General features: G+C 41.5%; 1 protein-coding gene across 1 annotated transcript; it reads left to right on the top strand.

The window, feature by feature from the left end:
- The first annotated feature begins 40,425 nt into the window (after positions 1-40,425).
- On the top strand, positions 40,426-51,519 carry meox1 (mesenchyme homeobox 1). The gene is made up of 3 exons (XM_074619282.1): positions 40,426-41,440; positions 45,944-46,116; positions 50,177-51,519. The coding sequence occupies exons 1-3, from the start codon at positions 40,930-40,932 to the stop codon at positions 50,297-50,299; spliced, it is 807 nt and encodes a 268-aa protein (XP_074475383.1). The 5' UTR covers positions 40,426-40,929; the 3' UTR covers positions 50,300-51,519.
- The last annotated feature ends 20,570 nt before the right edge of the window (positions 51,520-72,089 follow it).

Here is a 72,089-nt window from a genome sequence, read left to right as displayed (position 1 = left end):
ATTTACAAAAACAGGAATATATATATATATATATATATATATATATATATATATATATATATATATATATATATATATATATATATATATATATATAAAAGTCACCACTGGAAGCTGAAAGTTGCAGAGAGCTCATTTCCTTCCCACCGTAAAATCATCCATCATAAAATGTTTTCTCATTTCTTCGACTCAAAATAAAACCCATACCGAGGCTTTAATGCAGAAAATATTCAGATGAAGATGCAATGTCTTTTTCTCACCCCTCCCTTCATCTTTTAGATTTTTCTCAACCGCAGTGGAGGGACCGATGCTTCCTTCCCTCAAATCAAAATCCTGAAATTGTGACCGTGATGAGGGAGAAGGTGTGGGAGGCATGAGGTTCTCCGCTGGGTGTGAAGTTGTGGTCGACAGGGCTGACAGGAGGGAGAATTTTCCCTCAAATTTGCATAATTTAGCTGAATGTATGCATTGTTAACACATGCTGTAGCAGCTGTCTTTTTGTATAACAAGCTTTTTTTAGGTAGGGATGAAGGGTTAGAGGCCTCTACCTCCCCTACGGTACAATTATTCCCTTAAATTAGGGATGTCGATACCAGAATTTGAGTAGTCGATACCAGTGAATTTCCACGATTCCTGATACCTAATTCGATACCACGGTAAAAAACAAAACTAAAACAATAAATCCCATATGCTTCACCATCCACTCCTTTATTACTGTTGGCATACTGGTTCTGTTAGGAAGTTAAAGAGGTCATAATTCCCTCTCTATTATATATTTTATATTGCTAAGAAAGCATTTATTTATTCAAGTTTCTCACCACTTGTAGCGGGTTCAGTTTTAAAGCTAGAGTGAAGATACTAGTATCATATGAAACTACAAAACCTAATGAATTCATTGGTCCCATGTCATACTAGCTTGTCAGGGAAGAAGCTAAGTAACGCTCCAAACTTGAGCTATATTTTGGCGAGGAAAAACTGTCATGGCCATTTTCAAAGGGGTCCCTTGACCTCTGACCTCCAGATATGTGAATGTAAATGGGTTCTATGGGTACCAACGAGTCTCCCCTTTACAGACATGCCCATTTTATGATAATCATATGCAGTTTGGGGCAAGTCACAGTCAAGTCAGCACACTGACACACTGACAGCTGTTGGCATCGACTTGGTACCGAAGCATCGGTTCTCGTAACATCCCTACTCTACATATATGTTTACATGAGACATAACAGTGATCAAAGTGTAAGAAAGAAGGCAGGAAATAAGAGAAGAGGCACAAAGAGAGAATTTGATAGAAATCAGACTGATGCATCATAAATGTGAAAGCCTGCCAGCGGTCTTTTTATCACATGTACATGTGCAATCTCTACAATCACGCGAACGGGTGTTGTCATGTTTTTGGATTCAGGTATGATTATGCAACAATAAGTGTTTGCACGTACTGTGTGTTTGTGAGCGTTTCTACCCCACTTGGAGGACATGTTGGTATCCACCCTGTTGGGTTTCCCTGCTTAGACCCCTCCCTGACGCCGCACCCAGGAGAGAAGACGAGAGAGAGCAAAGGAGGGTCCCTGCCTGACGGCACCAGGGAATGACTCCCTCCAAATGCTATGCAGGGTGACATCTGCAAACCATAACAACCCCTTAAAACCCCCCGAAAATGTGATACAAAGAACAGGGCCACGGCCTTTTCCTGCTCACATAATGAGGCCACGGGATAAGCATCTTCACGGAGAGGAGGAGGAAGAGAAGAGGAGAAACGAGAGGCTCCTTGAAGTTCACCCCGAGTGTCAGCTTTGTTTTACGCAGATGAATTAATAGGATGTCACTTTTTTGCTAAACATTTATATTACACCTCAGTGCGTGTAATTACAACGCATGACATACACCGTAAGCATCTTCATGTTGAGCGATTCAGTATGTTGGTACTGAATGATCCCAACTGTCACCTTTTAACCGGGATGTTATTTATCAAAATGATTTCAAACTGTTGCTCTTCTGCACTCCACTTAAACAAATACAGGCTATTATTACCCTCAAGTCTTTGATACGATCTATCCAAATGAGTGGTGAGCTCGGAGGAAGTTCACTCTGCTGCCTGATGGCATGGCTTCTACAATCCCGCTGCCCCCCCCTCCCTCATTTGTTCCCATTGTGTGGGTGCGTCGAGTCATGGCAGATTTGGGGCCGGGGCAGTCTTTAAATAGAGGCTGGCTCCTTCAAGGATCAACTCCATCAGACGCCAAAGCAGCCTGAGGACGTACTGGTTCACAGCCACAACATCTGAACATGGAGACCAGTTTATCCCAGTTGTCTGTTTCAGGGCTCAAGATGAAGGACGTCCTGTCGTCCCGGGGCTGAAAAAAATATGATCGGGGAGGTTGAAAATGAACAGCGATGAAAATGACAGCACGTTTTGTGTAGCGCATCATTATTATTAAACCTCCTTGACAAGATAAACACACACTGTCAGTGTCCAATCCGTCCCACACGTTCACACCAAGCCCCCAGGATCCCAACTTTCATAGTGGCCAAACGGCGATACTGCAACTTCTGTGTCAGTCACATGATGCCATTGGGCCCAAAAATACTTTTTCCCATAGACTTGCATTGGGAAAGAGACGTCTGTAACTCAGCGGATAATATTTTTGGAGGTGAATCAACTTCCCAGTACAAACACCTAAATAGCCCTTATTTAAAAAAATAACTTTTTAAAGTTGTAAAACGCACTAATAGCCAAATCTAGAGTTATTTCCCTTCCTCCTTTCATGTGAATGAGACCGAGACCGAGGCTGGAGCGCTAAGCCACGACGACGGCTTGACGTTGGGAACCCGTGACCGAGTCATGTGACCGAGCGGACGCTATTGCGCATGTTCCATGTGCCCAAGATCCGGGTGTTTTTCCAGACGGAAGTCGAACCATTTAGGCTTTGTGCGCCACTGAGCAACTTTCATAGGAATGAACGGGGCCCCGCCTCCAACGCTGTATCCGGTTCTCTTTATACATCCATGGTTCACACACTAACACACACCGCACAAACCGCCGGCTTCTAACCTCACGACAGCCGCAGCGGCAACGGGGAATTATTCCCAAGTCAATGAGGTAAACTTTCTAGTATTAACGTTACCAGTTAGCGAACGTTAGACTGTTTGATGTTAACGGTAACGTTACAGTTAACGCTCGCTAACGAGTCAGCAGCCGACGTTTGCATTTACAGCGAATGAGATATCGATGACGTTACGTTAATTATGAGGAGTCAAAAAAACTTAAGAACGCACCAGCTAGCAGGGCCGGTTCTAGCTTTTTGGGGGACCCATATGCAAAATTTTGTTTTTGACCAAATGCTACTTTTTACACATTCAAAATATTTTAATTTAATGTAGATGCATTGTTAACCTGAAAATGAAGTGTTACCCAACGATTTTAAATTTGGGACGGTCCACCTTCATTTCGGGACGGTTCTGGGAGGATGCTGAAAAAAGTTAGTTGAGAGTTCTGGTCTGTTTGCTGTAAAACAACTGATAAAATCTAGTGGACCTTGTTTCGTCTGACATTAAATGTTATCTAAATACCTGGATATCTACAATTATTTGTATCGAGAAATTTTAGAGGTGTGTCGAATAGTCCCAATAGCTGCTGGGACATTTGGTATCAACTTGCACAAAGTGCATTAAAGTTGATAAAAGATCTAGAATATCTGATATTAAAGGGGAAAAAGAGCCTGCAGACGTCAAATCTGTGCAAACCAACCCTGCATATCACGGCTTATAACAGCATACCAGCCGTCATCCCCCGTCAAAGACTAAGTGATATTCAATCAGACTGAACTTGGATAAAGTTTGCTCATATGACCCAGAGAGGGAGTCGACCAGATGTCTTATCTCTGTTGAGGATCGGTGTCAGAGATGCCAGCACGCTCCACCAAAGCCCCCTGGCGAGTCCCGATGCAACCCTACCTCGATGGCCGACTTACAGACAGCTGAGGAGAAGCTCCGCTGCTCAGACTGCACCTTGGCTTCCTCTCTCATTTCCTCATCCGTTGCCATTTTTGTTGAACACATGTAATTGCGGTGTACTTTTCCCTTTTCCCTCTCTGGCGAACAGGGAAAGCCCTGTGGATTCATAGGCATTGAACCCTAATTGGGCTAATGGCGGTGGTGTATCTAAATTACCTCCCTCCATCCGTGAGGGTTGCTGTGTTTATGTCTGCTGCCGCGGGTAAACCCCCAGCCGGTCCTGTCATTTATCGGGGCACTTGTTTGTTGTAGAATGCAGCTCGACTGCAGATCTTTATCACCGTGGCCAACTGACCTGTCTGGATCAGGCAGACAGTTAAACAAGAGCACTTTTTTTTTAAAGGCTGCATTTTGTAACCACTGTTTAACCGGAAAGGTCTCTGAAAAGTTATGTTTTGCAAGGTTTGACGTAGCCTTTTAACATTGTTTAGACTGTGGATGTTATATAATATTGCAAAACACAACCTGGAACAGTCTTTAACCCTCTGAGACCCGCGGGATTGTGGGCTATTCTGCTGTCTTTCAGCGGCTGTAGCAGATTCGGTTTTAAAGCTAGAGTGAACACAGTGTACGGATATCATATGAAACTAAGAAACTTAAGGAAACCATTGGTAACAACCATGCCATACTAGCTTGTTGAGAAGGAGGCTAAATAATGCTCCCAAGTTAGGCTATGGTTTGGCGAGGAAAAACTGTCATGTTCATTTTCAAAGGGGTCCCTTCCACAGGGTGGATACGAATATGTCCTCGTAGTGGGGTAGAAACGCTCACAAACACACAGTACGTGCAAACACTTATTGTTTCATAATCATACCTGAATCCAAAAACATGACAACACCCGTTCGTGTGATTGCAGAGATTGCACATGTTCATATGTGATAAAGAGACCGCTGGCAGGCTTTCACATTTATGAAGCATCTGTCTGATTTCCATCAAATTCTCTGTCTTTGTGTGTCTCTTCTCTTCTTTTCTGCCTTCTTTCTTTACTTTGTTCACTGTTATGTCTCATGTAAACTAGGGCAGTCAAAGTTAACGTGATAACGCGTTCACCAAATTTGTACTGGGCTCAGTTTTAAAGCTCGAGAGAGGATACTGGTATCATATAAAACTAGAAAAACCTAATGAATCCATTGGTATCAACCTACAGCATGGCTTTTTCCATGGTGTTCCTCAAGGTCTTGTTGATTTAATGGTGTATTTTGGAGGGATTATTGATCATTTTATCAATTCTTGAGTGGTACAAAATGGTTAAATTTAGCACCAAATCTGTGTAACAAATGGTGTCAACCCAAAAATTGCTGCAACAACTTATGAGACATAATAAAGGATGGGAAACATAAAAATCAAGACATTTTTGCCCAAACCGCCACTTCTTTTTAGCACTATCTGTGTTCCCAGATCACAGCGAGCAAGTACAGTGCTCTTATTAGCGACATAAACAATGGACAAAACTATGAGAATAAGATAAAAAATTGTAATAAACCGGAATTTCCCTTTAAAATGAACTTCCATGCTTCTTTGTCTTGAGGCACATTTTAACACCTGGCAAGAAAGACTGCAGTTTATGTGATGTATTATTTCTTTTATGCAGAGCTGCTTTCCCCGAGAGTGATTAGATCATATTTGTTAAAGTGAAAGCCAAATGACAAAGACGAACTAAATGCCAAGATCTTTGTGAAAAACATGCAGTCATGGTACAGTACTTATCCGCTCTGACATCCACTGTACGCTTCATGACATGTTATTGTTCCTTTCCACGTCGAATTAAGAAGAAAAAACAGGGAAAGATCAAAAGTGTGTCTATCAGACTCGTAGTTCCCATCGAACAGAAGTCATGTTTATGAACCAGCACTCAGAATACTAACCCAAATAACACTCCCGACCCCGCAAGAATGAAAACAAAACTAAGAGAAGGAATCTCCGCAGGGTTCCTCGTCAGCCATCGTTTTCTTCCCTCAGGAAACAACCACCACCTTTCCCTCATAACTTCACTGTTGCATGTAGCCGACTGCTGCCAGTGAGGACGAATAGTTGCACTGACAGATGGGATGTGTAGGCCCGCATCAGCAGGCCCTTGTTAGGCTGCAAAGTCACATCCTCCTGCAGTGCTCGGCAGTGACCTGAGGTGACCCCTGGCTGCCCTTCCTCTCCACAGGATCCATGTGAACACACTCTGCCTCCATGAATCCTGCTGTTGACACCAAGAGTGGTGTTGAGGGAAATCCTTCCTAATAGAGCTCCGAGTTCCAGCAGATTAAGAGGAGAAGAAAACGTGTTTTTGTTTAATTTTGTCTCAGTTGCGTTCAGTGCTTTTTTCTCACCAGCACTTCCTCTGTTGATGCTACTTTGGGAAGACAAAGAAAACACACAAGGGCTAGCGTCCCTTTTCCTGCCCTTGTCCTGTCTCTTTAGTGAGTGTTTAACTGTCTGCCCTCAACAATATAGATTCAACGCGACAGTGAAAGCCTCATGGATAATGCATGAGATTTTGCTCTGCAAATCACTACAGCAGTGAGAGAGTGAAAGCAGATATTTCAGCAAGTCATCACAACCTGATAAAGTGGAGAAGATATGATGTAAGACAACAGGAGATAAGATGAGAGGATAGGAGAGAGAAGGAGAGGAGATGAAACAAGACAAAAGGACAGGAGACGAGATGAGACAAGACTATATGAGAGGAGATGAAACGAGACGAAAGGGTGGAAGAAAGGGTGGAAGAAGAGAGGAGACAAGACGAGGAAACAAGAGGATAGGAGAGAGGAGAATAGCATGTCTGTAAAGGGGAGACTCGTGGTTACCCAAAGAACCCGTTTTCATTCACATATCTGGAGGTCAGAGGTCAAGGGACCCCTTTGAAAATGACCATGCCAGTAAGTAAGTAAGTTTCAAGACAAGCTCTAGTTTCATATGATAGGAAACAAAACTGCATGAGAGACAAGACAGGACTGCAGAAAAGGAGACGAGAGGAGACAAAATGAAACGTGACGAGATGAGAAGAGAGGAGACGAAAGGGAAGAAGAGAAGAAGAGACAAGTTAAACAAATGGAGACAAGACTAGAAAACTGAAGAGGATACGAGACGAGACTCAAGGAGATAAGACTAGATGAGAGGAAAGAAAAGGATACGAGATGAGACAAAAGGAGACAAGACTAGATGAGAGGAAAGAAAAGGAGCACAGAAGTGTGTGAAAAGTCATTTTCATCCTCTTCCTTGCTTCGTGCCTTGCCTTCTTTTAGTCATCCCCCCCTCATTTCCTCGCTCCCCAGCGCCCGGCCTGGACCAGGTCGAGGAGTCCTGGAGCGAAGGTCTGCCTCAGAACCTGCGAGGTCGGCAGGAAAAGGTGATTGAAACCATGTGAGATGAAGCAAGCTCTGGAATCAGCTTTCCATATGAGCTAACCCCCGAAACCTTAGCTGACAAAAATCTGGAGAGGATGAAGAGGTCCCAGTGCCCCGCCCAAGCATAAATACAGACGCAAACAGGGAAGGAAACATAATAACTCTATACTGTACATACACTGCTGGAGTCAATTTGCTTGTATACTGAACGCAGGTGCCAACACACAAACTATATACACAGAGACATGACACAAATGATAAAAGAAATCTGATCCAAGTGACATTACAAACAGACTCTGGTATCAATTTTACACCCTTGTGTGCTGTCGCGACAACACGCCCTTCCCTTGGTACCTGGGTTTCCACAACATTACAGACGTCAGATGCTATATTTGCAGCCACTGGCAGCAGTGACACATGATGTCGAGTGTTAGGAATGTGATGAACGCGTTTCCATGAGATTCCCAACGAACTGAAACGCCGCAAGATTTCTCTAAGCCCCGTGTCATCGTTACCTTAGCAGGGAAATCCATCCATTACACATGCGTGTGCCACAGTGAGATTCACGGAGGTTGAAAAAATGTCTCACGCGCTGCCCAAACTCCTTTTGTTTATTTGTTTTGGGCGTAACTCTGAAACCATGGTGCCGGGCCACACATCGCTTCAGTTTCAAATGGCAAGTCAGACATACCAGTCCTGTCTGTAGAGCTGTCTAACAGTATCTCCCTCCTCTTTCTCTCTGCTCTTATTGTTTCTGAGTCTGTTGCTTTTTTCCACACACACACACACACACACACACACACACACACACACACACACACACACACACACACACACACACACACCTACATATACAAACACACACACTGACAGATGAGAACCGGCTTTTCTGAAGCTGGCGAAGCAACACGGCAGCTCAGCTAATCACACTCAGGCACCGTTCTCTGTGAACTCAACTGTTCCAGTGGCGTGGCCAAACTCTCATCTCCATCGCCGCCGCCGCCACCTCCTTCTTTCTTCTACCGCGTCTTGGAAAATAATTAAAAACGCCCTGCAATCGATACCAACAGTTGAGGCGAAGCACGGAGTAATGGTATCATCTCCAGCAAGTTAGCTGAGCCTTTCAAGTTTTTCTCTGGGTGGCCCGTACTTATCAATTACAGTTCTCATCTCGCACAATATTTAGAGTTTAGATAGTTACTTGAAACATGTAATCAATTACTCATGAATTATTCATCATTGAAAAATTAAATATGTTACTTATTACTCAGCAGGGCAAGTACTTTTTTGATCACTTGGGGACAGCGCAACAAGCTTTAAGCACATCATTGACATATTATCACTAGGGCTGTCAATGGATTAAAATATTGAATCATGATTAATCGCAAATTAATCGCACATTTTTTATCTGTTCAATGTACCTTAAAGGGAGATTTGTCAAGTATTTAATACTCTTATCAACATGAGATACAGTATATTGTCTCGATATCATGATATAAGACTAAATATCGTCTTAGATTTTGGATAATGTAATATTGTAATATGTCATTAGTGTTGTCTTTTCCTGGTTTATAAAGGCTGCATTACAGTAAAGTGATGTCATTTTCTGAACTTTTGTAGCTGTTCTGTTATTTGCCTTTTACACTTAGTCATTATATCCACATCACTGATGATTATTTATCAAAAATCTCAACCAATAGTCAACCCTACGATATCGTCGCCGTATCGATATCGAGGTATTTGGTAAAAATATTGTGATATTTGATTTTCTTTATATCGTTCAGCCCTAACACCTAGTCATTTCCATTGTAATATAAACATTTTGATTAGTGTAGGATTAACAAATACAGAAAAAGACTAAAGACAATCTTGCGAATGGATCACACCAAGAGCAACGCTAAATCGGGCCATAGGCATGAAGTGGGAGGGCCAATGGCCCCTTCCTCACTTCCTACCCCTTTACCTCCGACACCCTTGCTTGGACCACACCCGTCTTGGAACTCGGCCTTCATTTTGATGATTATCCTATCTCCAGCTGCTGTGGCTAGATAACATGAACATCCGGGTCCCAAATCAAACAATTTAACCTCGACATTGTCATATTGTTTGATTTTCAAGTGTCACATTTCTAGCTCTTCAAGTGCGTTTGTTTGACCCTCATTGTCAAGTCTGCCTTCTCTAACAGAACAAAGTTGTCAGAAACCAAACCACTTCCAACAGATACTGGAGTGGCGTCTGATCACTGCGGTCTACCGCCATGTAGCCAGCCCAGGTTACACAGATCATATCTGTGGTGCGGTGGTTAATCCACCAGGTTATCCCCCTTCTCTCATCCTCAACCAGAGGATTAGTTCAAGATGGTTTGCATCAATTTAGGCTCTTTTAAAGTGGTCGGCCCTCGGTTAACCGCGACACAACATGTGGTGCAGTCCCCCTTCAACACAGGGAAGCCAAGGACCGCAGGGCTGTGGCTGTGTGTTCCTGGGAGGAAGAGGAGGAAAGAAAACGCTGACACATTGGCTGATGTTTCACAGAGGGTGTTTATATGGTGATTTTCTGCATCGAGGTCAAAGTGAGCAAACAGTGTGATGCGCTTATACAGAACAAGTTTCTATTTTTAAGGATGAGGTATTCCTTTAAAGATGCTGACAAAGGGCCACATATAAATATACACTTACGTCCCCTTAATGATGCTTTTTATGTAAGAAACTCCTGCTGATACTGTGAAGGGTACAATATTTTTCACATACAGAGTATAATGAGCACTCTGCAGTCGCCGTGGGACATACTGTGTCATGTAATGGGTTCAGTAGAAAGTCAGTGATTTCAGTCTTGGCATGAACCGAGGGCATACGGGAATGTGTCCGTCTGCGTGTTCATGTATTCCTGTGGGTATTTCTTGTGTGTCAGCGCGGAGGTGGGGCCGCTCTAAGGTCGGAGAGGAAGTCAGCGCGAACTCGCTGCTAAGAAGGAAAAGTCTCCCTATCAGAGGAAAACAAGCGTGATTGGAAGTCAGCAATTACAGTGTTGGAGATAACGAAAACGGGAGAGATAAGAGTGCCACGATTTAGCTCAATAGGCAAATCCCCCGTAGGCTTCTGTGAATGCAGCTCCACACGCACAGCACACGCAGACTACATAAACAGAAACAAGTCCTGTCTATTAACATTCTTTCACTCTGAGAGGGATCACGCTGGATTAACATATTCCCTAATTAGCATGCCTTATTCAGCAGGAACTCTTGTTAAAGGGGACCTATTATGCTTTTGTGCTTTTTCCCTTTCCTTTAGTGTGCTATATAGTTTTTTGTGCATGTAAAAGGTCTGCAACGTTACAAAGCCCAAAGTCCACGCCAAAGGGAGTTACTCTCCCCCACAGAAACACTGCTCCTAAACTGCCTGAAACACCTTGAATCAAGTACTGCATTTTCTTCCGTAACGTGGTGATGTCACAAAGTAACAGAAATATAATATAGGAGTAGAACAGACGTATCAAATCAACGTAGCAGGATGGTCAGAGCAGCAGCCACTTTTATGTGTACCGTTGCGACCGTTTCTCCTGCCATCGTTGTAACGGCCTGACTTCCACAAAAACTAAACCGACTTGCGGCAAGTCCTGGACTCACTGAAGTGGTTTTGCAGTAACGACGACTAAACGAGCAGTGAGGTAGAAACGTTTAGTTTCTACTCCACTGCTCGTGGAAGGGCAGTGGAGTAGAAAATGTCAGGCACATAGAAAATGTAACTGAGTTCAATTTAACAACTTAATGCTTCATTCACACAGTCTTGTGACAGCGTAGGAAAGAAAGACATCAACAACATCAACAAAGACAAAAAATAAGACAAGAGACAAGGATGCATACATTTTATGCACCATTACAATCACCCCAAACAATATATTCAAGACCCTTCAACGTACATTTGATCTGGGTTTAGGCCCCATATTTGATTTTAGTATTGACTGGTGCACAAGAGAGTGCTTCAGTCTTAACCTATTAAATCATTCAATCATCAATAAACACTTTGTATTTGCTGTTCGGGACATGGTTGAGTAGATTTTCATTTGGTGGAGCAGTTTTGACTTTGAAGTGGTGGACAGACACTTGCACCATGTAATATCACAATATTGTAGAACGCTCATAATTACAGCAGTAAAGAACAAAAGAAAAATGTGTCTACTCACCCCAAAAGACCTAAGGCGGCGGATGAAATAAATTCTTTGTACTGTCCTTTTGACAGATTCAATGTGGTCTTTCCAGGATAGCAGATGGTCCATCGTGACAACAATAGGAACTTTATGAGAGTCAGATGGTGAATCAAATGCAATTTCTTCCATTTTCTTTGTGTTAATCACAAGAGCATATTATCACTCTCAACCACTTTGTTTCCGCCATGTTGGTGCGCTCAGGGTTGCCAGAGTTACTTTACAGCGATATCAGAGCTGTATCATTAGAATACTTAAGTACGTATTGATTTGGTGTGTCTGTACGACAATTGTCAATATAGAACATTGGTTGTAATGGCAGATAACAAGGTTTTGTTCACCTTCTGGACTATTTTTGATATCAAAATGTCTGCTTGCATTGTGGTGAAAGCAGGGGCTACCTCTGGGTTTGAGAAGTGAAGCCAGTGCTGAAGTACCTTAAACTTGCATTCTCTCTAACAGCCAGCAGGGGGCGACTCCTCTGGTTGCTAAAAGAAATCTGATTGTATAGAAGTCTGTGAGAAAATGAGCCTACTTCTCACTTGATTTATTTCCTCAGTAAACATTGTAAACATGAGTTTATGGTCTCAATCGCTAGTTTCAAGTCTTCTTTAATACAGCATGATGTTCATTTAGTAAATTATGGTCCCATTTAGAGTCAGATAGACCATAAAGCAGGGTATGCTTTAGGGCAGGGCTACCTTGTGATTGACAGGTCGCTACCACGGCGTTGTCCGGTCTGGGAGTTGTCCGTGTTTTCATCTTAGAACTTTAAGCCTTTTCCACAGTGTGTTTTCATTTCATGAAAGTTAATTGTAACATTTTTGGTCGCCTAAAAAATTTCTTAATCAGCGTTCAGTTGTACTTAGCTCCGCCCTCTCGTGTCACTTCCGGTTGCAAAAAAACAAAATGACGACGGCCAAAATGACGGTCTGGGTGTTGTCTGTGTTTTCGTCTTAGAACTTTAACCCTTTCACAGTGTGTTTTAAGTTCATGAAAGTTAATTATAACCTTTTTGGTTGCCTGTCGTACTTCACTCCACTCTCCTGTGTCACTTCCGGATGCAAAAAAACAAGATGGCTCTTGCATAGGTGTTGTGTTTGTCTAAATTTTTAGAAATTATATGAACCGAAGTGGCAACAGCGTCTTCTTTACCGCGGCGCTGCAGGTGATGGCATGAATAGAAGTTACTGGTGATACTATGTGTCATGGACACAGTATTGTAGAAAAACCTGTATTCAGTTAATATAGATTATCTAATATAAATTCTCAGCTGTGAAATAAGTTTATAGAATACATTAAATTACGATTATTTCAAACAAAATATAGTATAATGTGGGCTCCAGGCATGAAAACCTCACCATTATGATGCTGTAGTGGGTCAGAAAGTAAAGTGAAATGCCATTTTCTCCATAATTGTGTTTGCTGTACAAATACAGACATACTCAGGAAGGGCTGTTTATGGGTGTTTCAATAACTCCACCGTGAGATCTGATTTTAATCTTGAAGCTTGTTTTAAACGTCTCCTCAATTGTTTAAACATTATTTTTGATATTAATCGACTCTTAACATAATATTGTTAAGCCTGACGAAACTACCTCACCTATTGTGCAACACTGTTGGTTTTGAAAAGGTGCCATAGTGAGTTCTCCAAATATTTAGGCTTGTGTATTAAATTATTTGTATTACATTGTCCATTATTCAATAAGACATTTCTGTGAACAGTTATGCTAAAAGCAAAAGTGAGTGTGTGCATCTGGTGTGTACTGAATATAATCTTTAGCTGTGTTTCTATGAGCGTGAACATACTTTGTGTATCTGTGTCACAAAAACAAGAGTTTCTGTTGGCGTCTTGCCTCAGCTCGCTGCCAGAATAACCACACTCTTAATCTCTCACTCTTCTTCTTCTTCTTCTCTTCTTTCTTTTTCTTTTTGTCTCTCTGCCTCGAATGCCAGCCCCTTCATCAAACACAAGTATGTCTCCGAGCTCTATGTAAAAGAAGACGCTTCAACAGCTCACAAACAAACGGGAGTCGTTGGCCCCAAACTCACCACGTCGCTTCTTTACTAATCCGTGCTTTTATTGTCTCTCGTCATATTTACGTCTTCGCGCGAGGTCAAGCTCGGGGTGAAGGTTCTGATCGTTATTTTATATGACGCGCTCTGTTCTTGCGTTTTGGCCAGCAATTGCGCAAGTGAGGAACGCAGACAAGCTTTGAAACAGTTTGCCATTTTCCTCCGAGCAATGACAAGTAAAGCATAATTCAAAACACAATAAATCAATGCGGATTTCAATGGGATTACGATAAGAGGAAAAAAAATAACTACTAAAAGCTTGATTCTCAGGCTCAGTGAGTTATGGACTGTCTGCTTTCACCAAGAGCCGCGGTCTTGATCCTGAATCTGTATAAATAATCATCGGGGAAAATTAGGACTACTTGAGTATATAAAGTATCGGTCAAGGCTGTGAGCACCATATGTTCTCAAGCGACGCTGGATAGCGACGGTGTTACGACCCGAGTCAGAATGTAAAGAAGTGTTCTTTTGACATGACGCAGCTGCAACAGATTCACAAAACAGACAAACACCTGTTAATATCTTCCACGAGCCAGCGGAGGCTTTTCATTGCACACAAATAGCAATAAAGGGATTCACGGCCTCGCAAAATCATGACGCATGTCAAGCTGACCTCTGAATATCTGAAACATGATTGGGCCATAATTTCTTTACAGCCAGCCGAGGCTGTTACTGTGTTCAGGCACCTTCTGCTGCATTCCTGCAGATCCATGTGGGCTTTGATAGGCTGCCATCACTGTGATGGATTTGAGTCCGCACTCTATTGTGGTAAAACACGCTGAGAGTATGTGGTGCTGTGAGGTACACCTCTCACAAAATTATTTTAGTGGAGGAATCTGTAAAAATCATAACAAATTTAGATCAGAGATGTTTAAAACTTGTGTTCCCAGCTGAGGTTTCTTTTACCATCTCATCTCTGCCTTTATATCTGTGAGGAACAGATAGGTGGTATTTTCTTTTTAGTTTATAAGGGACATGTAATGTTTTATACTTCTGGTGAATATAATCCAATCAATCTTATATCCATATATTTATTTTGTATAAACAGTTCCTTTTGTTAACACCTTATTTTGAAAACCGGACAGTCACACGTGTCTACTTCCTCTAACTTCTCCAAGTCCGTCTCTAGCTCTCCCGTCAGCTCCGTTCTCTTTATACATCCATGGTCAGCTCCATCGGGGCCGTTTGAATGCATTTAACATGAATGTCAGTATATGGGTGCTCTACAATTGTAGCATCGGCCCATTTGACCACGGAGATGAGAGTGACGGCCGGCTTGACCGCACGTTACCTCGATACAATAACGTTTCTTGTCCATGACAGAGTTAGCCTTGCAGCTTAAGCCGTGATGTTTAGCTCTGCTTTTCCTGTCAATGTGTTAAACCCAAAGTGTTTCCATACTTTACTGGATATGTAGTGTTTACCACTTTGGATTTAAAATGTGAGGGTGCAGATCGTATCCACGCTGACCCTCCGCTGTTTCCTATTTGTTTGTTTTGGTTGACGAATACAGAACGGATATGACGTCACGTTACTCAGACTACAACAATAAAAGCATGGGAACATTTCCTCACTGTGACATCCCTAGTGAGCAAAGGGTTATATGAGGGCCAACAAGCAGCGATCAGAAGCTCCGATCTTTCCAAACACTGCAAAACAAAACAAACACATCATAGCAGCAAACTAGTTTTTAATAATTTATGTACAAACATCAATAAACAGCAACTAAGAGCGACAAGTTTCCGCTTCAAAACAACTGTCATAAGTGCCGTAAAATTTCATACATAAATAAAGCAAATTGTAGAGAGTGAATGTTTGATGTGAAGATCTTATCTACTGTGTTCAGTTAATAATACAGTATGTTCAATACAACTACAAATCCCACAGTAAAAGTAAAACTATGTCTGGGACATGCAAGAAATCTTCATTTCCTCCTGCTTGCTCTGTTCCTCAACCTCATTCGTGGGTCCTATATGATCACCCTATATCTGACTCTTTCTCTGCATGATTACATAAACAGACAACGGTATAAACACCCCAACACACAGGAAATACGGGGCATCCGTCTGACGACTAATCACCCTTAATTGTGTGCTAATAGTGAAAGCAATGCATGTGGAGGGAAAGGAGGAGCACAGCGGGAGGGGGGAAAACGAAAACAAACAACGGCAATAGGAAGGGGAAAAGGGCAATTTCCACCGAAAAAATATTAATGCAATCAAGGCAAATTAGTAGGTTTGGGATAACATTCCTGTGGCGCGGTGTGTTTATTTTACAAGCAAGTAATGGAAAGTAGGTATAGTAGAGAGAAGGCTGGGGCATAGCAAGACTCACCTACCCGGCTGCATGAAGGCTTGCACTGTAAATGCCACTATAACTTCACCCTTTTCTGTTTATTGGAGCTAAGCTGTAGATTATTAATAATACATAGGGCTCTCAATCTATTAAAATATTTAATCGCATGATTGTCCATAGTTAATTTTTTATATGTTCAAAATGCACCTTAAAGGGGGATTCGTATTGTATTTAATACTCTTTTCAACATGGGAGTTGACAAATATTCTGCTTTATTAGGGCTGTCAAAGTTAAGACGATCAGTCTTAAAGTTAGAGTGAAGATACTGGTATCATATGAAACTAAATCTAATGAATGCATTGGTACCAACCATGTCATACTAGCTTGTCGTGGAGGAGGTTAAATAAACGCTCCAAACTTACGGTAAATTATGTCGAGGAAAAACTGTTATGGCCATTTTCAAAGGGGTCCCTTGACCTCTGACCTCAAGATATGTGAATGTAAATGGGTTCTCTGGGTACCCACGAGTCTCCCCTTTACAGACATGCCCACTTTATTATAATCACATACAGTTTGGGGCAAGTCATAGTCAAGACAGCACACTGACAGCTGTTGTTGCCTGTTGGGCTGCAGTTTGCCATGTTATGATTTGAGCATATTTGTTATGCTAAATGCAGTACCTGTGAGGGTTTCTGGACAATATCTGTCATTGTTTTGTGTTGTTAATTGATTTCCAATAATAAATATATACATACATTTGCATAAAGCAGCATATTTACTCACTCCCATGTTGATAAGAGTATTAAATACTTGACAAATCTCCCTCTAAGGTACATTATGAACAGATAAAAACTGTGCTATTAATTTGAAATTAAATATTTTAACTGATTGACAGTCCTAGTTTTCAATAACACATGCATAAAATGAAGTTGTGAATTATCAAATGTGTATCTCTTCAAAATGGCTCGTTTACCTATTCAAGATAATATAAGTTGATGCGGAAATGGGGTCTAAAAATGGTCATGAACGTTCTTTTACTCCCAAATTCGCTCTATGGAAACGCTGCTGTAGAGGATGGTGATTTAGCTGGGGGAGCTGCAATGATGGACTCTGAGCACATCCTGTTTTGTTTGTGCGTGTGTGCACATGCATAACTTTCTGTGCGAGCTGTATCAGTACAGTATGGTTGACGGTGTGAATGGTGTGTGTGTGGGTGTGGGCGTCTCAGTCAGTTTTATCCCTCCCCTGTTAGCAGCGGCTGAGTGATGAGCGGCGGGGAGGGACAGCAGCGCAGAAACACTGTGATGCTTAACTAAACAAGATGTGCTTCAGGGCTTGAACTGTGCTCCGTCCCTCATCTGACACAAAGCGCACAAAGCTGTCAGACTCGCACATAACGCACACTTCCCACTCCTCAATTACATATGCACTCCTGCGCACACGTGCAAACACACCAGTGACTCCTGTTTATTGAGTCGGATGTTAAATTGTCCTCCAGCGGCGAGCGCAGAGGTCCCCAAGTGTTGAAACAGACTGCGCTTTGTGTGAAACGTATCCAAACACACGTCCAAGTTCACTCTGGAGACGGTCCTGTAAGAGCTTGACCAGGCCACATCGCAGTCCTCTTTTTAAGCCTCTTTTTGTCCAAGAGCTACAACAATCCATCTGTGTGCTGTGGCCTGCTGAAGTCCTCTATGAAATTCAGTGGATTTATATTTGTGCAGAAGTCCAAGAGGCACCTGTGGAGCAGAAATACGTCTATTCATTCTGTCTTTAACAAGGCTGGATTCTGTAAATACGCTTAGTTATCTTTGACATTTGTGGAAATACATGATTGATGAGCTGGATTTCAAAAGGAAATTTCAGTTTTTTCTTCCTCTGTCGATGATAAGAGTGAAGGTGGTTCAGGTTAGATGGCTGAACATGAAGTGGAGTACGCAGTCACACAGCTCCCACTTGTGGTTAAGACCGAATACAACCTTCCCTCTCCAGATAACACAGGCCTTCACTAGAAAGATGCTGTTGCCCCTCACCACAACAAACTCCACAACAAATGACAGTGATCCAACCAAAGTCACATTTGCCATTAGTCTTTGTAAATCAGGACAACTCAAGAGGGAGCCCATTTCGGGAAGTAAACCTCAATAAATGTTTCCCAATGTGGCCTTTTTCAGTCGACCGGGGCTCGTTGTCAAACAGCATAAACAAATATGACGTAACCGGACTGGTGTCGAGCACGAATCTAACTCGTTTATGAATAATGAGTGGTCATGGTCTCGGTTGGTTTGCCGTCAATTGGAGACAGATGTGTGGAGAGAAAGCAACGCATGGGTGGCGTAATCTGGGTCGACCTCACTTAGGGAGAGACAAGCAAATGCAAACAGAGGGGTCTTCTCCGAGCATCGCGTGACCTTGTTCTGGTGGCCGTTGAGTCATGTGGCTGCTCCCAATCACAACAACTGGGAATATTCGGTGTCTTAAGGAACACACCGAGGTCAAGACTGAGACTATATTTAGACACGTTCTTTTGAATAAAAGGTAGTACATTTATATAGGGCTGTGCAATTAATCCAATTTCAATTTTGGCTTCCAACCATTATGAAAACAAGAACATTGACATAAAACAATTATTGCAATTCCGTCTCGCAACAACGCTCTTGTTTTGTCTTGTGTTATAAATCCAGCGCGCCTCTTTCCTTTACAGCGTTGTGCTTTCGTCCGCTCAGCGGGTCAGGGTCAGACGCTCTGTGTGGGAGAATCCCCTCATGGGAACTCTTCCCAGCGCTGGCTGGCCCTCGCGGGGCATATTTCCTCTGTAGTGATGCACCGTAACCGGCTCTAGGTCGGTTTGGAAAGGCCCGGGGTGAAGGTTACAGCACCCCTCGCCAGGATCTCTCCGCCTAGTGCTAGACTGTCAACTGGGGTGGACCGTCCTCAGTACGGCGATGTCGGCAACCCACCTGACCCGTCTTGAAACATGGACCCCGTCTTGTTTTTGCCGTGTCATCACCATTCATCTCTATACAACCAATTTGTTTATGATTAAATTGTTTACTAGAGCACAAAGTTCTTCATAGATCTAGTCTCTTAGTGCACCAAATTGAAGCATTTAACTTTATAATGTAGTTTATAAAATGTTCTTTCTATATGCATGTTTCCAAAGTCAGTGAGTAATTTTCTTAAATAATCGTGATTATGATTTTTGCCATAATCAAACAGCCCTACATTTTAACATTGTGCCTAGGGTTAGTACTCATTTTTACGGTGTGCACTTTTAATTTATGATGTATTTTTATTATAGAAAATAATAGATATACCACATACAGCTTCACATACAGTATATTGTCTTTTATGGAGAAAAAAAAATAGACAAAATAAAATGTTTACACTTTTGCTGAACCCATACCATCATAAATCATATCATAAATAAACATTGTAGAACACTTGACTTGTATGAACACTTGACTTGTATATAGACATTTGATTTTTATTTGTATTATTGCATCCTTTATTCAGTTATTTCTATTCTGTGCAAGTACATTGAGAGAGCTGCATAAACCGGGGTCAAATTCCTTGAACCCGATTCTGATTCTGAAATATACAGATAAATAATGACTTAGTTTTTCGGCAAGTATTCAGACAGTTTCTAAGATTTCATGTTTAGTATACAGGCCGAGGGTCATTGACAGACTAATAAAGCTTCACCAGGACTTCAGCCAGTTCAAAATCACTGCTGGATGTTTCATGAATAAGACACCGAGCAACTAATAATAGGTTTTAACGTGCCAACACCTGCCTAGCAGATGTGTGTGTGTGTTAATGAAACTGTAGGGTGAGTGCAAACAGATGGAATGATAATAATAGGTGATAAATGATATCTATGTACTGTACGCCATAAACCTTTATGCATTATATTACCACCTTGCCTGTGTTGGTCAGGCTCTCTGAATGTTACAGCATGACATCATGATGTGGTGAGCTTCATCACAAGAGACGAGAGCTTGTCTGTCTGGTTTGTATCATGTGTGGAATAATTTGTGTTGTAAAGTTGGACATTATTCACAAGAAATATTTAGTTGAAAGCCAGTTTGGAGAACTCTTAAAGACTTGATTTATCCAAATTTGAATGAAAATGATGCCCGGTCTGGGCTCCATAACAAAAAACAATCAATAATTAGAAGATTCAGATGTTATTTTATACTTTATCGTCCGTTAGATTTGCATAAAAATTGTCTTTGGCACTGGCATATACAGTAAGACAACACACAACAATACACGACAATTATGCATCTTAACATTTTAACTGGCAGTAAATGAAAGTGCTGAGTGGATTTCTTTTGATCTTTCTTCCTGGCCATCGGGACTTTCAGTCTGTAGCCTGATGGCAGCAACTGAAAAGCTGCAGGTTGAGAGGATGGTTAAGTCATTGTAGATCTGATTTGCCATTTTGGTTATGGATTGAGTGAATAAGTCTTAGAGTTGTTTGTCTCCAGTGATCTTGCTGGCCTGATTTACGACCTGTGTCAGTCCGTATTTAGTTTTACTGAGAGGTTTCTATACCATGAGATGATGGTAAATATAAGAACACTCTCAGTTAGTGATATACAGTATAGACCAGGGGTCAGCAACCTGCGGGTCCGGAGCCACATGAGGCTCTTAAGCTCCTCTCCAGTGGCTCCCTGTGGATTTTTAAAAATGGAAATGAACTGTTTTGAGGACATTGAGGAAAAAAATAAATCTGAGATTTCCACAAAAAAAGTAATAATATTACGAGAATAAAGTCAGAAGTTTACGAGAGAAAAAAAGTCGTAATATTATGAGAAAAAAGTCATAATATTATAAAGTATTAATTGTATGTGTTATTTCCTTTTTTTCTCTTAAAGTTATGACTTTATTCTCGTAATATTATTACTTTATTCTCGTAATATTATTACTTTTTTTCTTGTAAAGTTATGACTTTATTCTCATAATATTATGACTTTATTCTCATAATATTACGACTTTATTCTGGAAATCTCAGATGTTTTTTCCCTCAATATGGCCCTAATACTCCGTAGTACATTTGCACTTTGGCCCTCACTGCATTAGACTTATATACTATATACTTAGACTATAAATTGTGTTACCTTCATCACAATGATCAAATGTTTTGCGGCTCCAGACAGATTGTTTTTGTTTTGATAGTAAAGGTTGCTGACCCCTGGTATAGATCATGGACAGGGTGTGGTGGCTGGTGTTGCTGTAGTTTTAATTAGGGATGCTAATTTAAAAAAAAAAATTCTGACCGATAGCCGACCCAGCAATATGAAAGTGTTGCTGCTGTTTCAAATGTTTCTAACCATAAAATATGATGTTGTTATGCTCCTATAGGACAGGGTTATCATTTTTGAAAGACCATTATTTACAGTTTTTCTCTGCCCAAATGTAAACTAGAAGTCTTAGCTTTCTGGAGGAAATAATTCACTGTAAACCATGATTCATTCAGTCTTCTTATAATCTATCATTTCTATAGCGTACTGCAAGAACATATTATTTTATTCCCCAAAAGCTTCAAGCTCCATTCACAGTGAAGAATTTCTCAAATAGTGATGCATGATTACCTCTGCCAGTTTCAATTACTATCACAACGATGTTTCGGCATCCAGCTGCAGAACGAGGTTTGGAGATCCACAACAGAGCTCGTTTCATTTGGCCGGAAAGAATCGTCGGTTTGCTTTTTCCTTTTTCCGTTTGCTTGAAATGCGTTTTTGGAAAAATGTCCACGGGTCACTGATCACGGGGTCAGTAAAAGGAGCCTTAAATGTTTCTATTGGCACGGACAAGCATGTCAACAGGAGTTTGGCAGAACAAGAAGCCTCTGCACAATTCAGGCTCAACCTATGAATCTACATACCCCAGGCTCCGCGGTGCACCTGACCTGCAGGAGTTGGAGACGGAGGAGGTGAAGGAGTTCTAGGTTTAACTACTCATTTTTTCTGTTTTTGACATCCAGCCATCACTCTCGCTTCCCCGCCAGGAGCAGAAAGGTCACAGCGAAGCCTTTCTTCTGGCTCGGGTTTAGCAGCGCGCAGTTCTGGCCTCCAGAAGAACTCCTATTCTCTCTGGCACACGTTAAGGCGCTCCATCATCTCTCTCTTTGCTATTCGCTCTCGTGCTCTCTCGTCCCCATTCCCTCCTGTCAGATCTGTCTTCACAGGGGCTTGTAAAATTACCTGGCAAGAACAACTCAAAGCACTGGACAGGACCAGTGTCCCCAGTGTCCCACAAAACTTTTACAAACCTTTTTTTTTTTTTGTTTCATTAAAATGAAGAGTTCACTGAAAAGAGGTCCACTTCTTGTGCCAAAGGGTCAATTATTAGTGAATCTGCTGCAAAGTTGCTGAAGGTGATTCAATATAAATTTATCCAATTCCAAACCTTTGTGAACGATGGGTATTAAATTTAATTTGCTGAACATGTTGAAGCCATTGCGGCCAAATGGGTGTGCATTTTTTATTTCCTGTTCTTGGACAGGATTGCCTCTTCATGGATCCTGACAAAAAGAGGGTTTGCACTGTTTGGGTAATTGTTTCCACCATGTTCCCTGTGAAGACACTGACGGATGATGATCAGGGGCTTAAAAAAAACGTTCGAGCAATTAGCATACTGTGAAATAAATTAATCTGTATACACTGTGTATGTTTAATAACAATGCACACTATTTATTTATTTGACAACTATAGTTACTGTGCAGATACAGATTATTAATTCAAAATGTAAATCAACTTAAGTATGATGTATCCATGTGGATTGAGCTATGCATCACTTATTATAATCTAGTGATATAATATTATCCTGAAATGGGCCATTCTGCATAATGAATACTTTTACTTTTGGTACTTTAAGTAGATATTTTAATGCTGATACTTCTGTAAGCTACTTTTACTGAAGTAAATGTTTAAATGCAGAGCAGAATAGCTTATTTTTACGCCGTACTATCGCTACTTCTACTCCCTGAGACCTGCTATACTGTCTTTCAAAGGCTGCAGCAGGTTCAGTCTTTAGAGCTAGAGGGCTCTGATATCCTGTGAAACAAGTTATGTTAGCTTGTCATGAAGGAGGCTAAATAACGCTCCAAAATTAGGTTAAATTGTGGCGAGGAAAAACTGGCATGGCTGTTTTCAAAGGGGTCCCTTGACCTCTGACCTCAAGACATGTGAATGTAAATGAGTTCTATTGGTACCCACGAGTCTCCCCTTTACAGACATGCCCACTTTATGATAATCACATGCAGTTTGGGGCAAAAACCATGCAGTTATTTGAATGCAGTATAAATGTGTTGCCTATTCTAAAATAGTGTATTTGAATGTTTCTGCATCCTGGGGTCCATAGAAATCAGAAAAGGCCTACTGTTAGAATTAATGCAGTGTCTTTCTATATTGTGATTTATTTTACACACTGTCTATTGTCTCAAGTTAGCTGTAAGTTATTGGGCCTGCCTGTAAATATTATATAGCCTTTTTAAACTCAAAACTGCAATTTATTATTTATTTTTTGGCCACTTGGGGGCAGCTGGAACAAGTTGTGACCACAACTGTGTAGCGTACAGTGGCTTTCTTTGGCTGAAAACAGCTGCCTGCTGCAGCAGAAAACGGCACTTTGAGAGCAGTGAAAGTGAACCAAAACAATAAAACGTTGCAGTAATGAGCTTAAACTCGCAATAAAGCTCCACAAAGCTGAGGGTATGGGGATAAAATATAATATCTTAGAGCCATGTTAAAGCAGAAGATTTGACGTAAAGGAAGAAACATTTTTTATTTCTGGTTTAAAATGGTTTGTATGAATGACTTTTACATGATTTACTATTAACTATTTAAAAGCATCGGAGTGTATCGTGTATATAAAGGAATGCTTTGTGGTTAAATTATCTCTCAGAAGTCCCGTAAATGTGTCCAAGGCTTCCACTCTAACAATGACGTTTGTAAATTACTTTGCATCTGATCCATGACACAAATAGAACAAAGCAGTATACTATTACAAGACTGTAAATCATCACTAGATCTCTTATTTCAAGTCAGTCATTGTCAAATTTAAATAAACACCGTACTGTGCTGAGTGAGAGCAAACCAAAGATGCTCTCCAACATGTCATTGAAGCTCCTTCAGCGGGAGGTAGAGGGCAGTGTTGTATCAAAGCTGGTGTAAAAGACATGATGAGGCCTTCTTCTCTTCCACTGGTCCTTGAGCTGTCATCAGGTCCAAACAGGCCTTAAGCAGGTTTAGATTTATATATAACAGTGACTACAGAATTAACCATCAGATACTTCCATTAGACCGATAATGTCCGTAGATGCCGGTGAATAAGACCACATGGAGAAAGCTGGTTGGCTCTGAAACTACAGTTAAATCAGCAACAAATGATCTGAAATGTAAATTTAAGAGGATGTGAAAGTGAGTCTTTAAGTGTAACCTTGAGAGAAAAAGGGGAAAAACTATTTACATGTATTTGTCAGGGTTAGAAGTGAGATGTGTACAATACGCTGCTGATTAAATAAGCAAACTCAAAAGCATAATTTCAGATACATTTCAACCAGAGAAATAATCTGTCTTTAAATCTGGTATGAACAGACTACTGTTGCATTTCTCTCTTTTTAACCCTCTGAGACCCGCGATCCCGACCGACTTCACTGTCTTTCAGTGGCTGTTGTGGACTCAGTTTTAGAGCTAGAGTGAAGTTACAGATATCATATTAAACTACACTTAAGGAATCCATTGCTACCATGCTGGGAAGGAGGCTAAATAACGCTTAATAACGCAAAATTAGGCTACATTTTGGTGATGAAAGACCTCTGACCTCAAGATATGTGAATGAAAATGGGTTCTATGGGTACCCACGAGTCTCATCACATGCAGTTTTTTGCCAAAAACTGCATGGTTATTTTAATATGTCTGCATACTGGGGTACCTAAACAGTTTTGGAATTACATAAATTGTGTCTCACTGTAAAACTGAGACTCTTGTGGATCCAATGAGCCCAACTGTATTCATGTGTGATGATGTTAGTCCCATAGTAGCCATTTCATTGTAGTGAGACCATTATTTTTAAACTTGAACTTCACCGTATAAAATGACCTGTGATGACCTCTAGGATAATCACAGCCTCATGAAACTTTTCAGCCACAAACTACAGACCTAGAGCATTCAGAGGATGGATGGCTTTCCTAGCTAGATTGACAATAAGGGGGTTTCTGAGCAGTTTACACAGCAGAAGCGCTCGCCATCCAATCGCTGAAAAATACAATTCTTGCAGAAATCTCCAAATTTCAAAATTTTTTGATACCAAATCACAGCATGGCTTTTTCTATGATGTTCCTCAAGGTCTTGGTGTCTTAATGTGGCATTTTGGAAGGATTGTTGATCATTTTTTATCAATTCTCGATTATCTAAATTTAGCACCAAATCTGTGTAACAAATGGTATCAACCCAAAAATTGATGCAACAACTCATGAGACATAATAGAGCATGGGAATGACCATCATATACTTCTATCATAATGTTCTAAACCCTTATACACTTGAACAATTCATCTTGATTAATAAATGAATTCATGTTTATTTCTGATTTATGAATAGAACAACTTGACACACAGTGCTGAGCTGCATCCCAAATTAATCTTCAGCTTCTCAGCTTTCAGATGATGTACACCACTTATATGTGACATCTACTGTTGACCTGCTATCTCCCCCTAAAGACCCCCTGTACCACCCTAAAAAAGACCAAAACGGCTCTATTGTGGGTCTCAGCGGGTTGAAATTCCCATGGTGGCTTGAGCGCTGTCTCCCCCTAAATAACATCTACACAGAAGGGAGTGACCAGCCATGATTTTTAGCAGAAACTATAAAACGCTTCACAGACAAAGGACAACAGAATATATCATTATGTTTAATGTCTCTTTTGTTATATAGAGGCTTTCCCTTTAAAAGGCGTTTCTTTCAAACAGTTTAATTTCATGGCCGTCATTTGATTGTTGTAAAATTTTAGTGCCACATTCATTCATCAGTTTGAAATGTGGCAACATTACCTATTTTTTTATTGCACACATACATTATGATGCTAGCACTTTGAAAAATGTGAAGTTTTATTTAAGAGGCGTCATTAAAATGTCATAAAATGCAGAAGTGTTTTAAATTTCTCACATTTCCGCTGTAAAAATGTGAAAAGAAAACGCTTCAAGAGACCTTCACGTCATTAGGTAACATTTTGAATGCCATGCTCAAGGGTGAGTTAAAGAAACAAACAACCGTGAAGATGATTACCGCTAATGTCTTTGGCAGTCGGTGCTGCGACAAGCCATGTACGCGGCGTCATATTTCCACGGACTTGTTTGGCAGTTGTCTCTCATTTCGTGGTTGCAAAACATCTCAGAGAGAGAGCCCCCTCCTGAGGGAGCCCACGGTTGGATTAGATACACGAGAGAGCCACCCAGGCTTCATCATCACATTATACAACACTCAGCAAGCAGCGTCTGGTTCAGCTCAAATCAAAGTGAAAGTGATGGGGACCAGGAGGGATGTTGTATGGAGGAGTAGGGGTGGTGGTGGTGGTGGTGGTGGTGGTAGAGGGGGGTTGATTGTGGTTAAAGCGCGGCCATGGGAAGAAGAACATGGAAAAATCTTGGAAATGAAGCATGTCCATCCACAGAGGTGACGAGCATACTGAGCAGGACTTTGGAGGACAGGATGATGATTTTGGAAACCACAATCTGAAACTCAATATTTTATGTACGACACCCACACACATGGACGCAGAAAGAAAAATATCATGCACACATACAGAGAAGTAACCGTAGTAAGCACATTGTAACTCACTGTAATGCTGCGTCCACACAAAACGCAAAGCAAACTTTAGCCTTGTGTTACTGCTAGACGTGCTGGAGAGAAGCAGGGGCTTACCTTCATAGATACCCGCCAACGTTTCATCACCCATGGCTGAAATAACCACTGTTGCTGCTGTGTTCATGTTGTGATAGTCCCAGTTACGTTGGAAAATCAAACGCCGTCGTGTCTGGTTTCATAACATCATCCCGAGGCGTTTCACCGAGCTGCTTTCACTGTATCTAGCAAATCACACGTCGGCTGAATGAATCTAATAAACAGATGTGATTTAATTGCAATAAACGATTTGTAAAAAGTGTGATTTCATGCTTTGTCAGGTCTGTCTGCAAGACGACAAGCAAACAACTTTTAAAATGCATGTTTTCTGAAGGGAGTTTGGATCGATCAGGGCTAAAGGTGTCTAAAATACATTTTTCTGCCATCCCTGTCCGCAGCATTTGCTCCGGTGTTTCCGTCTGTTTCCTGATGCTGGTGGCACGACGACCGTCATGTACTGTAAGTAATACACCTATTATAGATAAGTACCTCATACAACCCCACTTCAAAACACCCAAACTATCCCTTTAATCTTTATCTGTAAGTAGCTAGAACTGTCAAATGCTTGCAGTGCAGTGAGAAGTGCATTATTGCCTCTGAAACGTAGTAGAGGTTAAAGTTGCATAAAATGGAAGCACATGGGTTTGACTTCAGGGCTTTCTGCCAGAAAGGGTTTATTTTAACCCAAACCATTTTCTTTTCCTAAACCTAACAAAGTAGGTTTGTTGCCTAAACCTAAGGAGATCTCTGGCAGAAAGCCGTGAAGGCAAACTTCTCTCATATGCAAAAAGTCAAGTACCTCAAGTTTGTAATAAAGTACAGGTAAATGTACTTTCCACTGGGGATGGGTCAAGATTTTATAATAGTCATTAAATTATAAAAAAAAAAATTGTAGATTATGCGACTTGTCTTGTCTTAATAAATATATTTTCTCTTGTTGCACCTGGCAGTAACGTGACAGTAAAACGTGTGTGGTATGTTCAGTTCGGCTCTTTTCTGTTGGCGATTGCTGATTTATATTCGTACAGGTGTGTGTCTGACGCGGCGCCCCCTGTAGTTTCAGGCTGGGAGTCGACAGAAACAAAACATAATTCACCGAAACCGTCTTATTTAGTCTTCCAGCTGTTCCAGCAATTTGGAGAAGACTGGTCCAATAGCTCCCGGTGAATATCGAAAAGTATTTTAGCTTGAAATTCCCTACTGCAAGAAACACACTCTACTTATCCGAGGAGGTGCTGTCGGGACACGCTCAAACATTACACAACACGGCGGGATCAGGGCACACACCTTCATCATCCTGCTCATTTCCACCCTGTCAAATGAACAGTGTGTTGTTAGGAGAGGGAGCAGCGTCGGGACGACGTTGGAGAGCCTGATTGAAGGGCTTCCGAGAATTCTCTGGCTTTGTTGTGCAGCTTCCCCGGCGCTGCAGCCGGAGGTAATGGCTTTAGCAGGGGCAGGTACACAAAGCTCCAGTGGCCACAAACCGGAGCTGGACAAACTTTACTGTTGACATCTGGAATTTCTTTCCTCTCCTTCCTTTTTTATTTTCTTCCTCCTCTTCTTCCTTTTTTCTCCCTTTTTGATTGAGGGCTGACTCACCCGGTTCAGGATCCATCATCGTAAAAGCTTCAGCCAGCTAAATATAGACATTTGTTTTCTTGTGCCTGTTCTGGCACTGCATATTTTACCACACATGATATCATGCCCTCCTCTGCTGTTGGTTTGACCGCACACTGAACCCCTATAGGGTTTCACGTACACACTGCGTAATTACCATAATGGAGGCTGTCGCTGGCAATTAATCTCACATCATACATACTTTGTGTCTTATCATACCCTCGTCTGCTGTGGCTTTGACAGAGCAGACTGAGCATTAACCCTAACATTACTCTGACTGAAACCCCAAAAATGTAGTGCTCACACATTGTCATTATAGAGTGGATAACGCCAGTGGCAATCCATAACATGCTTTGGTTTGTCTCAGCTAAATATGCTGCCCTTATTATTTCCACTGCAGTGATCATGCCTTTAATTCAGTATTTAAATACAGCTCATATCTCAGAATATAAGGATATTTTTTTAGCTGTAATCACGTAGAGTTGTGTATGCTGCTGTTGTGGGTTGGAGTTTGACTTCAGGCCTTTTTGTCCTATTGTTTGCGGTCTCTTTCTCATATTTCTGAGCACCCATGTCAAAAATACTGCTTGTTTTCCTCTAAGAAATCCACACACTTCCAGTGAGAGGATGAGGAGCCGATCAGATAAAAGGCCTCCAGCTATTCAAAACATAGGGTAGCGGTGTAATCAAAAGTTATCTCAGTAAATACTACAGATTATATATATAAGGATAACAGTTAGTTGGTTGTAATTGATATGGTTAAAAGCTCCAGAAAAAGTTAGTAAGTGTAGAGAATTGTGTAAGTGTACCCTTGACTTGGGATCAGTTGGTCAAAAATGGAAATATAAGTCCAGTTAGAAAGAAACAAAAATGATTTTTCACATAATTTACAGGACGGTTTGGTTGGTATTGGTTGTCGGTTATTATCTTCTTCTATCTAACTTCACAATTTAGGTGAATGTATTTAGAAGTGATTCTATTTAATTACATATTCTATAGATTTTTGAAGCTGCAGTTATTAATAACTAACAGATAAATCAACACTGAATTTAGGTATTCAAACCTCTGGTTCTAAAAAGTGAACTCCTTAAACTTGCATTCTCTCTAACAGCCAGCAGGGGGCGACTCCTCTGGTTGCAAAAAAGAAGTCTGATTGTATAGAAGTCTGTGAGAAAATGAGCCTACTTCTCACTTGATTTATTACCTCAGTAAACATTGTAAACATGAGTTTATGGTCTCAATCTCTAGTTTCAAGTCTTCTTCAATACAGCATGATGTTCATTTAGTAAATTATGGTCCTATTTAGAGTCAGATAGACCATAAAGCAGGGGATGCTTTAGGGCAAAAATCCAAGATGACAACGGACAAAATGCCGAGGCTTCAAAACCTTATCCCACCAACCAACGGGTGACGTCACGGTGACTACGTCCACTTCTTATAAAGAGTCTATGATTCAAATGCGTTATGCTGCCAATAAAATGACTAAACTGGTAATCAATAATCAGGAAAGTTAGTTGATTTGTAAATTTAATTTGGTCTACTGTGTTTTAACTACTACAGAGTATTTAAGAGAAAGAAACTGAATATTCATACTTCTGTAGTGTATAAGATACACTACGAATCTGGACCTTTGTTGCGTGTCATCCTTCCTCTTTCTCCTCATTTCCTGTCCACTTTACTATTTGTTATCAAATTAAAGGCAAAAAGGATTTATACAAAAATGTACTTGCAGTAAACATTGAAAAAAAAGGCTGCCAACTGAAAACACTTATTAATACTAACATTTCCTAATCAGCTTCGTCACAAAGACAGCAAAGCCATCATAAAATCATCTAGGTCATCTACATGACCTGGCAAATGTGCAACAGTTATATATTAGTCACCAGTATGACAGTTTTTCCAGTAAATATGAATAATACAGGAAAAAGTCTTGCAATATGTCTGCAACACACTAATAATGAATGTGTCAAACAGAAAGAGAAACAGTACTTAACCTTTTGTCAAACAGAAAGAGAAACAGTACTTAACCTGCAGTGTCAACCATTTGAACGCACGTACACACACAGACACATGCAACACCGTACACACACGTAAACTAAAAGCTCCTCAGAAAGGCAAACAGGATGCTGCTGTTCAGACCGGACTCTCACTCTGTCATCCTCCTGCCTCCCACCATGTCTCCCTGCTCTTACAGGAACCACATGAGGAAAGATTTACAAAAAAAAACACACAACACAAATCACAACATCTTTACCTACGCCACCGCTGATAAAATACATCACTGCCGCTGAAGGGAAGGGATGATGTACAGTATGTGCGGCTGCCTGTACACCCATTAAGGTGATGTTCCTTTCCTTTTATTGTGTTTATGTCTGTGGATGTTTTGTGTGTGTGTGGTTGGAGGATGGATCCTCTGTGTGTTCTTGTATAGGTGTATGAAAATGTTCTTTTACATGTTTAAAGGCAGGGTGGGCGATCTTGAGAAACTAGCAAGAGTACACCAGATTTTTTAAAATGATCCAGCCGAAAAACTCAGCCCAACGTTGCCAACTCTTTTACAATGAAAGTAGGTAGCAGCATTAGCTCCAATAGTCCCTAAATCTAGAGCGAAAGTCACCAAGTCAGCAACACTGACCGTCCGTCTCTTCAGGCCTCCCTCCAAAGCCACTCCCCCAGAATTATCATTATGAAGATAAACATAAGATAATGAACGTGAGCGGCGAACATGGCTATTGTAGTACTCACAGCTGTCAAGCCATCCAATCATTACTTTCGGGCAGAAGGAAATGATTGGATGGGTTTATTACAGTCCTGCGGACTCAACAGAAGGGTAAGTTGCTACAAAGTCGTATTAATTATATGAGTTTAGACCGATGGCATGTGTTGCGTTTTGAAGTGAGGAATCGTCATGGCAGGTAGTTCTTCTCGTTTATCTAATAGCTGATGTTTGCTCGCGATCCAGCTTGAATGGTCTGTTGAGTCAAATGTATTTCAACATTGCAAGTGTATTTAACTAGCTGGCTGATGTCGTTGGTAAAGCAGAGGTTGTGTAGCTAACGTTAGTCTAACAAGCTAATTGACACTACCTGGTAGAGCTAATCAGTTTTGTTTCATTATGGCAATTTAATTTGCTGAAATTAGGTCTGAATGAGACTCAGTATGTCTCAGTCTCACAGTCCTGCATGTAAGTGTATTGTTTGGAGCATATCTGTTGTATATCTATATTTATAAAAGTTGTAGTGTCTTGTCTGTACTTGGCCTTTACTGTACATAAGCAATTATTAACTAAAACATCAAGGCATGTATTGAGCTTTATCTAAATTGTGCTATTATGCATACTCATGCTGTCTTTCTCATTTCAGAAAAAGAAAACAACTCCCCACAGCGGCTACTTGATGGGGAATAAAGCAGCATGCACCATGCAGCAAGCAGCTGTTTGGACAGACAGTGTCCTAAACATGCTACACTTTATTGAAAACATGAGCATATATCTTTTGCACATGTTGTATAGTAAACATTTAGGTCTGTTATTTGTGTTGATGTTGTCAGTTTGGAATAACATCTTGTTTTTTTATGTCCGTGCTCACATGTGTTCTTGCCGTCGTCTTCCTTGCGTGTGAACAGCTCCGTTCCTCTGCACAGCTAAAACTCTCCACATTGAGCATCGGGGAGTCGGTGCCCCTGTGCCTCGGGAGGGTAAACCCCAAAGAGTCTGTTCAGTGATTGAGGAAATGTTTGGCTCAGTGAGTTTGCTCCCTTTTGAGGTGTTTGTTGGCCAAGGCTGATCCTGACAACCCTCCAGGGAGCGCGCTCAGTAGGCCTCTTCAAAGAGCCCCAGCTCCCAAAGCAGGAAGTCCAGCCCTGCGCTGCTTGGAAACAAGATGAGGCAGACAGGAAGGAAGGTAATCCATGAACACGCAATAGTGCTACTGTCCACACAGCAACACACACACACACACACACACACACACACACACAAGCATATCCGATCAGTGCCTCCTGACACCCACAAAAACATGGGTATTCCTTGGACCCCACAGACATTTAGTTTGATTTATCTTGTGTTTCGGGCTGTTAAATAGCCAAGGTGATCACCAGCAGCTCGGAGTAGATGATTCTGGTTTCCTGTAGTGCAGCTTTTCGCATGTGTGCGTGCAAATACTCTTAAAGATCACAGCTGAAAGCAGCTCCGCCGCATATTGCAGCCTCGTTGCCAGATTCCTACCTTCTAAAATAACCTGAAATGCGAATGAAATTTGGTCGGCACCATCAAACATGATGGATGGGAGGTTAGTGTTTGGAGCCAGATTGATTTATTTGTCTTTGGATAAAGTACAAAAGCACATCAGTCGCACATTATTGGAAGCAAGTGAATGTATCTGATTGTTCTTCATGGCAGTAATGCCGCATCCTGCTGCTAAGCTGTTGCACACAATACTTACCCTTCAGAAGAAGATTAATGACTAGCTTTTTATGGATGAATAAGACAAACAACCGGGATTTAAGGATAAAAAAGTGCTTCTGTATTGAATGCATTTATATGGAAATGATATAAGCCACTAATCCAATCATTGTCTGACAGTTTGTCCTTAAGGAGATGAACTGACTTTCAGTGAGTGAGTGAGGGTTTGGGCTTATTTCAGCTGTTCCAACTGAAAACCACTAGAGAGCAGTCTTCAATTGATTTTCCATGGATGAAGTATTAACTCGGCCCACAGCTGAGTGAGAATGTGGCTGGAACTGAAGTCTGATGTTGTTGCCAATGAAATCAGTAGCCTGGCTTCCACAGTGAGACCCGGCTTGGCCCTGCTCATATTATACACTGTGTGGTAATATTGTGGCAGCAGGGAAATTAGTTTTTGTGGCGTGGTGTCGGTGAGGTAAAGATGAGCTGTTTTCATTATTGTAACATGACTCAACGTGGAAGCTGGAGACGTATAATATGAGACAAGACAACGTGTTTGGGGTCAGTTCATTGAGAAATTTCACTTATTAAGTGCAGTATAAGAAGAACAGTTTATTCTTAAAATCACCACATTTAGAGTATTTCACATATTTTTGTTTCATTGAAAAACTTTTACCGTTAAAGTTAATACGTTCCCTGCTGTTGTGTAAACATCTGATTTTTTTTTAATATTTCTATCTTAGTGGACTGTTGATTCATACTTAATAACATAACTCAGATGAAAGCTTCACTAGATGACAGTATCTTCCTTTATTTCCCTCATAAAAATCTTTTGAAATCCATTTTTTACCATTGGTGTCTCGGTGAAAGACCATTTTGATGAGTTGATTTCACAAAACTAAAACAGGCGTCAGTGTGTTTCACAACTTTTCCCAAAGGTTAAGACTGAAAGTAAGTTGAGAAATTGTCCATCAAAGACGAGTTGGACTATAGACAAGAAAACGTCATGCTATATGTGGCTATAATCAATATTGTTATATTAACAATTGATCGCATGACTACTTTTATGTGATAGGTATTGCTCGTAGTGATGAACCCACGGAGAGTTATCAGCATAGAAAATAGAATAGGAGTAGAACGGACATTGAACTGTTTTCCGTGGTCATTTGACAAGTACAAAAGTAAAAGGTGATTGTTGTTAGTTGTTATGGTGACAACACGCGTCAGTGGGGCTGTAAATTGTGGTTACAGCTCGCCGGGAAGAGAACGGACGCAGCTCCAGAGATGCATGCTGCACATGTGAGAAGTTTGCCCAATGCCTTGGCTGGCTAGTTAGCTGGGTAGCTTGTCCTTCTCTAAAGCGGCGGGGAGTGAAGAGTTGGGACTGTTAGACCCAGCACTACTGCTGGCCACCAGCCCGCTGTTCGACTCATCTTCTGTTACCAGTGTAGCGGAATAAGCAAGCTTGCTAAGCTCGTTGTTGTTATCACCCAACTCTGCAATTTCTATCAGATCAATGCAGCGTTTTAGTCTCTTTAAGCTCTTGGTTTTTCGTTTTACAGCCCGCAACTTTACGTATATTACTTAAACTGACCAGCTGATGGACGTTGTCTTTCTTAGACCTCCATGCTCTCGCTAGCGTTTACTTTTAAGAATTATCCAAACCCCGGATTTTCAGACGGATATATCGTGGCGTAAACTAGCTTTAACCTTGTAGGATAGACTCTGAAAATCTGACTGTGGAAAAAACGGTAAACAACTTCACAATGGGAGATGATGAGAGGCCAAAGCCTTAGAGAGCTATAATATTCCCTCACAATAGCAAGAAACTGTTGCCAACATCTGATTCCAATCATATGTGATCATATGTGATTATTAGCACCTGTGTGTTCCCCCTCCATTCCACCCACACACACACACACATATATAAATGCCGTAATACTAGCAGACAATGCGTTTTCAGGCACAATCAGCAGATATTTTGCAGGTTATTCCTAGTATTGGTATAATATTGGAACAAAAATAGTTCCTGTGATGGATCGGTCAGTCAGTCAGACATCCGAAGATTTTCTAATAATCTGTGAGCCAAGTCTTTGCAACAGAACTATTAGTAAAAATGCTGAAAGCTGTACTGTTGTGGCCAGGAATTACATTGCTTTAGAGAATGCTCATTATGTGGTGCTTTCTAATGTAACCACACCATTTGTTAATCAATTAACACCAATTTAATTTGCTGGCTTGGCTGACTTTCTCAAGCAGAGGACATAAACGCTATCCTACTTTTTTTATTTTGACAAGTTTTCACAGTCAGAAGTTCTGGCAGCTTCCTTCTCTTTTGGCTACGCAGCCTTAAAAATCCAGTCCATTTGTCAGAGCAGCAGTCTATCACTTCGCCAACTCCGCTAACAACTTTAGGTAAAGCTGTTGGCAAACTAAAGAATACAATACACACCATCCATCTCACCCACATCTCTCAATGCCTGAAGCTGTTTACACAGTCTATTGTGTGTTATAAATTGTTATTGAATCAGGTTAAGCATGAATAACCACTTCCAGCTATTCCTCAGTCTTTTTCTTTGTTTACAGTAGACTTCATGAAAGACAGTTTCTAAAGAAAATAAGGAATATGGTCACATAAACATTTCATTGTACAATATAATTACAAGTTGTACATTATAGTTTTGTGTTTACATTAATACATTATTTCGCTCAAATGCACGTTTACTTTCAAGATTAAGGGTTTTACATGCCAAACCTGCAATGAGCTCATAAAATATGATGCAATGAGTGAAAACTAGACAGTATTTGTAGAACAGCTACAACATTAAAGGACCAATGTTTAACAATTAGGGGGATCTATTGGCAGAATTGGTGTATAATATTAAGTGTGTTTTCTTTAGTGTATAATCACCGAAAAATAAGAATTGCGGTGTTTTCGTTACGGATGTATAAAGAGAACTGGATACAGCATTGTAGGCGAGCTCCCGTTCATTCCTATGAGAGTTACTCAGTGGTGCATGAAGCCAAAATGGCCTGACTGCCGAGTGATAAAGTACCCGGATCATTTGGCGATCTTACGCATCCATTGGGCCCATAGAGCAGGAGCAGTAGCCTCCCAGCTTTTGCTCCAGCCGCGGTCTGGGTCTCATTCGGATAAACGGAGGAAGGAAAATAACTCTTGATTCAGCTCTTAGTGCTTTTTACAACTTTTAGGACCTAATGATTTAAGGGCTATTCAAGAGTTCATACAGGGAAGTTGATTTACCTCAACAAAAAAAATACCCGTTGAGTTACAGACGTCTCTTTCCCAACATTTTTGGGCCCAATGGCATCACGTGACGGACACGGAAGTTGTAGTACCGCCGTTTGGCCACTACGAAAACTTTCATCAAAGCCTGGCGCTCTTCCTGGGGGCTTGGTCCTCTCCACAGAGTCTGCCATGTTGCACTGCCATGTTTCAACAGTAGCCCAGAAGAGCTTGGGCTGGCGTCGATAGCGTTACTCGCTCCCGTCGCCGCCACTCTCTCTCTCTTGCTTCACCAGAGGGACATTCGCGTTTTCACGTCGGCCACCGTAGATCTTCTACGTGCTTGGCACTCGGAAGAGGCTTCAGTTTGTTGCAATCTCAACCTCACCGCTAGACCATACACACTGCACCTTTAAGATACTGATGGTGTGAGAAATTATGCATTGATAAAACTATGAATGAGTACTTTGACGCGTTAAGATTTTACCTTCATATTTTTAATTGAGCAAAAGAGTGAATGCTGTGGCTTGAAGTACCATCTATCTTCTGATACTCAGTAGAGTCGTACTTTTTCATGCTCTGGTTGCACAGAAGCTGCTCTGATTCGGTTCTTGGCTGCACCAGCAGGAGTGAAAGAAACCAGCAGTCGTGTTTATTGGCTCCTATCTGTCTGTCAGCTGGGCAGCAGATACTATCTCAGTGGCACAAATGTGGAGTGAGTTATCCAAACATGAGGTTACAGAGTCCCTAGAAGCATTTCACTGAATCTTGGAAATAAACATTTGCTTATTATGTTGCATTTAGTTTAAAAAGCCTCTTTGCTTCGCTGTCCTCCTTATTGTTCCCGCTCTCTTTTTCCCATCCCTCCTTCTCATACTCACCCCCTCCCCCCGCTCGTCCCCAAAACAGTAGCAGAGATAAGAGGCTCCCACAGTCCAGTAAGACCCAGGTGAACGTGGGGTCACAGGGGGTCACGCTGTCAAACACAGGAGACTGATGGAGGGCTCTAATCCTGCCAGTGTCACGAAGATGGATCAGATGAAAACACACACACTTACACTCACACGGTCACACTAGCACGTCATGCACATATATATTTGGAAGCATGAAGACGTGCACATAAAACAACACAGTTTACAAAACTTAAACATGTGCACATATATACAATCTAAATTTTTCTTCATACTACTTACTCTGACTTTCTCACTCTCACACACAAACACACTCTCTCTCTCACACACACACACACACACACACACACACACACACACACACACACACACACAGTCAGTGCTAGACTGACAGAAACAGGTTGTCGGCAGGGTGAGGGGAGATGTGACTCATGTCCAGCTCATTTATCTGCAATCCGTGGTGTGTATGACTGAGAAAGAGTTCACACACTCCCAAGTTTCTAACACAAACACTCTTACAGTTTTACAAACACAGCAGCCCTGTCTCCCAAAAACTATGTTCCCATACAACTAAACTGTGTTCTCAGTTAAGTTTGGAAGGAAATTGCATTTTGTAGCAGATTACGTTTGTCTTTGTCTTTATCACAAATACGACTGTAATGATATACCGCGGAAGGCCGCAGCGAGTGACGTAGTACAACGAGTGACGCGCAGAGCAGGTGACGTAGTATATCTAGCAACCGTCGAATGAAAGTTACGTGGTATGAAAGCGAGAAAATCTACTAGGTACGTGGTGGTTGGGTCAAACAAACACAGGACTTTCTCCCAAGAGACCGCTGTTTGTGTCCCGGAAACTAAAAGCTTACGTAGTCATTTTAAGCCGAACCCTGACGTTATTAACGCAAAATCTTTTTTAACGCCACTAATTTCTTTAACGCATTAATGCAATGGATCTTTCAGAGGTTGTAGCGGGCTCAGTTTTAAAGTGGAGAGTGAAGATACTGGTATCACATGAAACTAGAAAACCTACATCCATGTCATACTAGCTTGTCGTGAAGGAGGCTAAATAACGCTCCAAACTTGCACAAATTTTTGGCGAGGAAAAACTGTCATGGCCATTTTCAAAGGGGTCCCTTGACCTCTGACCTCAAGATATGTGAATGTAAATGGGTTCTATGGGTACCCACGAGTCTCGTCTTTACAGACATGCCCACTTTATGATAATCACATGCAGTTTGGGGCAAGTCATAGTCAAGTCAGCACACTGACACACTGACAGCTGTTGTTGCCTGTTGGGCTGCAGTTTGCCATGTTATGATTTGAGCATATTGTTTTATGCTAAATGCAGTACCTGTGAGGGTTTCTGGACAATATCTGTCAGTGTTTTGTGTTGGTAATTGATTTCCAATAATAAATATATACATACATTTGCATAAAGCAGCAAAAATATACTTGACTTATCTCCCTTTAAGGTACATTTTGAACAAAAATGTGCAATTAATTTGCGATCAGTCACGATTAATCATGGACAATCATGCGATTTATGGCGATGTGACAGCCTTAAGAAATACACATAAAAGATAAGATAAGACATACTGTATTTTCCACAAGGGGGAATTTTGCTTGGGCAATAGTACTGCACACTGCACAGTATTCTTAAATAGTGTGAAGGGATGGATATTCTTTCTTTCCTATCACTTTCATTTCAACACCCATTACCTCTTTCAGTGAGATACACTGACGTATATTTTCACAGCACACAGCACACACACACACACACACACACACACACACACACACACACACAGACACACTCTAATTTATACTGACACACAGATGGCCCCTGCTTTGACCACAAATGCAGTGTAACCTCTGCTCCCTGCGGTGCGGCCAGAGCTCAGACTGCCAGTAAAAGCGAGGGATGCTTCATGGCTCAACAATTCGCTGGGTAAATGGAAAGGGTTTTGGTGTGTGACCTCAAACACTCTGCTTTCTGACTCTCTTTCTCTATCTGACTTTCTCTGTTTTCTTTCATTTCTGTCCCCTTCTAGTGTTGTTGGCTTTCACTTCACCTGAATTTTCTCTTGGCTTCTTTTTTACTTTCATTCACCTTCGGGGTAGTGGATGTTCAGACTTTTTTTATTATTATTTTTCTCTTTTTCTTGAATGATTTTGTGGCAACTGAATGCAAGAAAGAGGGTCAGCGATACAGTCATGTCAGCTGCTTTTTAGCCAATTTTTCCTCTTTCTTTCTGGCTTAGTCACCAACAGATGTGCAAAACAAGTTCTCCCTTTCTCTAAGGTGCACTCTTTATCTCGGTTTTGTTCTCCTCCTTTCGTCTCCAAAAGCCTCTATCTCTAAATCTTCTCTTTTTTCTCTCCTCTCGATGGAGGTCTGATCCACCTCCCCTCCTGTCTGAGAGGTCAGGAGCAAAGTGAGGACACACGAGGAATGCAAACCTCAGCTTGCAAAAATGAGCAGTATGAAGAGAAACTGTGCATTTGTGTAAAATGTGGTTCAGTGGGTTTATTGGGTAACGGATACGCTGAAATCGAGCCCAAATTTTGGTTTAGCCAAAAAGGTTTTAATGGTATTAGAGACATTACTTCATGAAGGAAGTGGCTTCTATCATGAGTAGCCTGCGCAGATTAAAAATCAGTGATCAGAAAATTGAATAATCACATCTCTGTCGTTCCAAATGTGGTTAATGTACATGCGATCGCCGTCATACACTATTGCTACTCCTGCTTAATATATCAGACGTAAGAAGGGCTCTACACAGCGACCATACAGAAAAAAGAATCAGTGTTTGCTAAGAGAAAATATTAGCTTGTGTTTTTGAAATGTGGTTCTGAAATTTCATATTGTGTTTCACTAAAGTGAGAAAACCTCAAGAGGTGTGAGAGCCTGCGAGCCAATATCAAATCCAGTCCCTCTATCACCTCAAAGTTAAAGAAAGTACAGCCAGGTGGATTTGGGTGTGTAGCATTAATGTGCACACACACACATACGGTCATAAAAACAGGGGAAAGAAAAAAATATTTTTTTAGATTGGAGAGGACAGGCGGGGATCAGGGGTGCAGAGGGAAAGGGTTAGGGTTAACTTTCCTCTAAAGGGTGTCAAAAAAGGAACTAAATTGGGTGTCAGAAAGCGCTAAGGAGCTGAAATAAGTCGGGGTCCCCAGCTCTCATGTGGGTGGGTGCTCGCTTTATATTTTACGGACAATGTCCCTTTAAAAAGCCCCGCGTCTGGAAAGCCCATTAGATGTGCATATAAAATTTCCCCCGTGATTAATAGTTGATGAAGCAGGGTTGGTTGGAGGGTACTACCAACATGTGGCCGGCAGGGCTCCTCCTCTGCAATCTCACGTTACACTCCATAAACTTGCCACTCTTTCCCACCTATATGTTTAAAAAGGAGGAGGGCTCACTTGTCAAGAATGCCTTAGAAGAGTTGTGAAAACAGCCAGCCCGAGAAGGGGAGTCATGCAGTTGCGGATGCAGCTCTCCCGCCGAGCCACAAGCCAGTCAGATCAGTCAGGGGAGAGAGGGTGTGTGAGAGCAAGATAGAGGGAAAGTGTGTGAGAGTGTGTCAGGACCAGAGGCTCCGAAGGACGTCACGCACACTCCCAGAGAGAGAGGGAAACACGCTGTCACAGGAAGGCGTCTATCCTCGCGCGTTTTGGGCTGTGGAAGAGTCAACAGCCTCTGACAGAAGTGAGTATTCCTGAGGTGGATGCAGTGAGGCGATGATGTGCATTTAGTCAGCTGAAGTGGATGCTTCTCAAGACTTGATACAGATTTCCAGTCCTAACTTACTTTCTGAGGGGGGGTTTCCAACTCCTCTGCAAAGGAAAAGACGTAATAAGACATTAATCAAGATTGTGTGAAGTGTTTTTGCATCACCGCCATGGATCAGCCAGCCAGCAGCTGCATGCGGAGCGCCCACCCCAGCAGCTCCATCTGGGGTTGCATGAGGAACCCGCACTCCGGGGTCCCGGTAGCCAATCTGCAGTCGCCCTACCAGCAGGCCTCTTTCTCCCTCCACCAGAAGCCCGACTTCCTGGCCTACACAGACTTCTCCAGCTCCTGCCTGGTGCCGACTGCGCCACACGCCGCTTACCCCCGCGACGACAGACTGTACCAAGAGAGCCAGCAGGGGGGTTACCAGAGAGCCGAGTGGCAGTTCAACCCCTGCGAGACGCGGGTGAGAGCGCCCGAGGCCTGCCCGCCCATCGTCGCACCTGTGGTAGTAGGTGGCGGTGGAGGTGGAGGCGGAGGGCCTGAGCTGGACAGTGTAGGGGGAGACAGGATCCCAGGGGCCGTGCCCGGATGCCTGGAGGGAGAATACTCACCGCAGAGCGTGGCGTCGGCCGACTCCGACAAGAAGAGCTCCAATAAGAGGAAGAGAGATGTCACAGGTGAGTCACTGGGATGGATGGGAGTCAGCTGGGTTTTATTGGGAAAGAAGAGCATCCAAAAACTAATCACACCAAGCTTAGGAAAGGAAAACTTACACTAATAAAATGCACATGTGGGAGTATTAAAAATGATAGTGCACATTCCTCTTTGACTACTGTACACTGGTGTGTATGGTGGTGGAAATATAAGGAAAAGATGAGGAGGTAACAGCAGCAAAGAATAAAAATGATAGCAATACCGTGATTTTTTTTGACACCATTATTGCTCCATTTTAAGTGAAGCAAATGTCGAATATGTCAAGGTTAAGGCATTTCTTCCCTGCCCTATATCACAGCTGGCAGTGACACAAACTTCTCCCTCCATTTCCTCACCAAATCGGTCTTAAAGCAGCACTCTCACCACATCGCTATGTGAAAGGTGAGAAGGTGTCAAGACTTTTGTGTTCAAGACACACACTTTAACTCGCAGTTGCATCCTCTTATTGTTCAAAAAGGCTGAAATGATTTAACGGGTGAACATTTCATTGCGCTCCTGTTTCCGTTGGAAATGGACCATTGTTTTATGGCAGCAGGGCCTACGTTCAAGATGATGGTTAAAAAATTACTTCTGTGGAGGAAAAGTCTTTAAAGGCATCACAGGTGCTTCAGACTGTTTTTAATATAATCTATTATAGATTTATAAGTCTCAAAAGTGAATTAGTGCAATAAATTAATATACAATCCAGCTGTAATTTATTGAACTGTTTCTCCTAAAACTATTAAAGAGAAAAAGTGATCATGTAATAATACTGTTCAGCTGCTTCACCAAACACCAGTGAGACAAAATAAGATAATATTCCCATTACACACTATTTCCAACTAACGTTTTTCCACAAAAAGATTGAGTTCATGTATCCTTAAATATCCTTATATCTGCTCCGAGTTGGTGTCGTGAGCACTGAAATAATATCTTTGTATGCTTTTGGATTACAATTTATTCCCCCTATCATATTACACACTTGCTAATAGGAAGCAAAAAGCAAACCGATATCCATGACGAACTAATTCCTAAAAAGTTTTCACACGTTAACATTAAACAACGAGCGCGACGGACTAAAGTAAATGTTTATATTTAAACCGAATCTAAAGGTGTAAAAACGTTTTAGTGTGAAGAATGAAAATAAAACCACGTCCAACACATCTGGAACGTTCACATTTTTTTCATCTGTGAAAAACGTTTTCTAAACTGCGAAAAAAAAAAAATCCAGCCTGTTGTTCCCCTCACAAAGATGATGATTTATGCAACGAGACTGACATTTACACCTCTAAAAATAATAAGAAAGAAAAGTTATCAATAAATTCTGCACATTTGTACTATATATGCATATGCATGTAGTAAAACTTTGAGCTTGAAGAAAGTTTTTTTGTACATATTTTAGATGATATAGTGTGGCTCAGTATTTATAAATCTTAATGTTTACTTTAATCCACTTACTACATGTAGCTGGGTGGAGTTTGCTCCATCATACAGCAACACTTCAAGATATTGTCATCAAGTGCTCCGTTGTGATTCTCTTTGTCCAAACGTAACAAACCAATTGTGATTCTAAAGAATAATTATTAGGAAAAACTACATGTCTGCAGCAGCCTAATTGAAGGGGGTGGTGGGGGAGTACAGACCCTCACCCCCGCACCCTCTCCCTTTCTTACCTTATTGTAACCTCCACTCACTACACTGAAAACATGCCAGACCACGTCTGGTAAAATCACTTTGCCTGTGAGCCCACTTTTTACATTCTTATCCATTGACATTTTCCTGTCGTTAAGCCGTAACACAATCTCCCACTGAGTGCATGCAACATGTCTGACCACTACATCAGTTCTTGGTTTCAGGAAGAAAAAAAAGAGCCATTCAGTCTTATGTATTGACTAGCTGGTAGAAGAGCATATATTAGGAAAATGCCCCGAAGGCTTTCTTTCGCATTACAGACAGACTGAGCTGCTGTACAGCCTGCTTGTGTGTCTGTGTGTTTATACAGATATGGAAATGTGGTGCACTTTAAGAGTTTCCAAAAGTGGTATCTGATATCAGCTTTAGTCCAAAGTTTGACCAATAATTATGTTTATAATACAGCACAATATGTAATAGGAACATTGATATATATACTCTACTATTAGCAAATAAAAAAGCTACTATAACCAAATCCAACATTATTATTATTATTAGATTGAATTGACAATTGACAAAACATCTATGAATAAAAGTTGTTTCATCATAAAATCAAACAGTGACACTTAATTTTTACCCCCTACTTAACATTTATTAGCAGAATATAAACACTTAATGAGAGGTTTTTAATACTTTATAATAAATATAGCAAATAAAAGGACTTTTTAAAATTCTGATTATTTAGCTACATACGTTTTTAAGTGTTTATTAATGTATTATTCACTAATTATAACAGTTAATTAATGCATAGTAACACAGCTGCATGACCACATATGATCAAATCCTAACAGTATGTTAGAAGGCATTTATTAACTGTTTGTACACATGTACAAATCATTCGCAGGTGAGTTGAGGTGTTAATAAATGTGTTCAAAACTCTATATATAATTTATGTTGCCAAGCATACATTACCCATCTATACACATTAATAAACACTTAAAAAAATCCTTATATCTGCTTACAAACACATTATAAAGTGTTAAAAAAACACATTATTAGTTGATTTCGGCTTACAAATAAGTAAATAGTAGTAAATAAGGAACTTTAAATACCGATGAAACATCCTAACTCATATACCCATAAATTAAGCTATCAGCCCCACCTGTAATTCTCACCTGTGGTTTTTGATTTAAAACAATCACTTAAGTTACAACCGCTTTAATTCAGTCCTGATGAAGACAAACTACTTTTGCACCATCCACCCAAAAAGGCACCAAATGCTGTTTGTCTTTGGGCCCCCGCTGGGTGCAGAAGCCTTCTCCCTGCTAGTTTACGGTCTCTGGCTGTGCAGGATATTTATTGGGGGCCTGTTTAGTGGGAACCAGTTTGAGCCCCGCCAGGTGTTCAAGTCTTAACGAAACCTGCTTGACGCAGCTCCAGACCAGACCTGACGCGGCACAGGCAGCGTCGGCACACTCGGGGCAGCGCGTCATTAATGACACTTAAACAACAATAAGAAGTTTTTTTTTTGGCGTGGGTATTCAGGCGTTTTTGCACACACACATGCACACGTCCTGGTCTGCCCAGTCACATCTGGCTCAATGTACAGCAGTCCATTTCACATTCTGGCCCGCTTCTCTGGCACGCACCGAGCAAAACTTCTCACTTTGACAAATTAGAACCATTTTCTAGAGATTACATCAGCTGCTGGTGTCGCTACCAATGCACAATTATTACCCAAAAAACTCTTTCCCTTTAATACACAAGAGAGGTTTTTACTGAAAGCTAAATCAACCAGCTCTCATTTATGTTTATCCTGGTAAATGAGCTTTAAAATTTGCCCATTTCCTAGGAAATATGAACTTGGGGAATTCTATAAATCTTTGCAATAAACTGCGACTCCCATCACTGGAACTGATGTCAGCGTAGTTCAGACCACATTTACAGGTCGACCCTTATAACTCCTTATGACTGACCGCCATATTCATAGAGATATCTCAGGCTTTGTCCTGATGTATTTGCTGTCATGTTGAGATGAGTTAATGTGAATCTCCCCCCCCCCGACTGCTCCGGAGGGAAATCTCCCGACACACACACACACACACACGTAGCAGTCCGACCTGGACACATCCGCACCTTTGTTCTTTGTTAGAGGCTTTAACGATGTTCCGCTGCATTCCTCTCCTAACTCAGTCCCTCTGTGGCTGGACTGGTGGGCCCTGCCCTGTTGCCGATATGCTCTCACACACACTCCATGAATGAATGCTCAGATTTGTACTTAAATGTGTAAACAAACAAACAAATAAAGGCAGCAAAAATTGCATGCACGCTCACAGAAATGTACTCGGCTGCACACACGCTGCAGGTGACTCGTAAGCTCAGGAGGTCAGGGTGGTCTGTTTTTAAAGTGCTGGTTTTTGGTGTTTACTATATGAGGGGCCTCCCACTAAAGAGTCTTTGGAGTTGTGGTTTGTTGGTCGGAAAGGTCCTTAAGGTCTGTTTAATAGTCAACTAGAGGCTGGTCACAACATGACTGGAGAGCTAATTCAAATCAGATTAGCTGTGAAGACAATGAAAACAGAAGGGCGTTGTGGAATCACCATGTCAGACAAACTGGATCCATATTCCCTGATATTGAAAGAAAAGAGGAGAACTTGTTTATTAAGATGTAAATGTATCACATTTACCTTCATTTTTATCCATATTTAAAACAAATGTAATGAAAAAAATACATAAAATACACGCATATCTTCCTCTAAAATAATGCAAAAAATATATTCATTTGTCAGCATACAAGAGCGGGAAAACAAACAAGCACCTCAACCTGCACGAAATGCATTTCCTTTTCCCTCCAGATATCCAGGAGTCCAGTTTTAAGGTGGACTCCAGCTGCAAGGCCCGGAAAGAGCGCACAGCGTTCACCAAGGAGCAGCTGAGAGAGCTGGAAGCCGAGTTCACCCACCACAACTACCTGACCAGGCTCCGCCGCTACGAGATCGCCGTCAACCTGGACCTCACAGAGAGACAGGTACGCCACCATAAATACATAACTGTTATATTATTATCACTCCATATGAGTCATTATTCAAATATCTTATGAAAGAAGTGCTTTTTGTGTTCATCAAATGTCAAATGTGACTCACTTATGTTGAAAGAAATCTCTCATTTTGTACTTTTTAATACAAGAAATCCTCTGAATCACCCCCAAACAATACAAAATCTAGTAGAAAGGTTTGTGTTACAAATAATAAGAATAAATAAGACCCCTTAATAACTCAAATAACTTGATTTCCAGCAGCAAAAAATACAAAAATGTAACTAAATAAATAAAACAAATCATCACTTATTTAAAGTGGACGGTATCCACAGTATTCTAAATGTGTCTCCTTCCACTATATATATAATAATAATAATAATGCATGCACATAGATGCATTTAGATTATAATGAACGGTATTTTTCCACAGTATTTTTCATCCTGTGGTCGTAGCAGAATGACATGCAGCTTTAATGAGTGGGCGGCAGCTCCAGACTCGATGAAAATCGGGCGAACATGTGTCGATGCTGCTGGATGAAACCCCAGTCTGCCTGTCAGGCCCAGTGTCCCAGCTCCTCCTAATGAGGCCACGGTGCCACAGTGACCACACATACTGCCGTCTGCTCCTTAAATCTATTTCCCAGACCTCTGGAACACACACACACACACACACACACACACACACACACACACACACTTGTACAGACAGACACACTCACACAGCCGGGTTCCATCTTCACTCAGAGCTCCCACTGCAACTCGGCTTCTTTTTCCAACTCATCCTACATGCTTTGGCGTTTAGCCGTCCTTTCAATCAGCCGCGATGAGCAGAAGAACTCAGGCTGCAGTATGTGGGAACAGATTCATTTGAATCCCAGAGTTGCAGGGTGAGGGGGGGGGATGCAGAGTGGGATGTGCAGAGGTCATTCATTGAGCTGCTACAGTCATCTTCAAATTTGAATTTAGCTTAACACTTTGTGTGAGTTGTTAATGTGTCGTCGCTGAAAATCACAACTCTAAAATGGTTTAATGAACTAGGACAAAGAGCTCTGAGCTTAGTGTCGCTGCATTTCAACCTAATACAACAGGTTTAAATGGGTTGTATTAGCTTAAAAGATGAGGCTGGAGATATTCTATACTTTTTCTTCTGCCAACAAATCCCATCAAAAGACCAAAACCAACAACTAATTCATCATACTAACCTATTAACTAACAACCTATTAACTAGGGCTGAGACGATACACCTATCTACCGATTCGATACTATCACGATACTTGGGTGCCGATTCGATATGTATCGCGATTCTACAAGTATTGCGATTCGATATCACGATTTATTGCGATTTTTGTTAACTTTTTTAACACTAGACCATGGGAATAAGTTGAATCATACACTTCTAGGGACTTTTACTTTGGAAAATATCTAAATTAATATGTTTAAATGTTTGATTTTCAGCATGGATGTAGTCAGAGATGTCCTGAAGTCAAATATATCAGTCATTGTCAACCATTAATTACAAAAAAATTCCCAGCAACCAAAAAGCAAAGAATAAAGACATTTCCTTCACAAATAAGTGGTATTTTCTTTTTAATTTATAAGGGAAATGTAATGTTTTATGCTTCTGGTGAATCGAATCCAATCAATTCTATTTCTGTATATGTATTTTGTTCAACAATAAAAGCAATAACTTCCTGAAATGACTCAAATATATTGATTCTGGCATTAAAAAATCAATTTCAAAATCGTGATACATAGTGGAGTCAATATTTTGTCCCACCCTTACTATTAACAACCTGTATATCAAAGCTTGATTTATCTTATTCCTCTGTGTCATAGAGCACCATTGTTGTCCAAAAACTAGTAGTTTATTTTGAGTGAGTTAGTATCACATGGACCGTCCTGCTGACTCAAACGTGTATTAATCCGCAGCTGAAAATAGTCCCCAACAAATGCACTATTTACTCCTGTTTTAGTAATGTTTGCTAAAAACTACTGTGCCTTTTTTTTTTTAAATAAACCATATAATAGTGACCCATTATTAAAGATCTAAGTCTTTAGGAATGAATAGACTGAGAGCCACAGACAGGTTTTGTTGTATTGTTTTTTTAGGGATTTGTTGACGATAAAAGTATAGAATAACAGACACTTTTGAGAATTGTCAACCCATTAACGACCAATTAATTCTCAGTTAATAAAACATTCATATCACTTCGTCTGCTATATCAAACATGGCTAAAGTGTGACACAATCACCAGATTTAATTGGACGTATCAGTATTTAATTAATGCATCATATTGTGTAGGTGTTATAAACTACAGTTCAGGCATTCTGTCATTATACTCTGATATCTTGAGTGAATGTTCTCAATGACAGACTTAACAAGTGTTTCACCCCTCAGTTTTTTTTGTCTGCGGTATTTTCCCTGTAATTACAGGAAGTGTATGTTTTTGCTGCTGTTCTTGGCCGGACAGTTGAAGCATGATATCATTGTCCTTCCAGAGGAGTGCAATGACACAGATGAGCTCTATCCACACTGTAAACTCACATCCTGTGTAGGCTGACATCCTGATAGTTGACTCTTTTGACCCCGCTGTCTATACGATACTCTCCGCCTGCATTCGCAGAGATTTTTGAGCCAGAACCAAGAGCTTTGTACTGACAATTCATGCTCCTTGCAAGGCCAACACAAACTGAGCCAATTTATCCTGTATACCGCGCTTGGAGATTTGTGGGGGATTATTTGTCTATTTTTCCGCTGACCGTGTTGTAAATTTTGCTAAAAATTGTGAAACGGGGAGAAAAGCCACAGTGATCTTGTTACAAGTTCTAATTCAGTGAAAGAAAAAAACATTCTGCACTATGTCTGTGTGAGTGTTATCTAGTATAGATACTTTTGTTCTAACTTATGCCGAGTACTTAATTTATAGTATTAATTGTTATACTCAAGTAAGGCTCAAATAATTGCTTAATGGTTAAATGCTTAAACGCTCATTAATCTGGTGTACATACACTATACCTTGCTGACTTTACGGCTATTAATCCCATCATACAACTGGCACTTTTGCCTTGTAATCTTCTCTTTAATTGCTCTTGAATAGTTTCTGTTTTTATTTATTTTTTATTTTTTATATTAGGGGTGGGGGAAAATATTTATTTACCTATTTTTTTTAACAATTTTGATATCAATTTTGTAATGCCAGAATCAATATAATTGCTTCATTTGAGTCTATGCGGAGGTAGAAGAAAGTTACAGCTTTTATTGTTGTAGTTTTTTCGCTGGAAAAATGTAATAAAGAATTCCTGACAATGACTGATATATATGACATCTCTGACTACATACACGCTGAAAATCAAACATATGAATGTATTAATTTAGAGATTTTCCAAAGTAAAAGTCCCTAGAAGTGTATGATTCAACTTTTTCACATGGTCTAGTGTTAAAAAAGTTAACAAAAATAGCAATAAATCGTAATATCGAATTGCAATAATCGTCCCAGCCCTAGTATCTATCTGTATTTGTTCCTGTCCTTGTGCTGCTGCAACAACCGAATTTCCTCTCTGGTGATCAATAAGACCTTTCCTTATCTTATCTTAAAAAATATCAGAAAATGTGGAGAAAAAAAATCACACCTTTTTCAGAATCCAAAGTGATGTCTTCAAGTTGCTTGTTTGATCTGAACAATCCCAAACCCAAAGCTATTCAATTTACTATCATAGAAAACAAGCAGATATTCGTATTTGAGAGGCTGGAGCCAGCGGATTTTTAGCATTTTTGCATAAAAAATAATTTCCGTTTAATGGATTATTTAATTAGTTGCAGAAAATTTTCTGTTGATCTACTAATAAATTAATCAACACCATCAATCTTAAATTATTGCAAAAGGAGAACACCAAGAGGCAATATGTCTGAGGCAAATTTACCACAACAATTTTGTCTATGTACGCTGATGACATCACGATCTTTTAACACAATTGTTAATCTTACTTTCTTTATCTACTTTTAATTTAATGCATATTCTAATGAAGCATTTTGCTTTATTTCTGTACAACAGGTGAAAGTGTGGTTTCAGAACAGGAGGATGAAGTGGAAGAGAGTGAAGGGAGGACAGTCGTCTTCGCCCAACGACCAGGAAAATGACGACATTGACTCAGCGGCCTCGCCCAGCTCTGAATGAACAAAGGGGGATGGCGTTATGAAAAAGGAGATGACACGGAGAGAGACTGGGGGTCAACTGGATGCCAACGCAGCACAATGCAACCGTCACTAATTTCTATGGAAAGCTGCAGGAATCAATCAAGACTCTTTTTAATTCCCAGGAAAGAAACCACAGAGCATCTTCTTTTGCTGTTGTAAATAGTTGATTTATGTCCATAATGAACTGCATTTTTGATACACTATTGATGAATACTCTGTTCAAGAGGCCACCTCTTGTTGTGTTTAAAATATTAGAGATGATACTTATGGTCATTGTAGATCAGTGACAAAGTCCAGACAGAAGCTTTAAGGCCAGTGATGACATATCAGACTGTGATGTGATTGTGTTTGAGAGCATCCCCTTTGGTTCCAGTATTGTAATCATGGCCTTTGACGCTTGACTACAACCACCTGGGAAAACTCAGACTGCACAAGTGTTGCCAAGCCATAAGTGCCTCCAAAATCAAATGATTTTTTTTCATTTTGTCAGTTTCTTTTTCCTAGAATATAGTTTTTTTTTTAATCTGTCAAGCATTTTTTTTTTACTATTCTTTTTTTATACATGTTGAATGTTATTGATAAAACACAGATGTTGCCTGTTTCTGCAAATAGAATAAATCATCTGCTGCAAAATGGGAAAAAAATATCTTGGTAATTTCTTCCACCCGCAACAATTGAGTTACGATTGGACAGTAGATACATCTGTATTCTTGGCTGAAGGTTTCATCACATGGAGACCTTTAGGTCAGACATTACAATTGCTAAGAAATAATAACTGAGGAGACGTTTGCTCCCATTTGCTTTTGATGTTGGCAGCTGACATCAAAGGTCATAAATCATGTGTGAGTCTGCGTGTACTCTCATGTCCCCTTAAGCATGCAAAAGTATTCTCCTGGTTCTAGAGATACGCCGCACATATCTCTCATTTCCTTTTGGGGGCGATTCAAACTCGTCTGGTGGCTGTTTCCCTGATTGGACAACAACAAACAACCAACCAATCAGAGCTTTATAGTAGGGATGCGCCAATCGGATATCGGGCCAATACCAACTCAAATAGCTGGATCGGGAATCGGTGACAATGTGGCCGATCTATTCAATGCAATTCTATGTTTACATATTATATACATTACATACTGGAATATGAATTCCTGTTAAAGTTTTCACCAATTTGTTGCTACATTAAAAAGGTTTACAGTTAAATTGTAATTCCTGTTAATTTTGAAGATTTTTTGCCACGTTGCTGGTGTACGATTTATTATTTTAATAATAGATAACAATTCATTCATTAATTAGTATATGTATTTCTTTGCTATATTTTGTTTTCCAAAGTTTGGAAAGCAATGTTTAAGTCAAGCCTGATGTTGCCTTACACTTAAAAAAATGTCCCAGTCACTTCACCACAGTGAGGCATACAGCTTATTAATTAAACACTGGTATCGGATTGGTACCGGTCTCGGCCAATACCAAAAGCCCAGGTATCGGTATCGGGACTGAAAAAGTCAGATCGGTGCATCCCTACTTTATAGGGTTGTGTCTAGAAATTAAAGCACAAATTGCAAGACTCTCACGAGATGGTTAAGGTTAGGCATTGAACTTGAATAGTTAAGGTTAGGATAGGTATTTGAACAGCATAACTGTTGTTTAACTGTATTGTATATGACTTTTACTAGGGCTGTCAAAGTTAACACAATAACATGTTAACGCAAATTTGTTTTAACGCCACTAATTTCATTAAAGTGTTAACGCAATCTATCATATGAAACTAGAAAAACTAAGGAATCCATTGGTACCAACCATGTCATACTAGCATAGAAGGAGGGAAAAAAAGCTCCAAAGTTACACTAAATTTTGGCGAGGAAAAACTGGCAAGGCCAATTCCAAAGGGGTCCCTTGACCTCTGACCTCCAGATATGTGAATGAAAATGTATTCTATGGGTACCCAAGAGTCTCCCCTCAGTTAAGTTTGGAAGGAAATTGCATTTTGTAGCAGATTACGTTTGTCTTTGACGTATCACAAATACGACTGTAATGATATACCGCGGAAGGCCGCAGCGAGTGACGTAGTACGAGTGACGCGCAGAGCAGGTGACGTGGTATGAAAGCAAGAAAATCTACTAGGTACGTGGTGGTTGGGTCAAACAAACACAGGACTTTCTCCCAAGAGACCGCTGTTTGTGTCCCGGAAACTAAAAGCTTACGTAGTCATTTTAAGCCGAACCCTGACGTTATTAACGCAAAATAATTTTTAACGCCACTAATTTCTTTAACGCATTAATGCAATGGATCTTTCAGAGGTTGTAGCGGGCTCAGTTTTAAAGTGGAGAGTGAAGATACTGGTATCACATGAAACTAGAAAACCTACATCCATGTCATACTAGCTTGTTGTGAAGGAGGCTAAATAACGCTCCAAACTTGCACGAATTTTTGGCTAGGAAAAACTGTCATGGCCATTTTCAAAGGGGTCCCTTGACCTCTGACCTCAAGATATGTGAATGTAAATGGGTTCTATGGGTACCCACGAGTCTCGTCTTTACAGACATGCCCACTTTATGATAATCACATGCAGTTTGGGGCAAGTCATAGTCAAGTCAGCACACTGACACACTGGCAGCTGTTGTTGTCTGTTGGGCTGCAGTTTGCCATGTTATGATTTGAGCATATTGTTTTATGCTAAATGCAGTACCTGTGAGGGTTTCTGGACAATATTTGTCAGTGTTTTGGGTTGTTAATTGATTTCCAATAATAAATATATGCATACATTTGCATAAAGCAGCATATTTGCCCACTCCCATGTTGATAAGAGTATTAAATACTTGAAAATTTCCCTTTAAGGTACATTTTGAACAGATAAAAAGGCACAATTAATTTGCGAATAATCACGATTAACTACGGACAATCACACGATTAATCGTGATTAAATATTTTAATCGATTGACCGTCCTACTTTTTACCACTGTAGTACGTTCTTAATTATTGTCCCTTTTCAAATAAAAAAGAACAGCCCATATTAATATCAGACATTAACATGATGTCAGACTGAATAATGACGTGAAAACTAAACGTCAATCCTGTCTGGTTAGGATAACAGCTACATTGTCCCAGGTCAAAAACTTAAGTGAAATCTTCCTGTCTGGGGGTCGCAGCGACAAAATCTTATCAAGAGGGATTACTCAACCCTAATGTGTAATATGGGTGTTCTGTGAGAGCTCCTGCGACAGCTAGCTTTACGCAAAATCCCTTCCGATGATGCCGTGATTATCTTCATTAATATCTCTCATGGAGGTCGGATATCCCCGAGGTCAGATTGGAATCAGCTCTCATCAACAGCCAACTAGATCCTGTCTGTAACGCCGTAATCCTGAAGAATGTTTTCACAACGGCAAGTGGTCTCCTGCAGATTCTGATTGGTCTGAAGTGACCTGAAAGGCACTGACAGAGCTATAAGTAGATCTGAGTGTGTGTGTTTGAATAGGAACTTTCATTTTTGCACACCACAGCTCACAAAGGACCATTAACCTGACAAGGTGGAGTCGGGCTCCAAAAAGCTGAAGTATTTGGCCCCTTGCTCGCTATTTTCAACGGAAGCATCTGGATGGGGCCAATTTGATCTCAACCTGAGTGGAACCTAGACAAACCCACGCACACGGGCCCCCAGGACCAGAAGAAGAAGAAGAAGGAAAAAAAGCTCGCTGGCTGACCACTTGCGTATGATGGAAAAGGGAAATAATAGGTGGGTATGGGTGAAAAGACGGCTTCTCAAGTACAGGATGTTGTTGTAGCAGGTAGCCAGTCATCCAATTTCCTGCTTCCCAAAGAAAACAAGAGCCCGAGCATAGGAGTCCCCAGACTTACAATGGTGGGCCTATGCTCAGACTCCGGCCAACCAAACAAAGCCTTCAGAGGTTACTGCCCTTTCTGCTGGTCTGCAGGGACCCGGCGTTGGCGGGAGGGTGGGATGGTTGTTCCACGCACACACACAGAGTCGGGGGGTCAAGTGTTACTGTACGTCTGACCTCTCCGGGCCCCTGCTGCAGCTGCTGGAGGTGGAATAACTCCAAGTCGATCCCGTGCCCGTATCCCCCCCTCGCTCAGCCTCTATTAGGCTCTATTATTGTATTAGTGGTAATAGTAGTCAAAATAAACCATGTCCAACTGTAATGATAGTATTAATATCAGCAGTGTAAACTAATGAAACTGGAATGTTGTTCTTCCACCATAGAGGTTCCTTTTAAAGGCGCGGGGGTGGCCTAATTTATGGATTAGATTTAATTGGTGGTATTGTGATTGTGGGATGTTGGAGCATGCCAAAAAACACCCAAGAGAATGAAGGTTTCCCTTTCGCTCTCCTTACCCCACCAATAGCTGTGAACACCTTCTTCTATTTTTATTAGGGCTGGATATCAATTATAATAGTTAATCGTGATTAATCGCACCTTTTTTTATCTGTTCGAAATGTACCTTAAAGGGAGATTTGACAAGTATGTGATACTCTTATTGACATGGGAGTGGACAAATATACTAACTCGCATACGAACACTGCAATGTTTCACTCAAAGCACGATGGGAACCCTGCTGGGAAAGACTTAAAATAGAAATTAAAAAGTAAGGTGACAAAATTAGGGATGCACCGATACAGGTATCGGGTATCGGGTCCGATACTGTTCTCATGTACTCGTACTCGCAAAACGGCTCCGATACAACGGCACTCCTTGGTCCTTGTTTCAAGACGGGTCGGGTGGGTTGCCGACATCACCGCAGTCCCCTGGCGCCTTTTACGTGGGCCGAGCCCCAATCTGTTGGCACGACGCGGTTGGGGCGCACTGAGGACAGTCTGCCCCGGTCGACATTTGCACCGGGGGAAGGGTGCAGCGAGGGCGCAGCGAGCCCTTTGTCCACGGTGCGGCGGGGTCCGGGCGGGGAGCGCTGTAAAGCTATGGCCGCGGGCCACCTTCACCCCAAGCCTTTCCAAGCCGACCTAGAGCCGGTCGCGGCGCACCACCTCGTATGTGGGACTCCCCAGCCTGCCGTGTGTCGCTCACACCCTCCAGCTGGCTGTTAATGAGGGTTATTGGCACAGAGAAGTACTCGTATCAGTACTCGGTATCGGCGAGTACCCAAATGTAAGTACTTGTACTTGTATTCGGTCTGAAAAAAAGTGGTATCGTTGTATCCCTACTTAATATATATGTTTTGAAAACCTTTTGGAAAAACGCAAACAATTCCAAATTGCATGGAAAACTGTCACACATGCCAAATGTTCCTGAGTGACTGTGACGACAAATACATGTTAAAAATACACTGCTGCATGTTTAAAAACTCACTTAACCTTTTGTGCTAATGATGCATTTGGGTGATGTGGGATTATATATATAGTGGAATGAATCATAGTAACTACCTATAAGTATATAGACTGTGGTGTCAACTACAATATGTTTGAATGCTTTGAGGTTAACTGTAGGAACACCACATTTGTCATTAATACCGTTCCATCCAGATGAATGATTCACAACTGGAAATGTTTTTAAAAATGGAAACGGTGTAGCGCAGCTGCTCGTGTAATATCCACAAATGCAACATTTTTAGCGTTGTGCCGGTGACGTGGACTATTTGAGAGCCTGCTTGCTTAAATGCGTTTTGGCTGAATTCTCTGGTATTCTGTGCTTTTAGTGGCAAAACCTCCCGTATGCTGAAAGCCTGAATATTCCTGTTGAGTGCTGATGAGGGTGAAGTCACCGACTGCTTCCAGCTCTGACGAATGTTTTCTTATTGCTCTTTGCCCACAGAGGAGGTTGTACTCAAAGAAGAGGAGTTATTTCAAGAATGTTTCCTGCAGCTGAATCTGTGTTTATAATCACAGATGTCACTGGGACGGCATCCAGCCTTATTTTTGGTCGGTGGCTGCCACAGAAACGTGTTGCTTTACAATTACTTGACAAATCTCTCTTTAAGGTACATTTTGAACAGATAAAAAATGTGTGATTAATTCGCGATTAACTATGGACAATCATGTGATTAATCGCAATGAAGTATTTTAATGCATTTCTTCAAGAGAAGTACATTATTTGGACAAAAGATTATAAATTGACAGAACGTCTTGTACTTAAAATAATAATGAAAAAAAGTATCTGAGTAAGTTGCCTCTAAAGTTGTGTTTTCTCAGCTTGTGTGGTGAAAGAGAGAGTGAAGAGGTGACATGCTGCAAGTATCGTCAGCTTCACTTGATCCTTTCACGTCTGAAGTTCACGTCGTGCACCTTCACCTGCTCTCCCACCGCATTTATTTTGAAAACCCCCAGCGCTCACTGCCTCGGCTCCAGCTGCTCTTGGCGGGAAAAGATCTTGATGGATCGCCGGAGGTGTGAAGGTCAGCTCTACGAGAGGCGACCGTAGAAATTAAAGCATGTCCTTCTCCTACTGGGGCCCTCTGCGCTCTCTGCTCCGCCAGCTCCATCTGCACACACTGTTATTGTGTTCGGAGACGGCAGCTCGTAACGTTGGTCACATCAAAGACTGATATGGAAGGACACTGCTGTGAAAACGGGAGATAGTGAGAGTTAAGATAACATCTTAATGGGATAATATCATGGGGGTGTGTGAAGGAGGAAGGGGAGGTTTGGTTAGAGCGACTAACTGTGTGTTTGTGAGAATGTGTTGAATCTAACTTTGCGTTTAGGTGGCTTTTTTTTTTTTTAAACTCCTCCGACATGACCTTGGGAATGCTCAACAGAAAAGTCTTTAGACTCTGCCTCTTGTTAATTCTCATCTTTTTAAATCTGACAGTAAGAGTCTGTCCTGGACATGTCTGTCTCACCTCGCCGTCGGCTGGAACAGACAGACGTACGCTGGGTTTTGTCAAGTGAAATGGACCCAGGAGGAATTTAATGTAACAAGACTGTTCCCATGTCTTCCTGGCCCTCTGCTCTGCCCTCCTCTCTGTGATCCGGCGGACACACACACACACACACACACACACACACACACATCCTCTCTTTCTTTTCATCCTTATTGTTATTTTAAGGCCACCTGCAAATCTATTTCTCTGTTTTTAGCCGCTCAGTCTGTTTTTGAGCCGCTCGCACATGCAAGACAGAAACGGCAAGAAAGGGAGGAGGAGAAATATGCCAAGTCTTCCGCACATCCTCCCAAGACGGCCGTTGTGTTGAAGGAGGCATACAAGGAGCGTGTGTTTGCATGTTTGCGAGGTTGCGTGTCGGTCCGTGTACCTGTGGTTGAGTGAACAAGCCTGGCGTGGTGAGTAAGCCCGACTGTAGCCAGTCAGAGGTAGCCGCCGCTGGACACTCATGCAGCTCGCCTCTGCTCATCCTTCCCCACCCCCCAAGCCTCTCGTCTCCGGTGATTAGCGACTCCTGCAGGAGTTATAAATCTTCAATTTCCATTGCACAATCACTCAAGACGGGCCAAAGTTGAGGAGCTGCACAACATTAAATTATCTGAGACTTCCTGCAAAGGCTCCGTTGGATGTTGCGTCTCAAGCGAAGTGGATACCAGAACCTCGGGCCATGGGACTCTGCGTCTACGGCTCCCTCTGGTTGGTACTTCTGACCTGCTGTGTCCTGCCTGGTGTAGAGCCAGGAAATCCAGCAGCAGTTTGACTCTGCAAATCATCACACAGAGGACCACTCCATCACACTGTTTGCTGAGCAAAGTGAACATAGAGGGCCTTGTTCACCAGAAAGCACACAGCAAGTCAGACGCAGCATGAACGCTGGAGAGTGAGGCTTCACTGTCTGCTTCAAAGACGTCAACAAAACCAGAGGAAAACAATCTCACATCTTGCAGTGTGCTCATGTTAGTGTTTCTGACACATTTAGGCTTTTAGTAAGAAGTTCTCGTATCTGAATAAAAATAGGTAATTTGTCATTGACGATGCTTTCCAAATAGACCCTTAAGACCTTTTCCAAAGCTACTTATCTGAGCATTTTCTGATCTCTGCCACTTCTTTAGTGAAGTTTAGGCAACTAAAACTATTTCATAGTTTTAAAAAAAACAATATTGACTGCTGATAGAACCTGCTCAGAGGTCTAGCTAGTTCATAGACTGTATATAAAGATGAACGACGCCACACTGTACAGAAGTGAAGCCAAAATACCCCTGATACGGGAGCTGCCATCTGACGTCATGTGGAGCTAGAGTCAGCGCAGTGGTGAGCAGGCGGTGGAGCCGCGGAATCGAAGTCATCTGCCCGAACCAATAACGAGCCGAGCACGGCCACAGCTTGTCAGCGAGAGAGACTCACAGCTGCCAATCATGACGTCTCACCCCCTTTTTATAGCATCAAATAACTCATTAAAACCAACCTTATTAGAAAAATTAACACTTGCACAAACATCAGCGTGATAAGAACTACCTAAAATGACAGAAACCATCTTTGGGGAAAAATGAATTTGACGTGTAGTTTGACTTTTTTTTTGTTTGGCCAATGTCCCATCCGCTAAAACAGAGGGGGCAGGCTTTACGACCCAGCCGGTAGGGGCAGCAAGTGATCAACAACTGCTTCAGTTTGGACTCAATCAAACATTACAGCAGTGGTCGTTTAAAACAGGACTCAAGACTAACGGCGTCCCGGCGTCCCAGGAACGATAATCTGTTCACTGTCGCTCAACAAATGATGAACTCAGCGAGAGGACAGCTTGTTAGCTGTTAGCAGCCGATGGGCAGTATCGTCGTTTTTCACATCTAACTCAGGGAATTAAGGATTTATTTCGACCAAACCAAAGTTGGTGATTGGAAAGACTATCAAAGATGGTTTTGTTGAGTTTTAGTTTGTTTCTATCGAGTCTAGCAAATGACAAACTGAACCGAGCGCTGACTACAACGGATCGCTCTGACAAGATCTACAGTAGATACTGTTAGCAGCCAGTGGGCAGCAGAATCCTGTGGTATGTGTTCGGAGCTAATACAGCTAACAGGAGCAAATACAGCTAACAGAAATAAACACAGAGCAGGACTGACAGTTTCTGTTCAGAGGAAGCGTTAAACAGTCAACATGAAGCGTCACTCAGTGAACAGCAGTTTAGCTGCATGGAGCCGGTGAAGATTGCTGCTTAGATTAAAATGAGAGCGTATCTGTTGCGTGAGACGTGCGGGATGAGGTGATCACTGCTGGCGGAGATCTGCACTCTACTTACTGCACTTTTCTAGTTTTACCTGTATTCTGCCAAGGAAAAAGTGTCCATCCATCTGAAAAGTGGATAGCGTGTGATGTTTATATATAAAGGATTCAGATTTTCCAGAGCAAACTAGCTTCCAAGAACTTGGACTGTGGAGTTGGACTACATATTGTGAAGGTTAAGTTTCAGAACTGCTCGTATCAACCTGATCTCAATTTGGCTTATTTATCTCACAGCATTGCAGCAAAGTCCTTATTAAGTCAGGAAAACATGTTAATAGAAAAACATATCAATCAGCAGCTTCTCACTCTCTCTGTTGAACAGTTGACTTTGTCCTCATTGTAAACTAATCCCACATCTAGAACCTCTAACCCTCTGGTGCGACCAGCGAGCCTCTCCATCACACACAAAAGCTCATTCAGCCATTGTGACCAGGTCTTCATTCACCCTCCTACCTCGCAGGTCTCCTGTCCAAACAGCCCCGGCTCAAGGAGCGCTGGGGAAGTGGTCCTGGAGGTACGCTTGCATCAGGCAGCAGAGGAATCATCCATCAGCACCAGGGGCTCCCAGAGTGCACCGGGACCAGACTGCTGTCATAAAGGTGTCATGGCTGCCAGACAGGCGAACCTAAAGGACAACAAAGACACCCATGTCTCTTGACTACGGGGATCCAATGCGAGTCTGGCTTCGGGGGTCTGGTTGCACGGAGGCATCTGAAGAATAAGACTACTGTGAGGCTAAAATGCAGACGCAAGACCCAGGTAAGGTTTTCCAAGTTCCAAGTGGCTGCTGATCAATAGTTTGATCCAGTTGTATTGATAAGAGAAGAGAAGACAAGAGAGAAGATACTGGTATTATATGAAGCTAGAAAACCTAAGGAATCAATTGGTCCCAACCATGTCATACTAGCTTGCCGGGAAGAACGCTAAATAATGCTCCAAAGTAACACAAATTTTTGGCGAGGGAAAACTGTCATGGCCATTTTCAAAGGCCTCCCTTGACCTCTGACCTCAAGATATGTGAATGAAAACTCGGAGATGAATGGAGTGAAAACTGAATCTTATTAGATAAAACAGATGTTGACAAACTGCATAATTTGCAGTTTGAAAAAAGGTAATATATCGCAATATATCTTATCGCAATACTCAGCATATCACAAAATGTTAAAAATCGCATAAGATCGTATCGTGACTTGAAGCATCAGGAGGCGAGATTGGAGCAAATATGATTAAAAAAAGTTTTATAAAACGGTCGCCCCTATCGTGACAGTAGTACATGAAACAGGTAACCTGAAAAAAATCATGTTCCTCTGTGTCCTCCGGTGCTCCTAACGGCATCTGCAAGATTTCACAGATTGGAGGAAAACAAGCAGTTAGAGCTGATCTGAGGTCTGCTGTCCAGCTGCCGTCTATGAGAGCCGGCTGTCAATCACTCTGAACTCTGACCAAACGGTCAAACTAGGCAGCGCTGATCAAATATGAATCAATATTATGTTACGTTAATGCCTATTTCTCTCCTCAAATGTTTTCAGAATCATCTTGTAGTGCACGGTTTAGCTGTAAAATGAGAATGTCATTGTGAAATCTGGTGAAGGAACGCCAAGTACCGGTCACATGACCGGAGCACAGCCAATAGGAACGCTCTGGCCCACTGCCACTTTAAGTGTCGTGATAATATCGTATCGTTGGGCCTCTGGTGATTGACACCCATACCAATGACTACAATGTTAAATGCTATCATATTGTTGCATTGGTCTTCAAAACTCTTTGTAATATAAGATAAAGTGAACATAATAACAGCTGAGCCTAAAATAGTTTGTTGTTGCTGTTTTTTCTGTAGAGGTTAGACTATGAATTTGCTTTTGCTTCATGGGAAAAGCATCTTTAATGCTGTGAAAAAGTTTGACTGCTCTAATGTTACAATATGAGCATATGTATGCACATGAACAATAAGAGGCTGTAGGGTTTTTTTCTACTATTGTAATGATAAAATACGTTTTTACATTGTTCATATATTATGTCAGAAGCAGGACTTGATCTCCAAAGAGCCCTTTGTGTTACCGTGAAAGGGTTGAAGTTTAACACCCACTGGCTGATCAATAAATAGCCGGGTTACTGAGCATCAGCCGCACCTTTACTGCCCCCAGTAAATTCCAGGGATTTGGGTTTCCATACAAAGTTTTAGACGCAAGATGGCAGAGGTTTCCAAGTACAGGTGTTGTCATAAAAAAAAAAGATGACCAAGCTCCAACAATGAGGAGCCTGTATGAGGTAATGCAATCAAAAAAAAGAAACATCGGTAGCAGCAACACCAGCAGGTCACAGTTTGTGTTTGACAAGGTGTAATTTTGAAGTGTTTGAGGTGAGTTTCCATGTATAGTAAACACAGTTTAGTCATGGGAACACTTTGGGAAACCAATTTCACACATGACTGCTTTATAATGTACTAAACTGTATTCACATTGTGGCCTTTTACTTAATAAATGACAGCGCTGTGAAGATTTTCAAATGTAAAAAAAAAAAAAAGAAGCTGAACTTTGGTCTTTAAGAAAACATCTGTTGGCATCCGCACAGTGACCACATGTTAATGCTAAATTCATTTTCAAATAGTGTAAAATTTCCCCACCATCTGGTACTCCAGCCGAAAAAAGAAAAAAAAAAAATCTACAAAAATATTTTCAAATAGTATTTCATCCAGGTCTGCAGATGAATTCAGCGAATGCAGATGCAGCCACACAATGAGCCCGGCTCCGCTTGAAAATATACAGACTCCCCAGTTCTGTCCTCTCTCTGTGTTTTTAATGATCTGTGGGGCGACTGCGAGCCAAGAGTGTGACTGTGTTCACCTGTGCCAGCACACTCGGCCTGGCCTGCATCCAGACCAGCCGTTGAGCAGAACCAGAAATGGGCTCAGACCATCGTGAACCAGGATTCTTTAAATCTCCTCATCCATCCAATCCAGCGCCATCCATCCATCTATCCCGCTACCCATCCCCTCCACCCACCCCCACGCTCCAACTCCCATTGGCCCTGAAGTCTGTAGCCTGTAGCGTGACAAAGTGTGTATGTGTTTGTCTGTACCTGCATGGATATATATGTGTGTGTGTGTGTCTGCATTGCGTCTCTGCAGGTAGGTGTGTGTGTAGTGTACGGTGTCAAGGAGCCTGGTGTTTGTTATTCTCTCTACAGTCACACTGTCTTTCATCAGGCCCCGTCCTGCAGCCCACAGACTCTCCGTATACAGTTTCACAGTCTAGGGCCCCCGTCTGCTGGAGCACGTGGGTGGATGATTTCTAACACATGGGAACCTTGGGAGCCCACGCAATGCTGGAACAATAGAGGACCTGTCAGTATCAGGGCACTGGAAGAGGACGAGACGGCAGGCGGTGATGATGTCAGAATCATTCACACCCACCCACGCTTCCATCCGCCCCTTCTTGGCTCTCGGTCGCAGCGACGCATGCACACATTCAGAAGCATCCACAAGTGCAAAGAAAAAAAGACTTATTGCATGATAGCACATGCAAATCTCCCTTAATCTCATCCTTGGCTCCCACTGTAAACGTGCATGAGCATAAAAATATACAGAAAAAGATCCAAGAACCTCATCCCAAATCCCAATTAAAGGAAAATTCCAGCTTTATTAGAACTCGGGTCTTATTTTTAGTTGGGCTGACAATCGATTAAAATAGTTAATCACGATTAATCTAAAATCGCGCATTTTTTATCTGTTCAAAATGTACCTTAAAGGGAGATTTGTCAAGTATTTAATACTCTTCTCAACATGGGAGTGGACAAATATGCTGCTTTATGCAAATGTATGTATATATTTATTATTGGAAATCAATTAACAACACAAAACAATGACAGATATTGTCCAGAAACCCTCACAGGTACTGCATTTAGCATAAAAAATATGCTCAAATCATAACATGGCAAACTGCAGCCCAACAGGCAACAACCTAAGTTGCATTAATGCGTAAAAGAAATTAGAAGTTAGTTAACTTTGACAGGCGGCATGGCATGGCTTCACTGGATTGCAATGTCGGCCGGTCAGTCTACTACTCTGGTCTAGACTGAAATATCTCAACAACTATTGGATGGATTGGCACAAAATCTGGTATATACATTCATGGTTCCCATACAAGGACTTTCGACACCTCTAGACTTTTCACATAGCGCCACCATGAGGTTGACTTAAGTGTTTTTTAAGTGAAATGTCTCAACAACTACCAGATAGATTAGAATGAAATATCCATCCCAGTTTCTCACAAGTCCAAGGTGATGTCTCTAAATGTCTTGTTTTATCAGTCCAAAACCCAAAGATATTCACTTTAATATGATATAAAACAGGGAAAAGTAGGGAATCTCCACAATTGAGAGGCTGAAAACAGCATTTTCTGTCATTTTTGCATGAAAACTACTTTTAACGATTAATCGATCATCAGCTTCTTTTGTGGTGATCTAGTGTTGCAACTCTATTTTCAAAATCTGCAAAACTAAAGACATTCCCGTCAGCTTTAGCTGAACTCTGTTTAGTGCTAATTAGCAAATCTTTAGCATGTTGACATGCTAAAGTATTGATCAACATTGATTGTCTGTGGTTCTTGTCCTGTCAAATGACTTTTTAATGACTCTGTTCTCAGATCTCAGCAAGTAACTTGCGTAAATTATTATTACAGAAACAATTTCCAAATCTATAAAAATAGGTTGTATGATGCCAGAATTTCCCTTTAAATCCAGTTGTCAGGGTCTTCCAGGTCCGCCAGCATGATTTGTGTTTATGTCTGTATACAGGCATCAGTGTATGCACTCATATGTGTGTGTGGGTATGTATGTGTGTGCACCCTGTATGTCCAAAATCCCACCCCAAGCCCCGAGGATTATCCCTCTCAGAGCAGCCGTTCTCCAGCTGCAGACCTCTTGCACGCCCAGCGGATAGCAATCTGACTTCCTGTGACACCTCCGCCTCCCTGAAAGTGAGACCCAGCGCTCCAGCTTTATGTGGGCTAGTGGATCGTCTGTGTGTTAGCAAGTTGGCAGAATGTCCGACGGATTATGTTGGTTTTATGTTGAACATTATTTGTCAAGTCTTGCTGGACTGGATGTGTGTTTGTGTAGCGTGCACGCACCTATGTGTGCTGTTGTTGCAGAACACAAAAAGGTTTTTGTTGGACAAAGGAGCAAGACGATAGCCAGTTACTGTAAACTCCTCTTGTTACATCTTTCTACATAAGTACATTTATTGGCTTCATTTCTCCGTATTGTCTGGAGGCAGATTCAGAAGCGAAAACGAAATTGTTCGTCCGCCAGCGTTGGAAAAATAACAGGCAACACAATATGGTAGAAAGGCAAGGAGGGAATGCGGGGTAGCTTGGGTAATGAGTGGAGTTGCTGACGGTTTGGGGGTTTAGACTCAGGGAGAGGGAAAACAGGGCAGTTCCCAACGGGTCGGCTGGAGTCCGGCGAGGCCACAGCACACGCCAAGCAGCGCGAGTGAGGAAAGCAATCCATCAGAGGTCCACAGGAGGAAAAGAAGGGGCGGGTTGGGGGATGCAACACTGGGCCAAACCATAACAGTATGTGTGTGTGTGTCCATTGTTAGCTGGTCAGGGTCATTGTGTGTTGCTGGTAGCCTCCACACCCTCTGATTTCAGTGGGAGTCGGTGACTTCAGACACTCCCAAGAGGAGACCTGTGGGAATGTACGGCTTTCCATTCTACACACACGGACATGCCGAGCAATGGGAAAACAATGTAGTAGTAGTAGTGATTATTTCTTTTTTTTTAAGCGGAAACAGCTCTAAATTAGGGCTGTCAAAGTTAACGTGATAATAACTCATTAACGCCGATTCATTTTAATGCCAGCTTTTCCCCGCCAAAATTTAGCGTAACTAATTTTAAAGGAATATTCCAGCTTTATTAGAACTTGGGTCTTATTTTTTTGTAGGGCTGTCAATCAATTAAAAGAGTTAATCCTGATTAATCGCAAATTAATCCTTACATTAAAGAGAGATTTGTCAAATATTTAATACTCTTATCAACATGGGAGTGGGAAAATATGCTGCTTTATAGTAATGATAGTCTGCAGAAGTCCGCATAGGGAGGAAGTCGGGGTCAAACAAACTCAGGACTTTCACCAAGGAGACCGCTGTTTGTGTCCCGTGTCAAACTAACAGTCAACGTTCACTTATTTTAATCTATGTCCGTATCTTAATAACGTAACAAACATACTTATTTTTAAGGCAAACCATGATGTGTTTTTTTACAAAACCTAACCAATTCGTTTTGTTGCGTTTTTTTGGTTGGTACCAGTGGATTCTTTAGGTTTTCTAGTTTCATATGATGCCATTATCTTCACTCTAGCTGTAAAGCTGAGTCCGCTACAACCTAAAAACCGCAAGTTGCGTTAAAGAAATTAGTGGCGTTAAAGCGAATTGGCATTAACATGTTATTATCGCGTTAACTTTGAGAGCCCTTATTAGTGTATGGGTGCAATCCCTGTCTGTCAGAGCAGCTAGATCATCACTGAAAATGTCCTGGAAAAGTTCTGGAAGAGAGAAGAGTGGGAACCCTGTAAAATATGAACTAAAAAGATGATGATGATCATTATGATTAGATCTGGATCAAGACGGTGAGTTGAATAGTGGCGATAATCTCTGACACATCATGTGATTGTGAAATAAACTGACAGGCTGTTATGACAGTCTGAAGGCTATCTGGGTCCAACCTAAACAACCGTGGGATTAGCTCTATGTTTGTTTGACTGTTTACTCTGGGCCAGGTTAGCACCCCCCCCTCCTCTCCACTGACAGCAACACGAGCCATTACTGCAGACCATCTGTGGACACGGGTCAGTGTTGACCTACCGCTCTCTAAACACCATTCAGCTCCATCCAGAGGGAATCAGTCAGACCAGCAGCAACGCAAATACAGCCAATAAGGAAACACGGAGCCTGTCTGTACTGCTTAGACGTGAGTACCCCTTTATCAAGCTGCATTTTAAAATGACATGGCATAATCCGACATACTCTGCTGATGTAAACGATTTAATAGATCGAGATACCATGATTTAAAAAGTATACAGTATATTTATAGTAGGGCTGTCAATCGGTACTCTTATTAACATGGGAGTGGGCAAATATGCTGCTTTATGCAAATGTATGTATATATTTATTATTGTAAATCAATTAACAACACAAAACAATGACAGATATTGTCCAGAAACCCTCACAGGTACTGCATTTAGCATAAAACAATATGCTCCAATCATAACATGGCAAACTGCAGCCCAACAGGCAACAACAGCTGTCAGTGTGTCAGTGTGCTGACTTGACTATGACTTGCCCCAAACTGCATGTGATTATCATAAAGTGGGCATGTCTGTAAAGGGGAGACTCTTGGGTACCCATAGAACACATTTACATTCACATATCTGGAGGTCAGAGGTCAAGGGACCCCTTTGAAAATGTCCATGCCAGTTTTTCCCCGCCAGAATTTAGAATTTAAGCTTGGAGGCTTATTTAGCCTCCTTCACAAAAAGTTAGTAAGACATGGTTGGTACTAATCGATTCCTTAGGTTTTCATATGGTTTCATATGAGGCCAGTATCTTTATTCTAGCTTTAAGACTGAGCCCGCTACAACCTCTGAAAGATCAAATAGCGGCCTGGCCCCTCGACAGCCTGTCGGATTGTTAATAGGTTAATTAAAAATCGCAAGTTGCGTTAAAGAAATTAGGGGCGTTAAAACGAACGTGCGTTAACTTTATCTGTTATCGTGTTAACTTTGACAGCCCTAATTTAAAACTATGCACACCAAATTGTAAAAAGATAATGAATCTGTCGACTAGAAAGTAGTCATTTTGTTGCTCAATCTTTTTTGCGTTCTTCAAAACCAAAAAATGACACAGCTCTCAACTAGACTAGATGTCACAACCCCAGCCAGCTCCTAATATACTAACTCTCCATGCCGTTGCAGATCTAGCTACTCCCTCCCACCCTGCATTAACCCCTTTACCGCCATTCCCATCACCTGACTGTCCCCGCCCACACACTCACCTGTTTCTTATTTCTCTTGTCAACCTAGCAGTAAATATACCAGACCATTCCCTGTTAGATTGTCTTGTTTGCATTTGTCCTAGCTTACCAGCCATTGTCAATTCTCTTCTCTGGATACATTTGCCTTTTCTGACCAACCTTGCCTGTTTGATCGACTTGTGAAGTTTTATCTTAACCTGTCCGCTTTTGGGTTCCAGTTTGCAAACTGAAAACAGCCCTGCGTTCAAAAATACAAGGGGCTGCGTTGGTGGGGCAGGTTTTTTTTTTTTAATGTTCAATGAAATATGATCCAGGAAGTCCAGCTTGAGTAATAGATCCAGTGTTTTGGCTCATCAGACTCCAAACCACTGCACAGCAGTTTATAATACTCTGACACAGGATTGTACCACTGTGGAAAGTTATCATTCCTCTTTTGTCGCGGTGATTGCCAGGTAAACAGTAAGACGGCTTGGACAACGCGGCACCTTGCCGGAGGCGTTGCATTGCGGTCATCCCTGCGTAATTTAGTCAAATCCTTCACACAGAGCTGTTGTCTGTCTGAGTGCAGCCTAAATCCACTGAGATTCCATGTCTCCTGATCCTTTTTTTTTTTTTTTAAAGAAGCCAGGCACTACACAGTCATCGCTTTGAAGAAAATCTGTTGGGACGTGAGCACAGTAAAATAAGAAATGTATCTGAGGAAGTCTTCAGGAAAGCATGTCGATTTTGTAGCTACGGCTTGGAATTAATCTCTTTAGGCTTCAACACTTCCTACTGTCAGACTGCCCGATTATTACGGCCATTTAACACCACATCAAAAAGAGTGCTAGATAAACCAAATACATGCTACAATCGTGGGCACCAGCTGGCGTGAAACCAACTGCCTGTATTCTTATTCCTTAATCCCGTCCCACGGAGGACAGGAACTCTCAAACAGAGACTGTCCACAACCCTCCAAAACACCTGGTGAAGCCGAAATCCCACCTCCCTGCTAGTAGGACTGGGACGATACACCTATCTACCGACTCGATACTATCACGATACTTGGGTGCCGATTCAATATTGTGATTTATTGTGATTTTTTGTTAACTTTTTTAACACTAGACCATGGGAAAATGTTGAATCATACACTTCTAGGGACTTTTAATTTGGAAAATATCTAAATGAATACAGTAAAAATGTTTGATTCTCAACATGTATGTAGTCAGAGATATCCTGAAGTCAAATATATCAGTCATTGTCAGGGATAATCTTTTTCCAGCAACCCAAAAATCAAAGAATAAAGACATTTCCCTCACAAATTAGTGGTATTTTCATTTTAATATATAAGGGACATGTAATGTTTTATACTTCTGGTGAATATAATCCAATCAATCTTATTTTCATATATGTGTTTTGTTCTCTTTATACTGTACATCCATGGTCAGCTCCATCGGGGCCGTTTGAATGCATCTAACATCAGTATATGGGTGCTCTACTGTTATAGCGTCGGCCCATTTGACCACGGAGATGAGAGTGACGGCCGGCTTGACCGCACGTTACCGCGATACGATAACGTTTCCTGTCCGTGACAGAGTTAGCATGCAGCTTTAGCCGTGATGTCTAGCTCTGCTTTTCCTGTCAATGTGTGAAACCCAAAGTGATTCCATTCTTTACTGGATGTGTAGTGTTTACCACTTTGGAGTTAACATGTGAGGGTGCAGGTCGTATCCATGCGAAACCGTTTTCTACTTTCTCGTAGCGGCTCGCTGCGGTTTGTTTTGGTTGACGGATATGGAACGGATATGACGTCACATTACTCAGGCTACAACAATAAAAGCAGTAACTTCCACATGGACTCAAATTAAGTAAATATCTTGATTCTGGCATTAAAGACTAATTTTTTTTCCCGCCCCTACCTGCTATACATCATCATCACCAGCTTTCATAACCCCGTAGCCAGTCTTCATCACTCTGTCCTCTTCCATCATCTAGTTTCCGTTGCTCAACTCGCCGCAGGTCTGCACACAAACACCGGTCGACAGGAAAGCTACCCTTACACCGATTACTTGCCTCTGTCTGAGGGGGAAGTCTCAGCATCCACAAGTGTCGGCCGCCTTGGCTGTAAACCAATTCCTGCCAGGCTATCACCTTTCAGCCCTCCAGTCCCTGAGTTATTACAGCGCGGCTGTTTACAGCAGCGCTAGCTCAGCGTGGTCTGGTCTGGTCCGGCCCGGCACTGAGCTCTGCAGTCAGCCACCTCACCACCCCCCCTCCGTCTCCGACCAAACAGTGTGCCGAGGGCTTCCGCCGCAGGTGTCTGAAACTTTCTTCTCCTCCTCCTGTCAATCCCTCTCCTCTTTGACGAGAGCTTTAATTCCCTGTCCTCTCCCTGCTTCGCTCCCTCCCACGCTCCTTCTCTCACTCTCTCTTTCTTTCTGGGTTAGTCGGCTCACACAGGCAGTCCAGATTGTTCTCATTTAGTCTGGTGAGTTCAGGGCTCGCTATCTCGCTGCAGACCCCAGAGCACACACACACACACATTCACACACACACACACACCGTTCTTCATCAATCCCTCTGTTGGTTTTTACAAGTCTGAGCAGCTGGTTTGGCCACTAAATCTCCCGGGATTTGAGATAGTTAAAAAGATAAAGCTTGAGGAAGGTGACAGAGGGAAAGTTCAAGGCTCAACACCAAAGGCGCGTTACAAAAGGTTGGTTGTTGGGGTGTATGTGTGTGGTGTTGGGTGGAGGTTTGAAGGAAAGTGAGACTTGTTCCCACCTCCTCTCTGCCCTGAGTGACCCTCTCCTCCTCTTTAACACTAAGTCTGTGTCCGCACTAAGCCAACTCATTACATGTCAAATCTACATGCGTAATAAAGCTGTCCCTCATCCGCAGTAAAATACCTAAATAGAGGAAAAACTAAATGTCTTCTTATTTATCCTAATTCTCAGCTGTTTAAAGACTTGTTGGTGTGGAAACAACGCAGCCCCCTCATTCATTTCAATGAGACCGCTATTTTGGAAAAACGCAACGTGGCTCAACTTTTCTCGCAATGCAACGTCATCCGGTAACGCATGCCAATGGCCAGTCAAAGACGTGCAAGCACACATTTCTGATAGATTACTTTATTAATACGACGTAATTCTACTGTTAACCTCACTAGTGTCACTACGAAATAAAAAATGATTGTTGCCACAAACTTCTCAGAGTTGTAAAATCCTTTTTCAGCGTATTTTCATCGTAATTGTCTCACAGGAATTATCTAATAAGCTTTCAGATTCACGGCTCTATTACCTAAACTGGCCTTCCCGGATCGTATTTCAGCGTTTCACCAACATATTTTTTTGAATGCGGTGCTGTGTACGCCTGGCAAACGTCAGTTCTGTCCCCTCTTGCTCTCTGTGAGCACCTTTAATGGTTTAATGCAACCAAACTCATGATTAAGTTGTTCTCATTACCTCCGCCTAGGAGGTTATGTTCGGTTTGGTTTGTTTGTCTGTTTGTCAGCAGGATTACGGAAAAACCACCGGCCAGATTTTCACAAAACTTGTTGAAGTGGGTGAAACAAAGGAGCATTTAAACTTTTGTATAATATAAGTTTATATTTAAGTTGTCTTGGTAACATATTCAACAATATTAGGCTATTTAATATGCTATTCATTTATTTATTTGGCATATTTCCTAATGGACATTTTGTCCGTTGATCATTTAATGCTGCAGTGGGTAGAAATGGACCAAATATGATTTTCAAAAGGTTATTTTTTTATAAAACGTAGTGCATGAGACAGGTAATCTGAAAGAAATCATGTTCCTCTGTGTCGTCCGGTGTCCTACGGTGCTCCTAACGGCATCTCAAGATTTCAAATACCAGAGAAAAACAACCAATCAGAGCTGATCTGGAGCCTTGCCGTCTCTGAGCAGCTGTCAATCACTCACGAACTCCGATCAAACGGTCAAACTAGGCAGCGCTGATCAAATATGAATCAATATTCTGTTACTGTAATGCCTATTTCTCTCCTCAAATGTTTTCAGAAACATCTTGTAGTGTACCGTTTAGCTGTAAAATGAGAAAGTTTGCGATCCGGCAGCGATGTTGAGATTAGGTTGAGGAAATACCAAGCACTGCCCACCAGCCGGAGCACAGCCAATAGAAACGCTCAATAGGAACGCTCTCTCTCTGAAATGACCTGTGATTGGTCAAAGTCTCCCGTCACGAGCTAGATTTTTTAAAGGCTGAAAACAGAGCCATGAGGAGGTGCAGAAGTCTAGTTATCGCTCAGAGCACTTGAATTACAATATGCTGAAAGGTTATTATGGAATCTTTGACCAATGATGCCAAAAATATTCTGCCTACTGCCACTTTAATCTGCCAGAAAACCTCAAAAAGCCAAACCCTGCATGCCATACTGCAATACGAAAGAGAGCAGACAGGTCAATGAAATACTTTATTATTTTTATGTGTGTGCAGTTTTCGTGCCAATTTCTTTTTTTATATTTTCTAAACACCAGCTGTGGCACCGCGAACGGCCATAAAGTCACTTAAGCTCTGTGTAATTTCCCTCCGACACAATCCACAGAAAGTGAGAAAGTGAGAAGCTGTCCAACACGGTAGCACCACCT

Source organism: Sebastes fasciatus, chromosome 20, assembly GCF_043250625.1.
Source record: "Sebastes fasciatus isolate fSebFas1 chromosome 20, fSebFas1.pri, whole genome shotgun sequence".
NCBI classification, from domain to species: Eukaryota; Metazoa; Chordata; class Actinopteri; order Perciformes; family Sebastidae; genus Sebastes; species Sebastes fasciatus.
Note: the sequence above shows the minus strand (reverse complement) of the source record. Positions and strands in the feature narration are given on the sequence as shown.

What these genes read in the sequence shown, in the direction of transcription:
- meox1 (XM_074619282.1), top strand. Translation starts at nt 40,930, where the DNA reads ATGGATCAGCCAGCCAGCAGCTGCATGCGGAGCGCCCACCCCAGCAGC. An exon ending in GAGGAAGAGAGATGTCACAG is followed by an intron (nt 41,441 to 45,943) that starts GTGAGTCACTGG and finishes TTTTCCCTCCAG; the next exon opens with ATATCCAGGAGTCCAGTTTT. An exon ending in TGGACCTCACAGAGAGACAG is followed by an intron (nt 46,117 to 50,176) that starts GTACGCCACCAT and finishes TCTGTACAACAG; the next exon opens with GTGAAAGTGTGGTTTCAGAA.